At 41.5% G+C, this 61,583-nt stretch overlaps 1 protein-coding gene across 1 annotated transcript; it reads right to left on the bottom strand.

Annotated features, from left to right (window-relative positions):
- Nucleotides 1-3,410: 3,410 nt before the first annotated feature.
- TNFRSF21 (TNF receptor superfamily member 21) lies at nucleotides 3,411-45,775 on the bottom strand. The gene is made up of 6 exons (XM_081327359.1): nucleotides 45,312-45,775; nucleotides 33,916-34,558; nucleotides 31,916-32,410; nucleotides 24,725-24,990; nucleotides 7,300-7,519; nucleotides 3,411-4,751 (listed from the first exon to the last, which is right to left on the bottom strand). The coding sequence occupies exons 1-6, from the start codon at nucleotides 45,384-45,386 to the stop codon at nucleotides 4,522-4,524; spliced, it is 1,929 nt and encodes a 642-aa protein (XP_081183485.1). The 5' UTR covers nucleotides 45,387-45,775; the 3' UTR covers nucleotides 3,411-4,521.
- Between the last annotated feature and the right edge of the window lie 15,808 nt (nucleotides 45,776-61,583).

Here is a 61,583-nt window from a genome sequence, read left to right as displayed (position 1 = left end):
AATCGCCTTTCTTTCCTTACCTGACTCCCAGCCCTGTGCCATTTCTCCTTCATGATCCGCTGCCGCTGCCACATGCAAGGAAACAAAGGAAGTTTTTTGGGGGGAAAAGGTCAATCAATCAATTCCAACTTCTCGTGAAAGATAGTGAAGTTTGAATTGATTGACTGACCTTTCCCCCCCCCAAAAAAACGTCCACTTCCTTGCACGTGGCAACAGCGGCAGATTGCAAAGGAGAAACGGCATGGGGCTGGCAGTCAGGTAAGGAAAGAAAGGCAATTTCTGACAGAGAAGAGAACTTTGCAGCTCTGCCTACAGAGCCATCAAAGCTGTAGCTCAGGGGTCCTCAAATTACGGCCCGACCTTTTTATCCAGCCTACCTCAACCTCCCTAGAAAGCCATCCAATTGCAAGGAGAGTGTGGGTGGATGGTGGCAAGAGCCCCAGCCAGTGGTGGGATGGTGAGTTGGTGGGAGATTTTTTTCCAGTTTCTCCCTCACACGCCAAATGATGTGCTCATGTTTTGGCCACGCCCCCTTCCTCTCCTCCTCTCACCTATTTGCATTTTTACCTCAGGGCCAGGCTGAGAGGTTTAGGCCCTGCTTGCAGCCTCAGCCTCGCTTAGGGCAGCCAAGCCTGGTGATGACGATGCTACTGCTGCTGCTGCTGCTTCTGAGGCGGGTCCCTCACTAGGCACTATGGAATGTGAGTCCTAGCCTCCACCACTACTGCCACTGCCGCCATGCCAAAAGGAAACTGGTGCCACTGGCCCTCAACATCACCCCCACCATCACCAAGGGACCCAGCCCCACCAGCGGTTGGAGTGGGGCTGCTGGAGTGGGGCACCAGTTATGGGTCTGAGGGGAGCAGGTGAAGGGTGAAGGGTGAGGTATTTGTGAGGGGCAGTCAGGGTGAGTGATAAAAAAGGAGAATTTGCTCCTGGAAGGTTATTTCAGAGTTGTGAGGGGTTGTGTGGAGCTGAGGCGATGAAAGATCAGGGGAGCCGCTGGGAGGGAGGATGCAGTCGGCCTTTGGAGGAGCTTCCTGATCCATGAATGGGTGGTGGTGGTGCCGCATCTAGGTGAAGCCCTGAGAGGTAGGCAAAGCTAGAGATGGTGGAGCAGCTCAGAGAAACCAGGAGTGTCGGTGTTGGTGGTTGACAGAAACTTCATTGGCCTTTAGAGTCCAGGAAATGGTGGAGGAAGGATGGGGGCATTGGGATGTGCCCCATGGGAAAGAGGAATGAGGTCCTGCCAGGCAGGTTCTTCTGCCCTGAGATGGTCCGGAATCCCAATCAAGGAGAATATTTCTGGCTCAGAGTTAAAATGAAGGGTCCTTGGGGGGGGGGGTTGTCTCTGAGGATGGTGGTTTTCTTGCAGATGTTTCAGGACCCAAAGTGGGATAATAAGTGAACTAATGTTACCTAGTTTGGGTCATGAGACGTCTACAAGAAAGCCACAAAGGTTAGAGAGGACCAAGGAATCCACAACTGCTCTCCTCCTCCTCCTCTTTTCTCCTCCTCCACTCCACAAACCCCATTTTCTTCTGGCACTGCTGATGTTACCTTGTTTGGGTCATGAGACATCTGCAAGGGCTCGTTGCCTTGGAAGAGTGAGGAAGATTCTCAGGGATGACTCACACCCTGGACGGTATCTCTTTACTCTCCTACCATCCGGTAGGAGATATAGGAATATAGCCAGCCGTACCAACAGGCTGAAAAATAGCTTTTATCCGTGGGCTGTTAGGCTTTTAAATGGGACATAATCTTATGCAGAATTGACTTGGGAGGCCGGTGTGTGGTGTAGTTGGTTCACATAGTGTGGTGGGATGGAGGGTTTGTTGTCACTGTGTGTTGGGGGGAGAGAGCACAGGGGGAGGCTCAGCTAATCTCAATGTACACATGTTGTACTTTGACAATAAAGGTTTATTATTATTATTATTATTAAATGCTGAATGGAAATGGCACCCCTATCCTGCCCCCTGACTTGCCTCACCTCACCCTGCAGGATGAGCCTCCTGCCCCACCGTCCCATCTGCCAGACTCCCTGGATCTCCCTCGATCATGCCCAGCCCCCACAGGGGTCCCTCCCCACGAGCAACATCGAGGTGGCCACACCCACCCCAGCCACACCCATGCAGTCTGCCATGGCCACTGCAGAAACGCCCACCCAGTGGGCCACGCCCACCCAGCACCCAATGATAAATAAGTGGGGTTTGGGTTGCAGTTTGGGCACTTGGTCTCTGAAAGGTTCGCCATCACTGCTTTAAGGAATTAAAGACAGCTGCTCTGTGAGCACACACAGACATCCCACATGCTCCAAATTTTTTGGCTTTGAAATTTTAGTGCTGTGCCTTTAGCATTAAAGATCTCACTAATCTCCCTTCTGTTGATGACTTAAGACTCACCCTAATGAGTCTATATCAGAGGTAGATTAACTGCAGCTCCCTCACTTCTGAGAATCCCCTACAAAGGTTTGAACCTGAGAACTTGTGGAGAGACAGCCTCAGCCAAATGGGGAGAACAAGCATTACTCAAGGTGCAAGACAGGCTCTAATCCTCCAAGCAATAAAACAATTTGCAGTCCTAAGATGCATGCCTGACTCTACCAGAAGAGAATTAAAGTCTGCTTACCATAAGTTGTATGTCTGGCGTGAATCATGGAATGCTATTATTTTACAAAGAGGCAGTAAAAATGATGTTTTCTACCAAAAAAGCACTGAATGTGTGCCAAGGACAGTATGCCCTTAATCATTGCTACTCAGCTATAGGCCACAGGACTGAAACTGTTCAACTGCATGCCTACCAACTGTACTGACTCTGCCCTTTGTGCCAAATCCAGAGGATTGCAACACATGGTGAGCAATTTGCAATTCTCCTCCTCTGTGAAGTCAGCTTAATTGTACATTCAGTGAATGCAAAACCACATGACAAATGTGCCTGTTTTTTTTTAAATCTGAGCTACTTGAATGTCTGTGCAAGTACATATGTAAGTATCTTCTCTCTCTCTCTCTCTCTTGGTGATGGTAGTGGCGATGGTGGAGGGGTGCCTTTGAGTCAGTGTTGACTCCTGGCAACTTCCTGGATTAGTCCCTGCATTTTTCTTGGCAAGATTCTAGAAGTGGCTTGGCCTTATCTTCTTCCAAAGGCTGAGAGTGTCAGGCCTATGTACCTAAGGTGAGACTAAAACCTGTGGTCTCCCAGTTTGTGCCTGATGCTTTAACCACTATATTAAACTGGTGCATCAGATTTGAACCCATGATCATTCCCATGACTGCTCCTTTCTTACACACACGCATGCACTTGAACTCAGGATATGATTTCACTTAAACCCTTGCCTCAGACAGCAAGAACTGCTTTTACAGTCCCCGTTATGGAGGATAAACAGAAACATTATCACATAGCAAACACCTAGTATTTATTAATAAATTAGTACACCAGAAGGCAACCGGTTTTCCCCCCTCAAAAAAAAAAAGTTCTCTCCTTCTATCCCCTCTCATCATGTTGCCATCTTGCAATATCGTCTCCTAAATAAGCATGATGGTAGATTGATTTATTCCTGGAGCACAGTAGATGCAAATATAGCAGAGCCAGGATTTTTCACAATGCAGCATTTTTAATAAAAAGTGAAGTGGGGATGGGGAAGAATTTCAAAGACCACATGAAGGCCTTGAAATAAACTTATTGGCCGCATCTGTATAAAAACCCACAAAAGGACAATTTTGAAGCACATATCAATAAATCTTATAGAATGAGAAATGTGGCACCACCAGGGTTCTCCTTTACTTTCCAGAGTCCAGCTCCAGGTGCTACTCCTAAGTGATTAAGCCTGTTGAGATCCTACAGGGGTAAGGCAACATCTCTGCCTTAAGTCAAGCAAACAGAATTACATTCAGCTGCAGGCCAAGATCTCATTGTCTGGAAGGCTGAAGAAGTTACAGTTGAAATGTTTCAGCATTCTAGTTCCAGAGAAGCACAAGTCACTTATCGTTATCTGTTTGTCCACGTGAAAACCATACAATAAATAGCTGTGCTAGTAAAATACCAGTGAATGTGCATCATTCAGCAGTAGTTTTTCTTAAAGTCACCTTGAGGAAAAGCAAATTTAACTAACCAGGAAAAGAGCAAAGAAGAAGAATTCGAAGTAATGAGAGGGCAAGAAAAATCAAATTGAAATTAAAGAAAAATCCAAGTGTCTTCTGAAAAGTTAAAAGGATTAAAATGCAAGTCCAAATCCAATAAGTAAATTATGAATTGTATAATCCATGGTTTTTAGGTGGCTACAATTACAGCTCTGAATGAAAATTAAAATGTAATAGAAGAGGGGAAAACAACATCTTTTAATTCAAACCATAACCATGAGAGCAAACTACTGTCAGAAGACAAAAAAGAGAAAGAAAACTTAAGAGGAAAATACTGGCCACGACTTTTACAAAATATCCTGCCCATGTCTTATCTTTAACATGTGCCAAGCGCATACAAGCAGCAGCCAGTGTGTAGGTGCAAAGGGCCTCTGGTGGCCCACGTCTAAAGCAGATCAGGCAGGTGGCTATAGACTGAATCCAGAAGAGTCTGGCTCGCTTCCTGGCTCTTGACACCGGCAATTTCAAAAAGCCTATCCAGCTTGTCCTCTGCCTGTGGAATCTCCTCAATAGCATGCAGTTCTTCGGGGTTTAGAAGGTGAAGCATGTCGTCAAAGATGGGCTGCAGGTCACAAGGATCCAGGCGCACCTGGCGCAGCACCGTATCTTTCTTTTCTAAGAAAAGAAGATAAATTGGCTGTTAATCACAGACTTGCAAGGAATGAATTGCCCCAAGCTGTGTTTCCGGTCACTAGGCTTGGCAGTCTTTTCAGTGCTGCTTTCTGGGCTCAGATGCTGAATTTAAACTGGCCTGTTTCCATAGTCTGCTTACAGACCGGCCTGTTTCCATAGTCCACGTCCCAGTCTGAGACCATCAGTGGGACAACTTTGGGGACAGGTCCTGCCACGAAAACATTGAACATCAACAATTAACACTAGTGTCTCCATGGGAGCGTCTGCATTGTGGAATAAATTGCCACCAGGATTGAACAACAACCCCCCTCCCTCCACCTTGTTCAGCATAAAATCTTTATCCTTGTCTTTTATAGCGTTTTATATTTTCTTACTTTGATAGCTTTTAGTAGAACTATAACTTTTGTGACATTTTGCAAGCTGCTCGGAATCATTAAAATTTGTGGGAGGGAGGATGGCTCAATGGCTCTCAACTCACCATGAATTGAGTGACTACCAACTCATAAGATTCTGTGTGCCCCAACTGTCTCACAACAGAAGGAAGCCTAAATGTGGAGTAATGAAATGAGAGGATCTGGGTCACTGAAGTCTGCTTTCCTTTATATTCAAAAGCTATGACACAACTGATTTTTTCACTCTGTTTTTCTTTTGTCATAGAATAAACCTTCAGTTTACTCTTTTACCGCTTGAGCTATGAGTCTGTTGCCCAGTGAGAAAGTAATAATACCCTACCATTGTGATCCACGCACAATATGACGTACACAGCAGATGAATGGTGATTGTGTATGGTTGCCAAATCAGCAGTAACAGCCCTCCCCCTTTTCCTTCTAGTATAGTTTAAGCCAGAAAGAATCAGTTGTACCGTAATAGATGAGTTGGGCTCAGGAGTCTCAGATACAGGTTATGTCCTTAAATGACCTAAGTGTGATCAGTATCACTTGAAAATAAGAGCACAATGGCCAAGTCTGTGCATGCAAGTACTCCTTGTTGAATCATCACTCATTCAGCCACCATTCGAAATTACAACAGCACTGTTTATTTATGATTATTCCTTGAGGTTGCAGCCCTCATAGTGTCCACTCAGTTGGATGATCACAATTTGAACACTAAGCCACCAGCTTGCAGTTATGTTAGTTGCAGTGTCCCATGTGATCACTACTGGTGATTGTTGCCATCTTCACTTCACAAAATCAATGGGTGAGCCAGCAGGATGTTACAAGTGGCAATTAAATGACCATGGGAGATGCTGCACTCACATGGGATTTGGCTAATGACAGCAACTGGGACAGCTACAACTGTCGTCTACATGGCCCCATAATGTCACGTTTTGCAACTATGTCTCTTAGTGATGGAGTTTCTGGTCCCAATTACCATTAAGTGAGGACCATCTGTAATAAACCACATTTTTAAATAAGGGATTGTTGAAGAAGCCATGAAATCACAGAACAACAGAGTTGGAAGGGACCTTGGAGGTCTTCTAGTCCAACTCCCTGCCCAAACATGAGTTCTGATACCATTTCAGACAAATGGTTGTCCAATCTCTTCTTAAAAACCTCCAGTGATGGAGCATCCACAACTTCTGAAGGCAAGTCCTTCCACTGAGTGTTCTGTCAGGAAATTTCTCCTTAGAGAAATTAGGTTGGTTCTTTCCTTGATTGGCTTCCATCCATTGCTTCTAATCCTGCCTTCAGGTGTTTTGGAGAATAGGTTGACCCCATCTTCTTTGTGGCAGCCCCTGAGATATTGCTATCACGTCACCCCTAGTCCTTCTTTTCACTAGATTAAAGGTAAAGGTTCCCCCGCACATGCGTGCTAGTTGTTTCCAACTCTAGGGGCCGGTGCTCATCTCCGTTTCAAAGCCGAAGAGCCAGCGCTTGTCCGAGGACATCTCCGTGATCATGTGGCTGGCATGACTAGATGCCAAAGGTGCACGGAACGCTGTTACCTTCCCACCGTAGTGGTCCCTATTTTTCTACTTGCATTTTTACGTGCTTTCGAACTGCTAGGTTGGCAGAAGCTGGGATGAGTAACAGGCGCTCACTCTGTTACGCGGCACTCGGGATTCGACCCACCAGACTGCCGACCTTCTGATCGACAAGCTCAGCGTCCTAACCCACTGAGCCACCGCATCCCTTTTCACTAGATTAGACATACCCAATTCTTGTAACCATTCTTCATATGTTTTAACCTCCAGTCCCCTAATAATCTTTGTTACTCTTCTCTGCACTCTTTCTAGAGTCTCAACATCTTTTTTTATATTGTTGTGACCAAATATACAAACTCTGTTTGTATGAATGATAAATGATAGTAAGCAGACTTGGGCAAAAAGCAATTTAAGCCAAAAGCAATTTCTAAATAATTTGGCAAATGTGCAGTCTAAGTTTTTGAAATATCTGTGCTGTAGTTTGGAGGATAAAACTGAAGTCTGCATTCTGAATATGCCCATCTGTTCCTTTTACATCTGGTTCTGAATGAAATTAAACAATGGCCCTGTGAACAACTGAGGTTTCATACTAGAAAAGATCAGTACCTTTGGTAATAAAAGAGCCTGTTCGGCTAAGAGCAGAACAACCGCTGGAGGTGGAATCGCAGCGAAGAAGAGGTTCGGACTCATCCACAAAGAAGCACTTGTTCTTCTCCAAGGGAGATGGTTCCACAGGGATTATGGTTGCCTCTGGCTTTGGATTTGGGTTGGGAGTGGGGCTGAGTAGTCCAGAATTTACCGGAAGATCCAACTTGTCAGCTTCAAGCTGAAACAGGAAGACATAATATGGAAGAAATTACATACTAGTGTTCTGAGACAAGTTGGGCCAATCCCCTTTCATTAGAACATGCAGGTCTCTTCAGAAAAGTATGAGATGACAATAGGATGGTTTTGCCAGGTCAAGAAACTTCCCACTTCACTATCCAAACAGTAAAGCTGAATGGTTTGAAATTATGAAATTAAAATTATGGACAAAGAGAAGTACTGCTCCATAGACTATGCTATAAAAAATTGAAATTCAATGCTAAAAAATGTAGTGATAGACACTACCTGGAAAACTTTGAAGGGAGCGTAAATAAATTCATAGTTAGATAAGGAAGGACAGTGTGATGTAGTAGTTAAGTTGTTGGACTGTGGAGACCTGGTTTATGTCTCCCTGTAACTACGGAAACCTCATGGGTGATTCTGACCGGTTATTTTCAACCCAACCCATTTCCCAGAGTTATTTCTATAGAGATAAGCAAATGGAAAGCAAACTATCATGACCTCCAATTAGGAAGAGGAATATAACTTTAACAAACAAACAAGGCTAGTGGTTATGGTGTCTAATACTGGAGACAATAGGCCTCTCTTTGCCAACCGCTGAAGAGCTAAAGAAGAGATGGCTACTGATTTCATACCCAATTTATGGGGTCACTGAAGCAACTAGGTTGCCACAAATGAAGCAGAATGGTTTTGTCTGGACAAATAGAGACATTTGACCTGGACCAATAAAACTTGTCTTAGGTTCTTATTTAAACTTTGACAAAGGAATCCCTCAGATTTTATCAACATAATATGCACAGTTAAATTTCACTAAGGTCTTTATATAATTGTTATTTTACTTTCACAAAAGTACCAGTGAACTCTGACAAATGCCATGCCCGGTCAAAATTAAAGACAGGCTGCTCCCTATTTTGAGGCCCTGTGAGCCCTTCCCAGTCACAATGCCAAAAGCCAGGTTGAGGGAAAACAGAAAAAAATGGTTATGTCAGCTCATATACTATACAACAAGCAAGACTGTTCTCCTAAGGCTGAATCCCTGAATTTTATTTTTTTAGAAATTAAATGTTTTTCCCCTTTCTTTCAAGTAGTTTATAAACAGGAGGTAGCCAGAAGTGTGTTGCACTAATGTGTTGTACCAGTCCCGCCAATATCTTTACACAAAATTTTATTGAGCAAACGACTAAACAAGCCATTGTATTACAGCTTTCTGCTTATTTTTATGATTATTCACAATGCTAAGTGTCCTGAAACACATAGCAGGGTTCCTTTGGATTCAGTTATAATTAATTAATACCCAAGAAAAGAGAAAAGAATAGCAGGTAGCTGCTTTAAAATGACCATTTCCCATGCACACATTTACCTCACCCCTTTCCTATTTTTGCACTAAGTGTCTATGGAGATTCTCAGTCAGACTCTTTAAAAGAATGCAAATGACCAGCTGTCTGCAAGGAATATAAATCCTTCCATTCCCCACCATCCAGTTGGAGCTGAAGAAGCTTCTTGGATGACGTCTTCAAAGAAAAACAAGAAAGTCCAGTTGCCTCCTGAAAAAGCACCTTTGGGACTTTTCATCTATTCTACTACCTTCTCTTATTGGTAGCATTATTATGATTATTATTACTCTGTTGTTTTGCAAGTACATTGAGAGCTTATGCACTGGAGACAAATTCCTTTGGTGTCTAATCACACTTCGCCAAATAAAATGCTGCCTACTCCACTGAAACATGATATTAATGTGTTTTTCTAATGAAACCCCTTTGCAAATCTGAAAGTGTTTGGGTGTGTGTGTGGGGGAATCTTCAAGTCGTAAAAGTATCTGAAAAGAATGATTTTCATGAATAACAGGAATAATAATAAAAGGACAATAGAACTCTAGTACATCAGTGAAAGAGCACTCTGAAAGAGCACAGTCTCTGGCATTCACAGATCCACTCTCAGACAACTATTTAATGTAATTCTTCACCAGAGTTTTGAAAGAAATATTATCTACCAAAGAATGCCATGTTTTATATATGTAGAGGGAGAAGAGGTGGGTAATGAGGAACAAAATATGAGCTGCGACTGATTTGCTGTTCCTAGAGTTGCAAAGGTTGCTTAGATCGAACAATGTCTTTGGAATCTTCTGTTCCTATCAGCCAAATTGCTCAGTGCTATTACACCAACAATCATCCTATGATCCTCAGAGTAGGATGCTGATTCACTCTGTGCCTTGTTTTCAGGAGGAGGAGGGAAAAGCAAGAGAGAGAGAGAGAGAGAGAGAGAGAGAGAGAGAGAGAGAGAGAGAGAGAGAGAGAGAGAGAGACAGAGAGAGAGAGACAGAGACAGACAGAGACAGAGACAGAGACAGAGAGACAGAGAGAGAGACAGAGAGAGAGAGAGAGAGAGAGAGAGAGGGGCTAGGGAAAGCAAGAGAACACACACAGACACAGACACACACACACACATACAGAGCTTTCATCCATCTAATTCAATTAACAATTTGCACAAAGCAGCATTCATATAAGAATGTCTGAAAACTCAAATGAACTCAACAGAGCACATGAATCTCCCACAAGCAAAAAGAGGAAAGCAAGAACTGATTTACTACACAATAAATGTTTGAACTGAGATGTTCGATAACCCCATGATCTCCTTTTGGGGGTGGACTCTTATGCACCCTTTGTTCTTGTATAAGACAATAACAGCTTGGTTTACAAACACCATAAAATATGGTGAGGGAATGAACTTTAGACTGAAGGATTTGCCTCTTTAAAATTCTACCTATCTGCACATGACTACAATGAGCGGTCTGGGCCACAGGGATTTATTCTGTTTTCTTTACCTTTTGAGGAGTTCTTCATAACTGATGCATATCTACTACCAAACCTTTCTACCATTCATTCTGGTGACAGTGATACAGTCTTGAACAGCCCCCTCCACTAGTTATGGCAATAAGAACAGGGGAGATTTTGTTAAGGGGCAAAGACCCTCCCTCGTTTTGCTAGTATGTTGATGTGATTTTTGGAGAGTTCTATCTATTCCCACTGTAATTTTCCTCTAAATATCACTGTTTCAGGAACAGACCTAGCTAGATCTAGCCTGTTCTTCCTCTCGTCCCCATTTTACAGAGAGATCTATGTGTGGACAGATACTCAGAGGGGCTGGGGAAAGATTCTTAGATCTATAATACCACTAAAGAGGGAGTAACCTTTTCCCAGGAATGCTCCATATGCAAATTTAGGTCCTCTGTCGCCTATAGTAGGCATTCCCCATATCTGTGAAGGCACTTTTTCTTCCTAGGGTGGGGCTGTTTCTGAACCTCCCCAGATGAAAATGAATGCAACAAAAAGCATTGGAAGGACATACTACCCTACCCATCTTCAAGGAGAAACTTCTTTTCAGGCCCTAGAGTTCCTCAGCTTTTTATTGTTGTTGTTGATGTTGTTTTGCAATATGAGTTTTAGTCTAGACTCTAGAGTAAGGAGGCAATACTGGCATGAACAGGAGAATCAAGGCTAACCCAGCTCTTGCTTCTTTCCATCCTAATTGCTAAAATTCAGGAAGGGCTTCATGCTCTTGATCAGTACAACATTCCTAGCTGCAGCATTCCTGATAAGTGAAGGCAAAAAAGACATTCAGGCTCAGAATCATCTGTGATCTTTTGCATATCATAAACGTGCAAAAAATCCCTTGTCACATGACAATATAAATCAAAATTCTAAACCTAAACTGATAACACAGAGATAAATTCAAAGGCAATAAAGGTTTCATAATCAGCAACAATCCTTATTGATAAAGAAAAACAATTCCTGCTACCATAAACAGGCTGGGTTGCATCTTTTTTAAAAGAAAAAGAAAAAGAAAAAAGAAGAAGAGCTATTTGATTCGAAAGTCAGGCCCCTTTTTCCCTGGGCAGAGAAACATAGCTGCAGCAATTCTGAAGTATCAACATTTTCCTCTACCCAGAAAACAACAAGCATTCTGTACAGGAAGACCGAAGACGGGTGTTAGATGAGATTGAAGCAAGACAAGGGTGGGGGTTGGGAGAAGCTAGATGAGGTCATGGGAGGCCAAAAGAGGAAGGGCAGGGACAAAAAGGATAACAGATAGTATTACTTAGAGACACTCAAAGCAATTACTTCCATTAGTACTAATAAAACCTTTTCATGAACCCACACAAACTACCTCATCTAATTGTTGTTGTCTCTTCTAGACAGTAATTTATGCTAAATCATTGCCAGCTCTTTATAAAAAAGACACTTTCCCAGGACCCATAGATGTACACTGGTGGTTCTTTCCTTGAAACAGCCATAAAAAATGTCTAATTCTGAATACCAGAGCTAATATACAGCTGCCTCCAATAAGACACAAGAAGTTGCAACGGAAGACAATCGAGTGATCATGCATGCATTTGATGTGGTTATCATTACATTAGTTTCAACAGGAAGCAAAGGTTCCCAAAGTAGCATTATCAAGAATAAAAATGATCTTGCAATTTAATTATTTCTCCATAAGACAATTTTTGTCTCCCTAAAACACTAAGGTAGGGGTAGGCAACCTAGCAACTGCTAGCTGCTTTAGATTATAATTTCCAAGGCCCTCAATGCTGACCCTACTAGTCGCTCTGAAAGTTGAAAGTTGAGTAAATAATATAGGAGAAATAATACTAAGTACAATATTTCCAAAGTACATTAAACTACTAATGGCAGTAACAAATATTCCAACTCTTCCATCAAATGTCATCACAACTAATTTATAACTAACTCAAAACAGGATGTATACAATAAGAACTAGTTCTAACTTAACCATTTAGCCAATTTAAAGAGATTATGTTTGGAATGTGCATAACTCAAAGTTACCACATATACAGTACTCACCAGAAGAAAAAACACAGTCAGTAGTGATGGCTTGGGAAATTGAAACATTGCAATAAATACAATGTTCTCGAAAACACTACTACCGGTATTCAATGGCACCTATGGGATGCAGATCAAGAGGGGCAAATGACAAAAGTAGTGTCATATTAAGGCAACATAAGCTTTGCCAATTTTCTGTAGGTGTTGTGACATTAGTATGCACATACAAAAGGAGTGGATCTTGCACTGTGATGCAACTTCTGATGAGCGCACTTGATCCTGCCCACACCTCTACCTTTCATGATAGTCCAACATGAAACCTTATTTTGGTGGTTACATTTTTCCCATTCTATACTGGACATGGAGCCTAAAGATCTGCTCTTGAATGAAGGGGGAGGGAGACAGATGGAAGGCACAAACGAACTACTTCAATGATAAAGCCTATCTAGTATCCCAAATTGATATTACAGTAACAGCTTTCCTGTATCTGAATCTTCAAAATGTGTGTCATGAGAGTGATAACTCAGGAAATGCAAGCAGACCTGGGAAGATACTTTTATGTTCTAAAAAGCTGGTATCAAGCTGATCTCTCAAACCATTAATGCCTCTCAGTTTCAGTGGGATTCATTTTATTTCAGGCTGACCATTATGCATCTGATATTATTATTTTTTTATTCCATTTATATCCCGCCCTTCTCCGAAGACTCAGGGCGGCTTACAAGCTTAGCAGTAGCCTTCATTCTATGTATATGCCTGCTTATTAGGGCTTTCATACACCCCCCAAGCGGCATTATTACAAAGTCAGCTTAATTGCCCCCAACAATCTGGGTCCTCATTTTACCTACCTTGGAAGGATGGAAGGCTGAGTCAACCTTGAGCCTGGTGGGATGCGAACCTGCACTGATTGCAGGCAGCTGGTGTTACTTAAGGAGGCATTAGCCCACTGCTCCACCAAGGCTCCTAAATAGGTCTTTGGTCCTATCGTGTCTGAATTGTGACTTATTAAAAAAAATAAGAATATCAAAATATGATTTAGTCTATTTTTAAAATGAATAATTGAACAAATGGCAATTTTTGTTTACAGAGGACTATGTCTGTCTAATGGAGATGCAATGGATCTCACTGCACGCTGAAAGTAGGAGGTTGGTCATGCAGCATATTTGGCTGCTTGAAAGCAATAAAATAAAAAGGTAAAGGTAAAGGTTCCCCTGCAGTTGCGTGCTAGTCGTTTCCGACTCTAGGGGCCGGTGCTCATCTCCGTTTCAAAGCCGAAGAGCCAGCGCTTGTCCGAGGACGTCTCCGTGGTCATGTGGCCGGCATGACTAGATGCCAAAGGCGCACGGAACGCTGTTACCTTCCCACCGTAGTGGTCCCTATTTTTCTACTTGCATTTTTACGTGCTTTCGAACTGCTAGGTGGGCAGAAGCTGGGACGAGTAACAGGCGCTCACTCTGTTACGGGGCACTCGGGATTTGATCCACCAAACTGCCGACCTTCTGATCGACAAGCTCAGTGTCCTAACCCACTGAGCCAATTAATATTAATATTAATATTAATATTTATGTCTGCACTGTGGGACACAATAGATAGCAAAATATATAAATACTAGGATTGTGCAGAAATCTGGATTCAGCAGGAAAATGTGATGCTAATTCAACCTGTTCCCCCAGGTTTTAAACAAAAAAATATAGCTATTTTGCATATAAAAGGTCACAGATGTGGTCCCATAACAGTTTTCTCTACTACTTCTGTTCTGTACTAAGAATAGAGAAGGTCTTAATTCTCAAACAGACCTAGTTTGCTACTTTCTAACGTCCAGGATGTAAAACCTTTTTCTCTAAAGGCTAACAAGTATTATCACTTAACAAAAATCAATGAATTCAGAATCAAAATCTCACATTAGTTCCAAATTTATTAATTAATTATCCAATCAATTAACATTTATGCAAAAACTAATCCTACCACATCCAATTCTAATCCACTTCGAGGGTTGTTTTTGAAAGAACAATGGAAAAGGGAAAGGACTTAATGGCATGATCTTCAAGTATCCAATGAAACCTAAAATAAAAATGTTTCCTATGATTTGAAAATATCTCCAATATGGATAAAAATAGACTAGTCTTCAAGTTTACAATAACCAAGATGAGAATCACAAATATAGTCTAGAATTTTGTCTTCACCTGAACATGTTTTTCCCAAAGAGAGGATTCTACAAAATTACCTATAACTATTCAATATATTTCGGCACAAAGAGCAATGACAGAGGAAAATGAGGTTAAGAACTGTGAGCTAAGAAGAAGACAAACAGCAGGATCTAGTAGCTTTGAGACAGAAAGAAAGCAATGAAGATTTCCAGAAGCTCTGAACAAGATCCCTTTCTGTATAACAGAATGCACATAGTCATAACTTTATGAACACATATACTCTGAAGTCTTCATAAAAGCTACCTCTTGTGGCAGAATATTTTGTTCAAATAAAGTGAACAGTTTGACATATTTTTGAAATTCTTATTCTGCCACTTCTATGAAATAATACAGAAAAAAAATGTAAAACTGGGGAATCCTAGGGTCAGTGATACAGATTTTGCAATAAATATTGCAGTTCTTATGATTGAAAGGAATCTGATCTAGCGTGCTTTATTGAGATTTAAGAAAAAAATTGGATATTCTGAAATAACTCAGTTCAATAATAAAGCTTTGATTACCGTTAAGAATAAACACATTTACTTCAAAATTGTTTCTTTTACTGAAATTATCATGGGGACCCTCTCAGCATCTCCTTAAGGCAAGTGTCTATTCTAGAATTCTGCAGCTGTTTTCCACAGCTGCACATTAATTCCCAAGAAGATATGATTCGTTTTAAGAATTGCCAACATGAATTCTGAAATGCCCATTTCCATTCAAATCTGACCTACTACAAACTCAAACTATTTTTTAATATATATAATGTAACTCAGTAGCATATATGTATTTTTTAATCTTGCATAGTTAATTTTTAAAGGAAAAAAGTCAACTGTAAATTCAAAAAGCAACTCTGAACAGAGGAAGCAATATTTATCTAGAATTTCATTAATCAAGTTTAAGCCAGGAAAATGGAGGTGAGGATACAGAAATTTGCAAGCCAAACAAGCAGTTAGCCAGCTTCCTTTATTAGTGAAATCATTAAGACCAGGTCTTTATGAATTGTCTGAAGTTCTTTCTTCTGAACTGCTTACCTGTACAACTAATGGATCTATTACCAGATAAGGTTGGAAAGTCCATTTGCTCTCTGTTTTGGATTATACCTTTTATTTCTCATCCTCACTTACAAATATATTTTGGGGAAAATATTACTGAATTTAAATAGTTTATGCCTTTTTACCCATAATAAGACAAAAAAAATTAACAACACTTACACTTAGACTACTGTCAGTGATACAGCTCTCGTGATAAAGTTTTTTAGAAGACTAATTCTGCTTCAACCTATATTGCAGTAGGGGTACATTTGAAAATCAGCACAAAATTATATCAACAGTAAAACCTGAGAGTGTGTGGTCCAAGAAGCAGATGGATTATCCCATGTCTATGTCATATATACTGCTTTATTTGGATTAAAGTTCAGCCAAAGTCAGCTAGTTGACCTTGTCTGAAGTTACTTCTGGAAGTTTGGGATGGTCAACTACCTGGGAATTCCAGGACTGTTGGTAAAAACTGAGAAACCAAAACCATATTTCAGAGAAGCAAACTATTCTGCAGCTGTACCAAGAAAACTGCATAAATTTAGTCACCAGGAATTAAAATCAACTTCAGGATGTATTGGCTTCATTTGTACCTGTAGACATTGGATAATGATGAAGCTGGATCTAGAGAAACATGGCAATACAGACCTTAAAAAATGACTTTGATATCCAATTCTCTTTCCCTCTCATTCCCTCAAAGTCTCAGATAGATTCCAAATAAGGCAAAAACTAAGTATCTCAAACCATATTTGGAAATAGTTACAGCCCACCCATTCATCTGGGTTCCCTGATTACAGGGTAAAGATTTTAGGACCCTTGCTTCAATGTGGTAGATAAAGCAGGAAGAAAGGGAAATTCAGTTCCTATAATATTTCCTGCAGGATTCCTTGGACCCAATCCCACATTTTGTAGTTTATTACTTGTGTTCTAAAATATAAAAGTGGGGGAGAAGTGAGAGAGAATCATCACTGGGAAAATGCAAGTAACAATAATAGCCAATTTGGTATTCTGACCTAAATTTAAAAAAATGGTGGCATAAGGGGAACCACCTGCCACCATATTCAGCTCCAGCATCCTTCAGTATCCCATTGCCACCACTGAGGAGACCAGTTTAAACATTATGGTAGTATTTTTTTTGTATTTGACAGAGCCTTAAAAGCACTATTTCATTTCCTAAACTCTCCCCCAGCAGTCAATCATTCCCACTTTGGAAATGTTAAGGGGCAAACTATCAATTTTCACCACTTAAAATTCCCCCAAAGTTCAGCCCAGCCCATTCTTGTAAATAATTGGTCATGTCTCCTCAGGCTCCGAAGCAGGGCAAAATGGCAATGTGTAGTCCTGTCAGGTTCCTATCTCAGCCACTTAGAGAGTAAAAGTTTTAAATTCAGATGATGAGCAAGATGTGGGAAACTGCTGGATGGAAAATAAAATAAGGTCAAGATGCTGTTACTTGAATTTTTGGAATAAGTATAATAGTTGTTTTTCTCAACCGGAGCAGACTTATTTGCAGAATTTGTAACAAGCTTTCCTCTGTGAATATGAATGACTCACACACCTACACGTCACAAATTCCACAAACTAAGATTTCAAAGAATTTTATTCACTTTTATCAGCTTCCTTTCAAGATATGGGTTAAGGCACCAGGCTAGAAAGCAGGAATATATATACAGTATTCCTGCTTTCTAGCCTGGTGCCTTAACCAATAGACCAAACTGGCTCTTGTCAATTTTAATTCAATTAATTTAAAAGTAAATTAATTTACTGAAATTAATCCCTCAAATTGAACATTTCAGAACAAGGGGTAAGACAGGCATCAGCAGACCTTCTGCGGACAGGGGTCTGCGCTTAATATTTCTTTGGAGAGGCAAGGCTACACTACATTGGCCAAAATACAAAACAGGCAGAGCTTTTGTGGCAGGGTTATTTCTGATTTGTGCCATTCTATGAATGTGTTTTTAAAACTTTGCCAAGCCCACTGTTCTTGTTTATTTCCCTTTAAAATGTCTGAAAACTATGTGAGCATTCTGGCAGCTGTGATCATAAAGGGCTTTTAAGAACTTCAAAAGACATGGCTGGGGACCACACCTTTATACTTGTTCCAAAAAGCATTTGCATGATGAGGACAATATGCATTGCATGTCATTTATCCTTGAGAAATATTGGTAAAGAAATATTTGCAGTGAATTATGAACATCTTTACTTAGACAATGGGTAGATGGAGCAGGTTCCAACCAAGGGTGGCATTTCCTGGGGAACTAGAAAACAATGAAATCATGGAACAGAACTGTCTGTATTCTACTGAAATTGTTATGATGGACGGGGGGAGAAAGAGGTTGGTGAGACTTTAAAGACAGTACTGTAGAGATTAGTAACCTAGTTCCTCTATTTTCTAGCATAATACCCAATTAGCTTTGCTGGGAAGAGGCAAGTGTAGTTCTGTAAAAACTGTACAATTTTCTAACTGATAAAGGAAAACACCTCTCAAAAGGAGGGGAGCTTAAATGATTATGATGAAATTATGCTTATCCCACAAAATAATCTATATTTCCTTACACTATTTTGTTAAACAAGCAGTATGCTGCCCAGGCTTCTTTCTACACAGTAGAAAGTCTTCTATACAGTCTTCCAGAATGTTGTGATAGAATACAAACAACAACAACAAAAAAGGAATTAAGAGCATAATCCAGCCAAAACTGACTAGATTTAATACTCATTTCTTTTCAGGAAATATAAATGAGGAGATTTAAGGACATAACTTTGCACTGAGAGCAATGGGCATGTATTCCAAGTACATATATGAACAAATATTAGCTAACATAACTAGGATCACTGGAATAATTAATCAATAATTCATTTTCAGGATAAGGCACCATATCATACAAACAGCTCCAAGGAAGTAAAAAGAGCAGACTCACAGATAAATGTTTTGGTTCACTATGGCTAGACTTCAAGACCCAGCTGCAGCTTCAGCAAATCCTGATCATACTACTTGTGAGTCACTTCCTTTTTTATTCCATAGCTGGTTTAACCTAGCAAAGAAGCTATGCAGGCATCAGAAGACTATGGGGAACCATTGTTCTATTGTGAAACACTAAAACGCTATTTAGTTGCTAAGCATAACCCAAAACAAACAGTATTATCTGAGGCAGGGCTTTTCAACCTTTTCACCCATCGTACCACTTTTAGGATATAGCAACATCCGAGTACCACCAGTCACCTAGCAAGGTGTCAAAAACTTGATGACCAAAAAAGAAAAAAAAAAAGGAAAAAAGTAATGAAGTACAGGTAGTCCTCGACTTACAACAGTTCACTTAGTGACTGTTCAAAGTTACAATGGCACTGAAAAAAGTGCCCAAGCCACAGCCGAGCAAGACACCTGTCTGCCTGCACGGCAGCGCTCTTCCTCCTGTCTGAGGTTTTCATTGTTGTGAGCATTTCTGTTGAGGATTGGCAGCGAGGGTGGGGTGGGGGTGTTTGGTTTTTATTCCCCCCATCTGCTGGGTGGTTGCAGCAGGTTTTGGTCACTTCACATGACCCTGGGACACTGTGACCAGCATAAATATGAATCAGTTGCCAAGCATCTGAATGTAAATCACAAGACCCTGGAAATGCTGCAACATTCCAGCTGATCAGCACTTCTTCTGGGCTTAGAAGCGCCAGGATCAGTGCCGAGCTCCAGCTGGAGCCTGGCGCTAATCCTGGCACTTCCACTGAGCCCTGACAGCCCTGCAGCTCCAGACATCTTTTGCTCAGGCTTGTGCGGTGCTGCCACCGGTTCAGCTCATTCCCCTCCCCTTCTACCACTTTTCTAGGATGGTCGCATACTACCTGCCAGGTGCCAATGTACCACATGTGGTACCCGTACCACTGGTTGAAAAGCCCTGATCTGAGGGACACAAAATGTGCAATGCTGGTGCCCTGACAAACACTTGAGAGTGATAATTGTTATCATCAGATCTACCAATTTTTATCACAGATCTCAAATCAACTGCAAGGGAGATTAAGAGAGATTAAGCTATAAAATACTTCCTTGCATGTACAAGAAATGTACCTTCCTTTTACCATACAGACAAAAATGGTTTGTCAGAATTTCTTCAGCATTTTTTGCACATACTGTTGGAAGAAGTACACTACTGATGACAATGCACCATACATGACAATCCTATATTTTAGTCTTTGACTTTAATAAAATTACTTGTCCTTTGCAATAATTTCAGTAGAGTCCAGTCATATCAAAAGTTGCTCCCAGTTCCCATGAATCAGTCAATCTTTAGATTGTTCTTATTATTTCCAAATGTTCTATTAACATTTTTGTCTTTTATTTTAACTTTAACCTCTGATGTAAATAGAAGTCCTTGACAAGTAGTATGGGTGTGGGTGTATTTTATATCATTCACTCCTACCCCAATCTAATGGAAATATAAGAACTGCTAGGGCTTCTGTTCTCTTCAAGATTAACCAAATATGAAACTGCTGGACTATTATTGGACAAATATTCTATAGGGGGGACAGACTTAAAACATGATTTCATTCTTCCTGGATAAACAGGGAAGTAGAATTTCTAAGTAATGCAGTAATGAGAAAGCTTGCTCATTACTGTGTGAACACCAAGTGAGAGCTGTATTGAAGGCTGTGAATCCCAGCAAAGCTGCAGGCCCAGTTGGGGTATTGGGGATAGTGGTCAGGAATTGTGCCGATCAATTAGCAGGGGTCCTGACAAGGATTTTTAACATCTCCTTGCAAACGGCATGTGTACCATCATGCTTGAAAGCAGCTACCATTGTCCCAGTCCCCAAGAAAACTGCAGTTGAATGCCTGAATGACTACAGACCTATTGCATTAACGTCTGTAGTCATGAAATGCTTCGAAAGATTGGTTCTCCAACATCTTAGGACATGCCTCCCACTGGACTTTGATAAACATTAATTTGCCTACAGGGGAAATAGGTCAACAGACGATGCCATAGCTACTGCTTTACACTCTGTAGCAAGTCATCTCGAGAAGCCTGGAAGTTATGTCAGGATCCTTTTTGTTGACTACAGCTCGGCTTTCAACACCATTTTGCCGAGCATTCTCATCGAGAAGCTGACTGACTTGAAATTCTCCCCCGCCATCTGCGATTGGATTCAAGACTTTCTTAGGGATCGTTTACAAACAGTGAGGGTCGGGTCTGCTTTGTCCACCCCCCTGAAGCTTTGCACCGGCACGCCACAGGGCTGTGTGCTTAGCCCCTACCTGTACTCTTTATACACTTATGATTGTGTATCATCTGACCCATCCACTGCGATAATCAAGTTCGCAGATGATACAACTGTGGTGGGTCTTATTACAGGTGGGGATGAGACAGCATATAGGGCGGAGGTACAAAAACTATCCATATGGTGTAGTAACAACAACTTGCACCTAAACATCGGCAAGACGAAAGAGATGGTGTTAGACTTCCGGAGAAAAAAGGAGGAACCTGCCCCACTTTACATCAGGGAGAACTGTGTAGAGAGAGTTTCCTCCTTTAAATTTCTGGGAGTCTACCTCTGTGAAGATCTGACCTGGAAAGTTAACACAACTCAGGTGGCTAGAAAGGCCCAACAGAGGCTTCACTTTCTTAGGGTCTTGCGGAAGAACAGGGTAGAACAACAGCTAATGACCCTCTTTTACCGGTCTACTATAGAGAGCGTCCTCTCGTATGGTATTGTGGTTTGGTACGCTGGTCTGACAGTCTGAAAAATAGCTTTTATCCGTGGGCTGTTAGGCTTTTAAATGGGACATAATCTTATGCAGAATTGACTTGGGAGGCCGGTGTGTGGTGTAGTTGGTTCACATGGTGTGGTGGGATGGAGGGTTTGTTGTCACTGTGTGTTGGGGGGAGAGAGCAGGGGGGGGGAGGCTCAGCTAATCTCAATGTACACATGTTGTACTTTGACAATAAAGGTTTATTATTAACCTCTTAAATATCTGTCTTTTTAAAAGGTACAATATTGTTTTCAGGCCAACTGGTGCCTATTATATGGATATAATTAAGATTACATTTGATTTATATGGATCTTTAATGGCCTTCTGGGTTACTCCAGTTCCTCATTTTGATTTAAAAATAAACTATGAGATTACAAAATTATCTCAACTAAGCACTACTTTTCTGAAAATTTCTTTGCCAAGTTTTGGCTCTTCATAATTTTGAGCAAAATATGAGACAATTCTTTTGCAAGCAGGGTGACATTCAAGTTCTCTTCTAGTTCTGGTGTTTGAGGGCTGCAGAAATGGTGGCAACGATATACTATTGAACTAAATTCAAAAGGAAGGGGTACAGTAGAACACAAGCCATTATTGACTCACTAATGATTTCAACAGTGATTTGTGTTTTCATTAATACTGTACATCCTTTCAATAAAGTTCTATTTTTTTAAGCCAAGGAACTGTGCTGAATCTATCATCTTGAATTTCTATCTTTTTTATTTCTCCTATTTCATTTCTTTCTGCTCTGAGAATTTCTTTAAAAAATTCAGTTGAAAGGACATATTGTTGAGTACTTAAATCAAACAAAAGCAAAAACATATTATAAAAATCATAGGTAACAGCACTGAGCTAAGAATATTAAATGTCTCCATTGACATGGATAAATATATACGTTTGCATGATTCCCTATTAGTTTGCAGAGTTTGGATATCAGGATTATGATCAAAAGTATGTGTTTCTCTACACTTTGGGATAGTGCTCAAAAATGGCCAGCTCTTTTTTCTAACTGGCTGTACCATGAACAGAATAGCCCAACAATGCATGATGGGATATAATGCAATATATTGTCTGAAACTTATAATCCACTTGTATTTTGTACAAAACAGTGAACTATCCATCTTTTTGGCTATTAAGAATATGGTTAAAGTGCCTCATTTTGGAAGACAGTTGAATTGGCTGGGCATTCTGATAACATTTTTGGCACTGTAACTGTTACAGATTGTTCTTTCATTCGTTTTATGTAAAGGTTTGTGCTTCCACTAAAATTATTGTTCAAGTTACAATTTTACAAACAAGGATATCAAACTACTTCATTTTAACTGAAGTATTTGTAAACTGTCCTGATAAAAGTGTTTATTTTAGAGATGAAAGTGAATTGTTTTCATCATGGATATCTTATTTCTTGCCAAGAAGGGAATAACCTTCTGTAACTCTGCAAGATACCGGACAGCCAGATGCCTTCCTTCATTATTGCTTATGTGCAGCATGAGTTTTCAGAAGCTCCGTAACATGGAAACCAGTCACTTATACATGCTGACTGTACAGCTACTGAAAGCAAAAACATTAGAGTCCAGTGATGAAAAACAGCTGACTTTCAACTGCGAACGCCTCTGGCAATGACTCTGATAAACCCATTGCTACTGTAAAAGAGGCTTAAAGCTCACTCATTTTTAAACACTAACAAAGTATGAGAATTGAAATGTTAGCAACCAAGGTGTGTTTGCCTGGGTACTATTCTCATCAGTACAGTCCCATTAGTGCAGATAGGTTCCTGTCAAAACATCACGTCCATAGTCAGTATTATTTCTTTATGGAAGAAAAAAAAATGCTCCTTCTATATTATCAGTAGAAGAGTTAATGTTGTATCTCTGTCAAATCTTGCATTCTCCTTTTAGCTTTGTATTAAAATCACTTGAATTCTGCAATGAGTGTAATTACATAGATTTATTCTATTATTTTGCAGAATATTCTACTTTTGGTGGTTACAAAGGTGTTTTATATAGGAGGCTGAGCGTTTGTCTTATTTTAGTCTTCTGACTTCTACAAAGTTCACATTGCTGGCAAACTGATAGTACATCATTTAAGCAGAACAATTGGGAATTTGCAACTTTTTGGTAATGGAATGGGAGATTCTTAATGTACAAATTGTGATTATAAGCTGCTACATTCTGGAGAGGGTCAATATCTACACGGGTATATGATATAATTATTACTATTACTGGTAGTATAATTATCAGTGGTGGTTATTTTATGAATGCAATTGCTTGTGATAGGACCTGTTGTAGCCCTCAATTAAGCCTAGCCTCTCCAACACACACACTTTAGCTACTTTTATGTACAGAGTCCACAGTATTTTGCATGATTTGCATGAGCCTAGAAATATGTTGACAGGGCATAACTTGGTGAGGCAAAGGCATTCATTATTTAAAACAAGGAACCAGAAACCATACTTAGTCTCTAGATGGTGATAAGGTTACAGTTGAAAATTCTGCACTTTCAAGGTCTTTTAAAACAAATTTCAGATAACATACAATGAGAAAACGAAACATCAAACTTCTTTGATACAGAGAACAGGAAAGAGGAAGTAAAAGGAAAGCGGAAGAGAAATTAAAACTCTGCCACAGTATTGAAAAAGGGTTGACGCCTCTGTCATTTGGACAAATGATCGAACATTTCCATATAAGCCAACTCCTTCTTGGTAACAACAAATTTTCAGTAAACAAACTGTATTGAATAGAATGAGTTTTAAAACACAAAAAAGCTCACTTCATGTGTCAGCAAATAAGGGTATAAATCAGGTAGTGCAGTATTGGAAAGGACGTTGAAGGCATCAGGTTAGGAATGTCTTACTCTCTTCCTGAACTACCGAAAGGTAACTAAGATATGCTATAGAGTACCTTCATAATCTGGGGAAGAACAATAAACATGAGGAAGCTCCAATTAACCATTGACTTGCCAGTGATTTCCAGAGCAATTAACCTGCTGCTTACGTGCATTAAGGTTCCACTGATGACTGCTGGCATTATTTCAGCTCTTCCCATTTCACATACCATATATAGCATGGTGAACCAACACAAGAGATGGAAAGCTGGGAGAAGGAAGCTTTGCTGCCTAAAAAAAATAGCCTAGTGTTGCCTTTTCACTTCTTCAGATTCCTTGCACTTTGGCTGACACCTGAAATCAGTACTAAGACGTTTGGAGAAGTTGCTTGATTTCAAGAATAACAAAGTTATTTCAAGAAAAAACAAAATTGCCAGCAAGTATCTGTATTGCTGTCCCCCCCCCATTTATTCTTTAATAAGAGAGTGGGGATGCACACCAGAAGAAGGAACTACAATTAGGCTACAAAAGGCTGTTCTGTACCCCCGCCTCCAGGTTAGCATTGAATTTTAAAGTATGTAGCTAGTAATATAGATATTACCTGCGTTGCATCTTCCATCAAACCCCTGATCTTCTCCACCACATCTGTGCGTCTGTGTCGGCGGAGAGCGCTGATCAGCTGGGCAAGGCTAGCCTCAGAGCCCCTGATAGTCCAGTGCTGTAAAGCGGCATAAGCCCTTTCATGATCTGCAGAGTATCCATTGGCAAAAGCTGCCACCTCCCGCTCACTGGCATTGCACAGGAATTGGTAGATATCCTTCCACTGACTTCCAAGTTGGGCAGCTACCAATTTCAGAATATCAATGCCTGTTTAAGAGAAGAACTTCAGGTAAAGTGCAAAAATACTGAATACAAGCTTATCAAAAAGTTATCTTTATCTTATGGTAGGGATGCTTGGTCAAAGAAAATTTTGCAAATTACACACTAACCCTGTTCTGAATTAGAAGATTCACGGATACTTTTCATTTCTTATCCAACCCCCCCACCCCCAAGGATAGTTACTCATCTAAAAATGCATGCAATGTTCTGGACCTTATTTGTAGTCTTGCTACAGTGAATACAGATGATAATTTTCAAAGGCAATTTTTAAAAACGGAACTTGGAAGCAATTTCAATTTCTCTGGAAATCCTCATTCAACTATCGTGATTTTAAAGGTTACATCAGAATTATGTATATTCATAAAATACATTCTAATTGAGAAGAAAGAGATACCCATGTTTTCATTTATTTGTAAATAAATTTATATAATTATTTATTCTAGTACCTGGAAAAGAGCAATGTAAGCAAATAGAAAATATAATAAAATAGCAAAATTGAGAGACTTAAACTATATCAAAGAACAGATTTTTGAAAAAAAAATTAAAATGCCTTTGTACATAAAAACAGCTTATTTCATGCAAGTTAAGAATGATGTAATAAACTGCATGAATTTTTTGTTACTTAAAGATTCCAGAGCATTTTCAAGAAAGTGTTTTTGAGTTCTTTGGATAATTGTCTGGTAATGCTAGCATACAGAACAGCTGAACTCTCAACAAGCCAATGAGATCTAAAAACAAAATAATTAAATTCCATCCTAGAATCTAACAATAAAACAAATAAAAACAATGGAATTGAATATGATGGAGTAAGACGAAGATATTCAAATTCCTAACTGGTTAGATAACAAATCTCAATCATGTCTTAGGCCAACCCAATTTACAGGATTGTTATTTAGATTGTAAAAAAAATCAACTAATTTATTTTAGAAGGAAGCTATTCATATCGTGCAACATTTAAATCTGAGGTAAAAAATGTAATAAAATTATAATAAAATTAAAATGGCACAGTGTGGTTCAGCAACCAATGTTCAAAATTCATGCAGATTTATTTTAAATTATAACAATGTGCAAGTCAAATTTGCAGCATTTTAGTTTCAAAAGGTTTAATGTGACTTGTGTTGAACAAATTTCATGGATTTTGCACATTATCTCCCTTAATAAAAAGCAGATTAAAATGATCTGCTCCATTATTGTGTTTTATCATGCAAAGCAAGCAGTATATAATGCTTTGTTGTGCCAAGAAGAAACTGCTTATGATACCAAATAAGAAAACAATGGTGGAAGCAATGGATATTAACAGAGTTGTATCCAACTGAAGTTTTTCCACTAAATGATTGGCATCAGTGCAACAGATTTCTTCTCAACATAAAGTCAAGCCTCACCCAAGTTGAACTCATGTAAATGTAGTTTTCTTGGCAGCAATATGGAAAAGGTTTGCCATTTCCTTCTTTCGAGATTTCTTTTCCTTTACTTCTCAGTCTACTCTATAGCATTGTGTGGGCCAAATTTTGCTTTAGACCACTGGAGTTGTCTGAAGATTTTAAGGTTGGGGAGAAATGAGTAAAAATTCCACTTGTATATTATTAGATGTTACTTCCACATGGACTTTGGTACAGGCAATGGTACTATTTATACCTCTTTTTGTTTCATTAGCAGAAAGGAATCTTAAATATTGTGTGTCCATAAGACTCTAAGACTGAATTGAGTAAACCCTCAATTCTAGGCAAGATGATATAAAAAATAAACTTTTAATTCCCTTTATCATTAAAGAAAACTACATTAATCACCTGCCATTAGAGTTACATAATGACTATTCTACAGAAAAGATTTTGAAATCATATCATGCAATTTCTATGGAAATAAGAATTGCATTTCTTATTTCTATTTTTCATTTCCCTATTAAAGAACTAGTTTGTTGTAGTGGTTAGGGTGCAAATCTAAAAAAGGTTAACTGTGAGATCTAGTTCCACCTTATGCTCAAATCCAGCCAGGTGACCTTGGGCCAGTCACTTTTTCTCTCAGCCCTAGGAAGGAGGCAATGGCAAACAACGTCTGAAATATTGCCAGGAAAACTGCAGACACTTCTACAGGCAGTTGCCAAGAATCTACACTGACTCAAAGGCAAACATAAAACAAAATAAAATCCATTAAGCCCTGTACTCAATTGAAGGCCACTGTTGTGTGAGTCAACCTTAGGGGAAGTTTATCTGGGTTACAGATATCCAGATAATCACTACATGGCAGCAAAAAGAGTTAGAAAAATCTCACTCTATGTTGTCATCTAGCAATTATTTGGACTATCCTAGCCTAGATTTGGTAGCCAACATCTCTCTAAAAAGCTGTCAAACTATCTTATTCAGTGGGGTTTATTTTTTTCCTTGTTTACATCTTTAGTTTTCAATGAAACTTACCCAACTAAAGTGCAGATTTAAATCAAGCAGGCTTATTTCCTCATTAGTGAAATTACCCAGAATTAAACCAGCAGGATGCCATTCATTTGGAATTGCAGCCAAACCATCAGAAAGGACTAAAATCCTTTGGAGAAAAAGAAGGGAATTCTCTGAAGTGGCAGCCAGAGTGAAGCAGTACTTGGAATTCAATAGGAGAGCACAAGGAAACTTAGTATTCTGAACAGATAATTCTTGTATCTCTCTGATCCAAGATGAGTTTCATTAACTTGCCATGAATCTATGTTGCTCATACAGTATTAAGCAGGATGAATAGTATGTGGTGTGTTCACTCCTATGGTAGAATAGTCAATGTACAAGGTTTACTACATTTCCATTAAGCGCTGAAGATGCAGGATCAAACTGAAAATGGGATTTCCATTCATTTCTAAAGTAATATTCTATGTATACTAAGAATCCACAAGTTTTGGCTGCCCCTGTGGTTTTCCAAAATGTTGTGGTAGCTACTAGCTCAATCCTTCCAAACTCCCCTTTGCATTGATCATACTTTTGTGAATATATAACTACCGGTAAGCTCTTCTCAGCAGCCTCTTGCAACACAGATAGTATATCCCTTCCATCCAGCAATCCTTCTCCCATACAAAACCTGCTCATTACTTATGAAGTACAGATTGCCTCGGTTTCTGTAAGGTGACCTTAAAGTTCAATTTTGTTCCTGATCTTTGCAATAATTTCAAGGAGTGAATAATGAGGAGTGAACAATTTTGATATTTACTTTTGGCCCCATGCAGAAATTCTAATGCATTAAAGCCCAAAGCTTTATCAGCTCTTTCTTGATAAGTTCTTTAGGTTACTTAATTTCAGTCAAGTAAGTCTGCTGTGCTGTTACATGTTCCAGATGTAAATCAGAATGCAAAAGGCAGTGCTAGACATGCCACGACTTTGGATTTTGTTCCTTAGCAATTCAGGACTAAAAGTATAAATCATTTGAGGTGCTCTTGCATCTAACCAGTGTTCATATATAAAGAAATTATACAAAGTGATAAATCAACCTTTAAAAATGTTATGGTTATATATTTTTTTCAATTTGTGCCACCCTAAACTGACTCCAAAGAAAAATACTCATGTTGGTAAAGGCTGCTGATTATTGTTCTTTCTCCTATACTTACAGAAGGTTTGAAAGCTTCACATATTTTATAAAAAAATAGCTCACAGTTGAAAGATTATTTTCTGCTGATATTGCCTAAAAGCAAGCCATAGAAGTAGTCACTAAAATAATATCTAGGATATTATTCGTTAAGCCAAAAGGAAAGATAGATTATAAAGTTTTACTGTTTATATGTCCATGTTTAAGGTCAGCATTTTAGTGTAGCATTTAGTGTCGGCATTTTAGAAATAGAATGAATCTTCAGAAACACAAGTAATCCATAATGCTAACGTTTACATTTATCTATTTTCTTTCAGGTTTAGGATAGTCATCATGAAATCCTGCCCATCATTGACAGAAACTAATAATGCTAAAGAATTTCTTTCTGCTGCTGCTTCCCCTCAGCTCAAGAAGAAAAACAGGTTTCTCCCTTTCTTCACACCTCCTCATCAACAATTTCCCAAGTGTAAAGTGAGAACCTGGTTGTGTTTTCATTCCATTCTCGTAGATCAGAATACTATCAAAACTTTGATTATTAAAATACAGTGACAGAATAATGATTACACATCAATACATTAGTACATTTACACAACCAATATCAAGAGTGTGGTCAGCACAGACCCCAAGAAGCTACTTGCTAAGGTAGGGGAAAGAAGTAAGTTGCTCCCTGTGATCTACCAGGGCTCTGAAGCCATCTGGTAAACAGCCTGAGCCAGACGCTTACAGGGAGGATTGAGATAGCTAGAAATAAATGCCAGGAAGGCTATATTAAAAGACAATTTAAAGTAGCAGACTTTGGGGATATCCGAGGACTTAATTTTCTCACTTCATACAGCCTCCATTTATCTAAACAAGACAGCAAGTGTTCAACCTCAAAGGCATGAGACTGAGGGACAATACAGCATTTGACTAAATTGAAAATTGACCCCTCCTGTTGTTCAGATCTTATATAGTGAAGTATAGGTCTTGGGGTCACTTGCAGTTACCCAACATGTGAACCTCAAAGTATACAGAAATCTAGATAGACCATAAACACAAAGGAAGTCCGCTGTGTGAAGGTTTACTATAACTGTCAAAAGTATCTTTGTGACATCCATTTTCCTAAATATAGCTTTAAATTTCTTAAAATGGGAGGATCAAGGCATGATAGTCCATGTGAAAGATCACAAAGTTCCTTTCAATAAGCCAAGAAAAGTCTTGTTCAAGAACACTGGCTAACATCAGATCTCCCCAGACTTGAAATGATTTTATTGATAAAAATAACAGTGAAAACAGATACAATTTAAATAAACACCAGCTGCCTGCAATTAGTGCAGGTTCGCATCCCACCAGGCTCAAGGTTGACTCAGCCTTCCATCCTTCCGAGGTAGGTAAAATGAGGACCCAGATTGTTGGGGGCAATTAAGCTGACTTTGTAATAATGCCGCTTGGGGTGTGTGTGAAAGCCCTAATAAGCAGGCATATACATAGAATGAAGGCTACTGCTAAGCTTGTAAGCCGCCCTGAGTCTTCGGAGAAGGGCGGGATATAAATGGAATTAAAATAAATAAATAAATAAATGATCATATCAAACATGTGCTATGGAAATATGGAAAGGCAATGTCAACAAAAATAGCTCAGGGTAGCATAAAAGATGAACTGGAAAGAAAGAATGAAAAAGCAAAAAAGAGCATATAGGAAAAAATGAAGCAAATAAAATACTTGAACTGAATTATGAACTGAGCTGAACCCAAGTTCAAAAAACTGAAATCTAAAAGATTGCTTCTTTTTTAATAATATGCTTTAAAAAGCCTATGAAATGATAGCAGAATGGAACAGAATGACACTTGAATTGATCCAAGAAGTCATAAAAGATGCCAGTGACCTTGAGTTCATGAATTGTCGACAGGAGGGCAGAACAGATTTAGGTTGTAATTGATCCAAGATTCTACAAGATCATGAAAAGCATCAGCAGAGAAGAGGCTTAAATTGAAAAGCAGAACTTACATTCACAACTTCCATTTTGACAAACTTTTCACTAAACAGCGAACCAATTCTTAGGCTCTCTAGAAATGACCCAGATGTGCTTTCAGATGCTTTATTTTCAGATGGAAAAACCCATCAGCTGCAAAGAATCCACCAGCTTGCAAAGCACTTCTGATCACACTGTCAGCAATCCAATTTGTGCTCAATTTTTGCCTTTTAAGCAAAAATATTTTCACCAAAAATAACACTTCGTCTTTGGAAGGTGGACTTCTGCTTAACTTTATTTCGCTAATTGGGAGAAGTTGCCTGCTATTATTCTAAACTGTTTATTGAAAATCAAATAAAGGCAGGGGGAATGGTTTCTTAGGGGAATGCATATAGTAAAAAAAAAACCTGCCCCGTGTAGAAAGGTTTTAGTTTATCCATAGCACAATGTTGAGGATCCCCACGGTTGCATTTTCTGAAGAGAAAGGGGTTGCATTTTCTGAAGAGAAAGGCCGAGTGTCAATCAGAATGCAAATTCTGATCATTAAAACGGGCAAAAACACACAGCGGGATGCACATTCAGAGGTACTGATTTAAGAGGACCATTTTTCTTTAAATATCACCTATCTGTGTCAGACAGACAGGAAAACCTATTGAGAGAAAAAACTTCAGTGCTGTAGTAAGTTCTTTGGGAAACTGATCTGTTATTAAGACTGCATAAGAGGATCTGCTGCCTGAGACAGGAGAAAGACCCCCTGCCTAGTGATGCTACTCACCCTCTGGACAGACACCTATGGAGACTAGTATATAGGCAGGCCCACAATACATAGCTCTGAGGAAGTCCAGTACTGTAGATCTAAGATAGTCAAACTTTTCAAGAGTTGCACTCATTTTGACCTCATTTTGTCTTTTGCTTTTAATCTTTTTTATTTTAACCCTAGTACATAAGCCATCTAGAATTACTGTACTCATTGAGCATCATAGAAACTGATAAATAAATAGGTACATACCAACACAATTCCTATGCAGCATATATCTTCCTAAATGATTGCTACAGTCTGCCTAATTGCCAAGTTACACAGTTTGGGACACTTTGAGAAGGCAATTTCTAACAGTTTTGTGCAGAATATGGAGTATCTGTTATGATCTCTATCGTAAATATAAAACAATACATTCTACGTTAGTCTATATCACTATTTTGTAAGCTAACCAGAGTTGCTTTGTGAGAGGGGCAGCATATAAATATAACAAATAAATATGAAAAAGAAGGCCTGTGGCTCCTGAGATATAAGCTTTTACGTCAGAATAGTTATTTTTAAGAAGCTATGAGACCTGAGTGTTTTAAACTGGAATGGAGGTCTATTTTAGCTGTGAATGTACTTCTGTTTATAGAATTATAACTACTCACCGTGCCCATTGCAATAGTAGATCCATTTCTCCCGATGTTGGGTTGGGGTAGAAGATTTCTTCAAAATAGACTTTTCCACAATTGCACTGGGATCTTGCCTTGGTCCCTTTTTTAGAGTTCGTGAACTTTTGCGGACACTGCAAACAACAATAACCACAAGCACAAGCAGCAGTAGCAGGACAATCATCCATGGCAAATGTTCATTGATATCGAAATGCTTATGCATAGCCTGTCTCGGGGGTCCTCTTTTAGGGGCTTTATATGGAATGCTGGATTTCACATTGCCACTCATTTCCAGTGCTGGCTGTAAGTTAAGATTGGAAGGGGTGTGTTTGTTATAATATAGCTGCTGGTGATTTATAGACTTAGAATAGTTCAAAGCTGTCAAAGTCTCATTCTTCAAGGTTTCATTGTAAATGTCTGTTGGCTCCATCATGTCAGCATATGTGCTTGGGGGAGAAGTGGTGGTGAAGTTGGAAGAGGAAGCATTCACACCTGCAAAACACATACAGTATCAAAAATTAATCAGCAAACATACAACCTATCAGCCAGACTTTCCATGACTGGAAGTTAAGTTTAGAAGTCAAAGTGATCTAAAAGACTGGGAATTATAAGAGCTGAAATCCAACCTGTCTGGAAAGCCCTTGTTGGGGAAGTCTGCTAGGAGCTATTAATACAGCTCTGACTGAGAATGACCTCTAAGAGCACTTAATTTAGAAAGAAGTAACTGGCTCAAGAGTGTACAATGAAGTGACCTCCCTATTTGGTGGGGACTCCACATCTCACAATCCCATGAGGAAAAAAATGCTGATAGCTGATGAAATTCCAAACATTTAGAAGGCATCAGGTTGTTTACTCCAATGTAGCTCATGAAGTGTATATGCAGATCTTGCAAAACATAGTGTCAACGCTGCTAACATTGGATGTTCCCACTTTGACAACTGATGAAAATACAGCTATTTTCTCTATTCCTTTAACATGTTTTTTCTTACTTTAGAAATTAGGTGCAGCAGGGGGTTGGTGGTGGTGGAATGTAAGCTCAGCTAGCCATAACATAAAAGCTGTGGTGGGAACCCAAGGACAAGCTGATAATGTTTTGGTGGGCTGTGGAGCTAAGGAAAAAGGCCCCCCCTTAAGCTAATTGGGGAATGTGATTTATGACAGTTTATTGGGGCGGGAATTGCACTTTCTTACTTGGTATCAGGGGGAGGGGAATTTTGTTTTTGGGTTCAACTATGTAGTGACGATACTGTGTTTCTCGAATAAAAAGATTCTTTAAGGAAAACAATGCCTCAAAGTTCTTTTGAAGGGTTTCATCTATTGGAACCTTGACACCTAGTTGCTGAGCATAGTTCTTAAGCTGCAAATCCTCAATTGATGAAAAACATTTTGTAATAGATGCTCATTTTAAACCAAGTTTAATACTATAATTTCAAAGGAGAAAAATACTAACAATGAAAGATTTAGTAAAGCTAGTGGGCTAGGATGCAAGTGTTACTATTTATTACATATTTTAAATAAGCAAAAGAAGGACGAAACACTATACAAATTAATCAGTTTAACTGTTGGCAGAAGAACTCACTTGGCATCTAACTGTGCATTCTTATAAATATCTACTTAAGATCTATCAAGTTTAAGAAATATAATTCTGTATCAGGTCAATAAGGTGATGCAACTTAAAACTCTTTTATATATCTCTCTCCCTACAGGATAGTTGGCCCCTCCATGTCCCCATTAACCACATGCTGGTCAAATAACTGCTGTCCTAATATACTGTATTTGCAGAGGAATTATGCTGTGGCTGAATCAGGCTAACTATTACAGAGCTGCAGAAAAGGGATCTAACATAATGTTAAAGTAGAAGCCCAACAGATCTTTTACAGAAAGGAAGGGAACTCCAAACTGGAGCATCACCAGCTTATTATTTCAAAAGAGCATTTCATATTCATCACTATTTCCCATGTTCCAGCAGAAAATGCTCCTCAGTGCTTGGCACCTACCTTTGGTAAGAGAAGTAGCTGAAGAAACTTTGTAATGCTTTTCATCTACTTCTGGACTTGACAAAAGCCCAGCTGCATTCTGGGAAATTGACTGAAATCCACAGATGTTGTCTGTCATTTTTGTCCCTGGTTTTATCACCACCATGTTTAGTTGTGAACAGTTAGTAAAGGATTTGCATTTCAGCACACTAGAAGGCACAGCAGAGAAAGTATCACGAGGGCATGGTTTGCACCTGATGTCTTCAGTTTCAGTTCCTTTTTTCTTTAAGCCCCATCCAATGGGGCACACTTTGTAAGGGATACAAGTGTCTCCGTGTAAAAATTTACCAGGTGGGCAGGAGCATTCACGGTCGGTCTGAGCAGTGCAAGGTGTCTTCTCAATCATTGATCGCTTGCAGGGCTTTCTACATGGATGGCATTCTTCTATACCGTTTTCGTGCTTCGTGAAGGTCCCATTAGCACAAGAGCTGCATTCCCTTAAGGTCGTCTTGGTACAGTGCTTAGACACATAAGTTCCTGCAGGACACTTGTGGCAAGTCAGATGTGTGTTAGTGGCACGATCATGATGGGTGTACGTACTGATGGTATTCTGTTCAGATGACAACTCGGACTGAGCGTCCACAGTGCCCAGGAACATAAATCCCTGAAACATATACATAAATGGAAGTCAAATACAACCTGCAAGGCAAATTACAGCAAATGGTATCGGCTTTACTGTAAGTATAATCCAAATACATACTCAACTCTGTTTTGCAGAGGCTATTTGAACATTTACCTCTTGGATTCTTGGAAGTCTTTTTGCCTTTCTCTTGATTTCAGCAAGTGATGATAAACTGAATTAAAATGTGGCTTACAGAACGGATTTCAGTGGTGAAATCTGACACATATATTCATGTTTATAAAATAACACATAAAACTTTACAGATTTACTAGTTATGAGAGATAAACATACATTTCAGATGACAAAACTCTCAAGCCACTCCCCTTCTCACAAAGCAGGATAATATAGGGAGGGACATTACTTAAGAATCTAGGTTTCAAAACTGGCATTCTTGGAGGAGATTCAGAATCTAACTTGCAGTCCAGGTAGCTCATTTCCACTTGGCACCTTTACAATACTGACAACAGAAGAGCACATTTCAGTAAAAAACAAGAAAGCTTGACGTAGAATGGATGACCAATTTATTTCTCTTTTTAAGTCTTCAATTCACCATTTGACTTTTTGAGAAAGGAATTTTCTGTTGCAATAGAAGACTATGATTGACATGAGAGATGGTTTAATCTAGCTCTCGGGCAGCTCTGCCTTGTTTTCAAATCAAGTTGATCAGTATTCAGATTCTCTTTCTCATCCTATACAGAAACTGTTAATGTTACTTTTTGCAACAGTAAGATCTGCTAGCATGTTGTTGTTTTTCTGATTTTCATAGTGTCAACCAAATCCTTTTTAATCCCAAATACTAGGTCCACCCAAACCTTTGGCTCAGTTACAAACTTTGTAAGAGAGCAGATGTTTGGTCACAACCTCCTCATGGGTGCTTCTATGACTTCCTCAGTCCATTTCTTCTATTCCGGGTGAGATATTCCCACTGGTTGGTATGTCAGAAATTGACATGTTCAAAGTTGCAAACTATGCATTTCCCTCAACCTGTCTTTTCTTTCTTCTCTTGCAGAAGCAAACATCACATGCACACAATAGTTTTATTGGTTTTATCAAGAACCTTAAGGAACAACAACAAAAACCTACTGGATTAACACACACCATAAACATCATTTAGCAACCACAGCTGGCGACCTCAATTCACTCATTGAGCAAAGCTATTGCTAAGTAAAACCACAACTGTGCTTAGGATCTAACTTCAGCTTTCCTTTGCTTTGCAGACCTGCAAAGGTAATAAATGTAAGGGTTGGTCTCAAAGTTACTGTTTCTTTACCATTGTAACCATAAATGGTTAAAGCTCCCCTCATCCGTGATTTGATCGAGGAGGAGGACGCAGACCTGGCATGCATTACGGAAACTTGGTTGGGCTCGGAGGGAGGGGTCCCTCTGATTGATTTATGCCCTCCAGGTTTCCGTGTGCTGCATCAATCTCGGACTCAGGGTAGGGGCGGTGGGGGGGTGGTCATTATTAGGGAGGCCCTCCGTCCGCGGGAGGCCACTGCCCCTCAGATAGGCGGATGTGAATCCCTCCTCTTAAGGTGGGGCCCTGGTGGTCAGTTGGGCTTGTTGCTTACGTACCTCTCTCCCAGCTGCGTAGCAACAGCTCTACCCGGGCTACTCAACGCCCTCTCGGGGTTGGCGGTTGAGTTTCCCAGACTTATGGTTCTGGGAGATTTTAATCTGCCTTCCCTGGGCGATACGTCGGGGGTGGCCCGAGAGTTCATGGCTTCCATGATGGCCATGGACCTGACCCAGATTATTCAGGGTCCGACTCACGAGGGGGGAAACACGCCTGACCTTATTTTTATCTCTGGGCAGTGGCTTAATGGTCTGGAGGGGGTTACTCCAACATCTCAACCACTTTTATGGACAGACCATTATCTCCTGCAGTTGGGCCTGCGTCATGCCACCCCCCGCTGCTGGGAAGCAGAACTGACCATAGGTTCCGCCCCAGGTGCCTGATGGACCCAGATAGTTTCCAGACGGTGCTTGGATTGATTCCTACCTCCCTTTCCCACAGCCCGGTCGAGACCTTAGTTGATGCCTGGCAACGGGCTTCTTCAGAGGCTCTCGACCGCATTGTGCCTTTGCGGCCTCTGACCCGGCGCAGATCCCGGCTCGCTCCTTGGTTTTCTGGGGACCTGCGGGAGATGAAGCGCCAGAGAAGGGGTCTAGAGAGCATTTGGAGATCCAGTCGGTCCAAGTCTGACCGAACACAGTTAAGATCCTTTTCTAGATCTTATCTTGTGGCAATGGAGGTGGCGAAGCGTGCTTACTTTGCCACCCTCATTGCGTCCGCAGATAACTGCCCGGCAGCCCTGTTTAGGGTGACCCGCTCCCTTTTAAATCAAGGGAAGGGAGAGGACCCCTTGCGGGGACGGACCAAGGAATTTAGTGAGTATCTGGTGGACAAAATCGCTCAGATTCGGGCTGGTCTGGACTCTGACTGGGCAGTATCTGATGAGGGAGAAACGATGAGTATGGCCGAGAACATTTGGGAAGAGTTTGACCCTGTGACTCCAGATGAAGTGGACAGGATCATGGGGAAATTAAGTGCCGCCATGTGTCTGTTGGACCCGTGTCCCTCCTGGCTGGTTTATGCGGCTCAGGAGGTTACACAAGGCTGGCTCCTAGCAGTTATCAATGCTTCCTTGAGTGAGGGGTGCTTCCCTGGCACCTTGAAAGAGGCGGTGGTGAGGCCCCTCCTCAAGAAACCTGCCTTGGATCCAGCTATTTTAAATAACTTTCGTCCTGTCTCCAACCTTCGCTTTCTTGCGAAGGTTGTTGAGAGCGTGGTGGCACGGCAGCTCCCTTTGGTCCTGGAGGAAACTGAGTATCTGGATCCATACCAATCGGGTTTCAGGCCCGGGTACAGCATGGAGACGGCATTGGTCGCGCTAGTGGATGATCTCTGGCGGGCCCGAGATAGGGGTTATTCCTCTGTCCTGGTCCTATTAGATCTCTCAGCGGCTTTTGATACCATCAACCATGGTATCTTGCTGCGACGTCTTGAGGGGTTGGGAGTGGGAGGCACCGTTTTACGGTGGTTCTCCTCCTACCTCTCGGGCTGTTCGCAGACGGTGTTGGCAGGAGGGCAGAGGTCAGCCCCTAGGCCCCTTAGTTGTGGGGTTCCTCAGGGGTCGGTACTCTCGCCCCTCCTGTTCAACATCTATATGAAGCCGCTGGGTGAGATCATCCGTGGTTTCGGGGTGAGGTATCATCAATATGCTGATGATACCCAGCTTTTCATCTCCACCCAGAACCAACCCAGTGATGCCCTCGATGTGATGTCCCGTTGCCTGGAAGCGGTACAGATTTGGATGGGGAAGAACAGGCTCTGGCTCAACCCAGCCAAGACTGAGTGGCTTTACGTACCGGCATCTCGTTTAGTCCAAGAGGTTCCATCTTTGGTTATGGGAGGAGAGGTGTTACCTCCCGTTGATAGGGCACGCAATTTAGGCGTCCTCCTGGATTCACGACTCAGTTTTGAAGATCATATTGGAGTCGTGGCCAGGGGGGCATTTGCCCAGGTTAACCTGGTGCGCCAGTTGCGCCCCTATCTGAACCGAGATGCCCTACGTACAGTCACTCACGCACTCGTTACCTCCCGTATAGATTACTGCAATGCTCTTTACATGGGGCTGCCCTTGAAGACCACCCGGAGGCTTCAACTGGTGCAGAATGCAGCCGCGCGAGTAGTGATGGGAGCATCTTGATACTCCCATATTACACCCCTCCTGTGTGAGCTGCATTGGTTACCGGTTGCCTTCCGGATGAGATTTAAGGTGCTGGTACTTACCTTTAAAGCCCTACATGGCTTAGGCCCGGGATACTTGCAGGACCATCTGCTGCCGGAAACAACTTCCCATCGCCCAGTGCGCTCACACAGAGAGGGCCTCCTTAGGGTGCCGTCGGCTAGACAATGTCGGGGAGGGCCTTCTCTGTGGGAGTGCCAGCCCTATGGAACCAACTCCCCCTTGAGCTTCGGACGGCCCCGGATCTCCGGTCCTTTCGCCGCGGCCTCAAAACACTCCTTTTCCATCAGGCTGGCCTAGACTGACAGGGATTTTAATTATGTTTTTAATTTTTAACTTAATTTTAATTTTAATTTATTCTACTGGGGCTATTAATTTAATTTCTTTTTAACTTTTGTATTATTGTATTTTATTGTTGTTAGCCGCCCTGAGTCCTTCGGGAGATAGGGCGGCATATAAGTCCCAATAATAAATAAATAAATAAATAAATAAATAAATAAATAAATAAATAAATAAATAAATAAATAAATAAATAAATGGTCACTATCTGAGGCAGTTGCTAAATGAGGACACTCTGCATTGTGTTAAGCCCAAAACAGTTAACTTGTAGTGAAAGCATGATATATATAAATATGAACACATTATGGTTTATTTCTTTTTAATAATTGATTGGCTGTTGGCTTATTTATTGTAAAGATGAGCATGATGTGTGAACAGCCATCATTTCTAGTACATTCCTGGTTTCCTCTGTACCCTACTTAAACTTTCTAATCTACAGCAACCTAAAGACAAACAAATGGTTAAGACAGAGGAAAAACAAAGCAGGAATTATACAACCAGGCAATCATTCATCTGTGTATCTGTAGGATTCTGGCATGTTCATCAAAGCATAATTAAAACAATGGCTTAGCATACAATGGCAGTATTTGCACACTATGCAATGCCAAGAATTGCTTTGACAAGTATCTGTTGAGAAAATCAGTTTATCGTGTTTCAGGCATAACAAGATAGAATTTATAAGCAACAAATCATAACTTCATATTACATTTGTTGGCAAAAGGTAAATTAAGTTTTTTCATGGAATGAATTTGCACATCAGGTTAAAATAAATGATAATTTGGATGAAAGTAAATCATGCACCACGCCAGTGCAAATCAACTCCTCACTATAAGAACAAGGACCTTGACTGGCTAAATCACAAGGCCACAAGATTCCTAAAAATCCATGCCATCATTGACAATATAAAAAGATAGAGCAAGTACACATACAAAATAAACAATGGGTAATAACTTAATTTTTAATAGAATAATTTTTATATTATGTTCGGGGGCTAGTGAGTAACTTGCAAAAAACTGAAAATGCCAATATTTTCCAACTGTTAATTTCTTAACATTTAAACATTTTTGATACTTGAAATTGTCTTGAAAAATAAGCTTTAAAATCAGTGAACACCTATTAATGCTGCTTAAGTTTTAAGGAAGCTTAATATTTGCTAATACTAGTTGGACTGCTTACGTATGACTCAAAGGATGGAATTCTCCTTTCCTTTTCATTGCTCAGATTTATTTTTAAGAAAGCCCTTGAAATAGCTCAAAATAAGCTACTGTGTTAATAAAAAAAGTAATGTATCCATGGCGAGTTATTAAATCAGGAAGGTAAAGACGTTAAAGACAAAATGGAGGGAAGCTAGTTGGGTAGATGAGTTGCTAACCAATAACTAGGTCAACGGGTCAACACATAGGAATGAAAATTAAGGGCAGCTGGCACCCTTTATTACTGGGGCAGTCTGAGAAGTTTAGATCTGAATGAAACTCTTAGCCTTCTGTTAGTATAAAAAGCACAGAAGGTGTATTTAGCATTCTTGCGTTTAAGACTGAGGTAACAAGGGATCCGTGGAATTACAAATGGGACCAATTGATTCTACTGAGTACCAGGTCTGGTCTCTTCAAATATTTAACACTCTCTTAACTAGTTCATCCACTTACTGGGAAGGGAGGAATATAACTTCCATTAGAAATATTAATGGTTTATGCTGTTTAATATTATGTATGCATATAAATATATAACAGCTACATAAATTACAGTACGATTTTTCTTAAAACTTATTTTTGTTATTTATTTATTCCCTTGGGGTTTGCCTTTTTATGTTATGATGTGAAATAGCTACGCCATCCAGATTTTATAAAAAATGAAGCTGAGGTAGCAAACAAGAAGTAGAGAATTAGCAGACATCATGGGCCTTCCCCTTCTTGCTTTTTCATGGAGATGCTTGCACATCAGATTTCTAGGCTGTAGATTCTGGTTATTATAAACAGGGGGAAGTTACATTTGTCAGGATAATAATCAGTTCCACTTATCTGATTAGAGGTTTTATCTTCGAAAGCTAAATAGAATGTTCTATTTACCCTCTTCCATTAACTATACAACGCACATGTGTACCAAAAGTACACATACAGATTAAGTGAAACCTGGCTTAATAGCAGTAACTGTGAGAGGGATCCTGGAGTCCTAATCAATTAAATATGAGCCACACTTTGTAACTGCAGCCAAAAAAGTCAATGCAAACCTAAATTGCATTAACAGAGGGATCGAATCAAGATCCTGTGAGGCACTAGTACCAGTCTATAAAGCCTTAGTAAGGCCACATCTAAAATACTGCATCCAGTTTTGGTCACCGCACTATAAAAAAGATGTTGAGACTCTAGAAAAAGTGCAAAGAAGAGCAATGAAGATGATTAGGGGTATGGAGGCTAAAACCTGAAAAATGGTTGCAAGAACTGGGCATGGCTAGTGTAGTCAAGAGAAGGACCAGGGGTGACATGATAGCAAAGTTCCAGTATTTGAAGGGCTGTCACAGAGCGGAGGGGGACAATCTATTTTCCAAAACACCAGAAGGCCAGACAAGGAATAATGGATGGAAACTTATCGAGAAGAGATTCAACCTAGAAATAAGGAGAGATTTTCCTTATTTTCACCTTCATTTGTGAGCGATTTTCTGACAATGAGAACAATCAGCCAGTGGAACGGCTTGCCTTTGGACATTGTGGGGGCTTCAGCACTGGAGGCTTTCAAAAAGAGATTGGATAGCCACTTGCCAAAAATAGTATAGGGTCTCCTGCTTGAGCAGGGGGTTGGACTAGATGACCTATAAGGTCCCTTCCAATTCTGTATTCTCTAAACTGGAACTGTTTCAAGTGACGCAGGCTTTAAAATCCTCTCCTTCTAATTTGACACAGTGGGTTAGGACGCTGAGCTTGTCGATCAGAAGGTTGGCAGTTTGGCGGGTCGAATCCCGAGTGCCGCATAACAGAGTGAGCGCCTGTTACTCGTCCCAGCTTCTGCCAACCTAGCAGTTCGAAAGCACGTAAAAATGCAAGTAGAAAAATAGGGACCACTGCGGTGGGAAGGTAACAGCGTTCCGTGCGCCTTTGGCGTCTAGTCATGCCGGCCACATGACCACGGAGACGTCCTCGGACAAGCGCTGGCTCTTCGGCTTTGAAACAGAGATGAGCACCGGCCCCTAGAGTTGGAAACGACTAGCACGCATGTGCGGGGGAACCTTTACCTTTTTACAGATTGAAGGAAGCACTGAAGTATAGGTAGGCCTTGTTGAATTAACTGCCAAATTTTGTGACTGTTTGCAATTATGACAGTAATGAAAAAGTAACTATGACCAATCCTTACTCACACTCACAATCTTAAGATCTGTACACCAAAGGAAAGTTGAAGTATGATAAGTACAGTCATGATTTCATTTAGTGAGCACTCCACTTAATAACCAAGTGGCCAGTTCTAATTATGGTCACTAAATGAATGTTATCTGTATTCTAAAAACACCTGCAAGATGTAACAGAAAATGCAAGTGTAATTCTGACTATAGGCAGTAAAGGTCAGGGAAGGATGTATTAGTATGTAAAAAAAATATTTATAAAAGGCAATAAGTGAATCCTAAACCTAACTCGAGAATAATCTAAGCTGGGTCAAAATAGGCCCAATCTGATGGGTCTTCCTGGAAGTCATTCTGCTGCAACCCACAGCAATTATGTCTACAAAAGAAAGTGGCTCCCTTTAACTGAATTATTATCATTTTAAAAAAAATCATTATTCTCAAAGCACTAAACACTCCTTGAAGAAGCAAAGAATTAAGCTTTCCATTGATGTTGTTGAAGTACCGTTGGCTATAAAAATAATCTCAAAGGATTAACACTGCACCAAACCCCAAATGCTAGCCAAATTCAGCTGTTATAAAGGGAATCAAATTCACAAGGCCTCCAAATGAAAAACAAACTTCATGTCCTTGAAAAATGCTGAATGTACAGCACCATAGCAACAGTACAGTTCGCATCCAAGTAGCTATGCAACTATACCAATCTCTGTGGATCTCCTGAGGTCAGGTAGAAAAATGCCCACTTTGACAACATAGAAGAGGAGAAACATGTCATCATCACCTTAATCATATAGTTCTCCTACAGGCAATATGATGATCACTTTACTATTGTTCAGAGATAAGAAATGAGCCAAAGAATCCTACTCTTTTCTCCCATTATGTCATTGTTAACTCTAAACAATCCTTGTGCAGGCATGGACCAGTCCGATACATTTTGTTAATCTATAATCTGATTTGTCCACTCTTGTTTCAGCTTCCAAATGTAAAACCTCTGGTCCCAGCACACATCATGCTCTCTAAAGCCTTGGCTATGGTTTCAGATCCTCATTTGGATTTGCTACCAAACTGTGATTTTGAATATGAGAGAAAGATGAAACTAATGCATACCAAGCAATCAAATTATTTGGCTCTTAACAATTATATTTCACTGATATACATAAATCTGCCCAGGCCTTTCCCATATTTTGCCAGCTATTCAAAAATTGTGTCCCTCCAGCCTCAAGTGTTATATAAGAATCATATCAAGAAATCAAACTGTGGTTTACAAAAAAAAATGAATTTGCTAAATTATTCCTTATCTTCCTAAAGAACTCATTACGGCTTTGTGTTATGTTTGAAATAAGTTTTGGCATTTTAGATCAGTATTGGGAAAACATTCCTGCATCTAGCAAACAACAAAATGCCCAGATTCTAAATGGCCTCTAACAAGCCTAGTAAATAAAAAGACAATTTCCTACGTTCCAGATGTTGCAACAGAATTAATGCTGATAAAAAGGGCTAAGTAAGACTTCAACAAATGTTTTGTAACAGTCTTCCAAAAACTTCAGTTTAAATTAACCCAATGTTATTATGACATGCAAGATGAAAAACTGAAGGCAACATAGTATCTACTGAGAGATCTAAGGAAGACCATTTGTATAACAACACAATGTCTTAAAGATGATGATTAGAAAATTGCAGGTAAATATATGTGTGACTCCTATATGGCACTTTTGTATTGGCATGGACCCCCACTTAATATTCCTCAGCACGACAGCAAATCCTCACAGCCATGAAGGTCATTAGGTGCCTTACTATAGCCAATTTCAGAGGATTACTCAAGAATAAAACTGGGGAACAGGCAAATTACACTTTTGCCTTCCTTGAAGACAGCAAATATAAATGTAATAAATAAATTCAAGAAAAGCAGTATATTGGCACAGCAAGAATACATTCAAATTTTGAATGCTTTGATTACCAGGTAGTTGATGGCATGATCTAGAACCCTGCTAATATTTTATTTTTAATGAAAAGCAGCATTGGAACCAAAGAGAAACTAAAGAACAGCAGTTCAGTCCCTTAATATCTCCCCCACCCCAAATAGGCCAAAAACTGAACAATGTGCTTGTCCACCCCTGGTCTCCTGATGGCAACAAAGCAACAGTGGCTGTGGCAGAACCCTTCCTTTCATAACCTCAGCTTTTCACACTTTTTCTCTGGGTGTCTGCCCCGAGGCACACCAGAAGAGAACATTTTGCAAAGCCAGTGTTATTTATTTATTTATTTATTTATTTAATACTATTTCTATACCGCCCTTCTCCCGAAGGACTCAGGGCGGTGAACAGGGCAAGAATAATGCCCACATACTAAAATACATCATTAAAACCTAATAAAAAACAGTAGCAAACCCCCCCCCCCAATCCCCTCATTATAATCCATGATACGTGGAAAGCATTAACTAATCTCTGGTTTAGGACTACAGTTTGGGTCAAAGATACATAGGGGCATCCTATGTTTGGCACCAGAGAGTTCAGAACTCTTCCATGGCAATCTTCCTCTTCTCCAGTTCTCCCATTAACTACCTCTCTCTAATCCAAGAATGGGGATGTTTTCCATAAAAGTGTAAAGGCAGCCTATGGAAACTTCTCCCTATCAGCCAGGATAGGGAGACTCTCGTCTATCCTAGGCTCGTGGATCCCCCCCACCCCCAACACACACGCACAAACAAACAGCCTGAGGGAAGAGTTGAGCAGTTCCCAGTTGGGAAAAGGGTGATTCATAGGTTTCCCTGCTGCAGTGGCACTAGTCCATGACTTAGCAAATTGAAACGTCTCTCCCCCCCAGTCTGGTTGCAGGAATCCTTTGGCAGAGGAAGAAATTAGACCCTGGAGGTATCTTCGCCCACGAACTTTGGAAGGAAGCCCAGCCCAGGGCTAACCCACTGCCTTTTCCTGAACGTGTGGGATGAGCAGCCGGCTTTGTCAGGCTGGCCCAAGCGAGCCTTCAGCTTGGATAAACGATCGCTCTCGCTTTTGAAGGCCACTTGAGGTTAACCGGTTAACCGGCAAAAACGCCTCTGACCGTAGGCTGGTTGCGACCAGCTTCGCCTCAGCTCTGGCTCAAGGCTTCGGACGCAAAAGGGGGCTCGCTTCTCCATACCAGGGAGAGCTCAGGGCGCAGCTTCCCGAGCAACAGCATTGCGGAGGGACTCGCTCCCCGGCTGCTTCCCGCCCCCCCCCCCGCCCCCCAATCCTCTACCCCTCTGCCGCAATAGGGAAGCTCCGGAGACGCTCGCTTCTTCCTTTCTCTCGCCCGCATCCCTGACACGGCGACTCACCAGGAGAAGGCTGGAGACCAACGCGGCTCCTCGGGTGGCCTGGCGGAAGGCGGCGGCGGCGGCGGAAGCCCCCATGGCCGGCGCTGGGTGCGGGGGAAGATGCTTTCTGCGCGGGGGGAGGCCCTTACGAAGCCATGGAGGCCGAGAGCTGAGAAGGGCGCGCCTTGCCCACCGCCGGAAGAGCTGCCCATCTAGCAGCCCCGCTGCCCCATTGCCGGGCAGGGGATGGGCAAGGGACGAGCCGGGAAAGGGCAGGGCGGGGAAGGAAAGGGGGCTGGCGGGGCTTTAGCAAAGGGCAGTCCCCCGGGCAGCAGAGACGGCTGGCCGCACCGGGCTCCGGGGCCAGCCGTGCGGCAATTCAGCGTTAGGAGCCAAACGACACAGAAGGAGGACTGCGCTCAGCAGGGAAAGCGGCCGGCTTCCCATAGCGACTCGGGGCGGCGGGAGATCCCACTCCCACCTACCTCGCTTCCTAGCCTGTTTCAAATGACCAGAAGGGCGGGGAAACGTCTGTGCCCAAGGCAGCCGGTGGGCGGGAAGAGAGGCGGTGAGAGCGCACGTGGGCCGAGGAGGAGAGGCGGGGCTTCCTTTTGTTACATCATCTTTTCAGAAAGACTGACCCGCCCCGTCCCGCCCAGTTCAGCCGAGAAACCTTTCGTCGGACTCGAAACTCCCGTAAGAAGAGTAATGTACTTCATCTCCTTTCCGAGACCAGAGTCTGGCAACTGCCTGAGCTCATCCCCGAAGGGCCGTTGGGTCAGATGCGATTAACTCGATTCTACAGGAATCGGGCTCTCCCTGGTGTATCAGATTTGGGGGAGACCCTATAAATCAGCCTTATATGGTAAGGATGGGGCATCGTCTTAATTTTTGGCAGCAAAACAGGCTATATGTTAGACTACAGTTTCCATCTTCCTTGATAGTGACCTCAGCTGGCTGGAGTTGATCACAACCGAACAATCTCTAGACAGAGCCCACGACTGTTCCAGAACCATGGACAGTCCCTTCTTTCTTTCTCTGAAAGAGAAAAAGAGAGAAAGAGAGAGAGAGAATATCAGATTATATGTTATCCACTCCAATAAGTTTTTGTTTCCTTGAATTCTGTTCTTATAATTATAAGTAAAATTGCCACTTTGTATTAGCATCTATATCTTATTTGTGCAAAGCTGTATATAGGTATTGTAGCTGAACTGCCACTACTCATAGAAGCATATATTAATAGGTTTCATCCACCATTGTATCAACATCAGGCACTCCCAATGTGAATGTCAAGATATAGACCTGTCCACTTAATTCATGTGTACCCCTTCCTGTGATTAATAAAAACACATCTTCAGGAACCAAATAAAAGATCTACTAGTCTATTTCACTGGCCCATTTGGCTTTTAATATTGTGTGACTCAGCCAATTATGGCTTTTTCAGCAATATATAGGTTAAAGTAATGGTTCTCAAAGCGTGAATGGTGTGATGGCCTAGTGGTGAAAACACTTGCCTTCCACTTGAAAGGTTGAGAGTTCAATCCTAAAAGTGGCAGAGGTTTATCTCCTAGGTCGCAAAGAAAAAATATCTATGAACTTTGCATGTGTCAGGAAGGACATCCAACCAGTAAACACTTAGCTCCATCATCCAGTAGCTCCAACTTTACCCTGAATTAAGGAATTACAGGATCATAAAATGGGAGCTTTTATTAGTGGTTCTCAAAATGTGGTCTGGGTTTCCCCAAATCCTTTCAGCAGGTCAGCAGTGTCAAATATTTTAGTATTTTAAAATTATTTTTGCAATATCAATTTTATAGATATTCAAATGCATACTGCATACAGCAAAGAGTTTTGTGGTCCTCAATCATTTTTTAAGAATGCAAAAGGGTCCTCAGACCACAATGTTTGAGAACCACTGTATTAGAAAATCAGAATTTAATTCCTTAGTATTTTCACCATCATCAAAATTATAAGAGTAAAATAAACTAATAATTTCATGTCCACCCACAGATGGAGAACCATTCAGAGCTTATTCTCTAATCATCCTTCTGTGACCACTCAGAAGAAACCAAAACTGCATACCCAGGCAGTGAAACTGACTTCCATCCATATACTATAAAACTCTTGTCATGACCTTTACCTGGATAACAACAATTTTTGAACCAAATGACCTAAACTTACAAAATGTGTCTGAAACCCAAGACCAATGAATGATTCCTGGGGGAATGAAATTTGGGGAAGTTGTGGCTGTTCCAGTATTCAAGAATAAAAGCAAATATACGTGTCATAGGATAATGTTGTAGGATCCAGTCTGGCTTGGTCACCGGGACCAGAGTTTAAGACTTCCAAGCTTTCAGACTCTTGCTGCAGCCCATCTTCAAGGAACTTCTCTCTCATCAATTCCAAGTGGTTTAGATACTTCACTGGGATGACAAAAGAATATTGTTCCTGACTTTGTAATAATGCCGCTTGGGAGGGGTGTGAAAGCCCTAATAAGCAGGCATATACACAGAATGAAGGCTACTGCTAAGCTTGTAAGCCGCCCTGAGTCTTCGGAGAAGGGCAGGATATAAATGGAATTTTTAAAAATAATACTGTCAGTGAAGGAGCTAACGCTATTCATTTCCCAATACAATTACTTAACTGAACTTTCTGTGTCACCATCACATAAACTGAATTGAAGATAGGCTCTCCCATTATTTGAGTGAGGAACTTGAATCTTCCAAGGCTTGCAATGGAACACAGATGATAGTGGAAAAACTCCACAAGAATCTTATTGTAACAAAAATAAAAACTGATACACTCAAAAACGAGATTGTCATGATTCCAAGAATTAAGCTCAATTTATCAGAAGATGAAGATATCCCTCTTCAGTGGGCACGGTTCCCAATATAGTCATGCTTTGCTCTCACAATGAAAAGACAAACTGTGGAGATTGTGCTGAGTTATCTGAAGAAACTGATAATCCAGCATGGTCAGCTGCATGTTGCTTTAAATTGAGGAAAAAGAAGTGAAAATTATTCTTAAAGAATGTCAGATCACCACAAATGTTGCGATCAGAAGCATCTTTTATTAAACAAAAAGCATTTATATTTGTTTTGATACAAACCTTTTTTAATAAAATGTTTTTTCTTTAATTTTAAAATCAAAACAATAACTATCAGCCAGTGGTCTTTCTGTTTCTCTGCTTAGGTAAGGAAATATCCTAGAAAGGATGGCCCAACAGGTCACAAGTTGTCTAGTTACCCGTTAAAATCTTCATACCACTTCATTTGAACAAACTTCAAGTTGTTATAGGCTTTATGTCAGCGCTGTGACAATTGAGAAACTATAGGCATTTTACCTTTTGCTTTCCTTGTGCTTTTTTCTATTATTTGGGATTCTCAGATGTGGAAAGGGGAAACGCTTGAGCATTTTCTGTTAGCCATAACATTTGCAGCTGGGTGAGGACAAAGTCAATGTTAGATAAAGTTTTGGCGGGTTGAAAAATTGGGAGGAGAGCCCGCCTTTTAGAATAATTGGTGAATGTGATTTATGACAGCCTCTCTGGTGTGGGAATTGCAAAGTTCTTGTTACTGTGTATCAGGGGGAGGGAACCTTAGTCTTGGGTTCAACTATTTAAGTGCCAATACTTTGTTTCCTGAATAAAATATTCTTTGAGGAATAAATCTTTGCCTTAAAGTTCTTTTAAAGGTTTCCTCTATCGGAACCATGACATTTTATTTTTATTTTTTTGCATTTAGAAAGATGAGTGCTTCCTCCTCCTTTTCTATTGTATTGATTATAAACCTGATGTTTTTGATATTTTTCTTCAGAACATAACCTTTTTGATTGATATGTATTATATCTAAAACACATTTTGTTAGTCATTCAACTAATATTGCTGTGAGAAATTGGTCTGCAACTGGCTTCTCCAGATCATTACTTTCTTTGTAAATTAAAGTTATCTAGGCTTCTTCCCATGTTGGTCGTGTTTCCATAGATTGGCTCTTTAATAGCATTCATTGCATCTGCCAATCGCTCCAACTATTCCCCCTCAAGCTTTTTTAATATTGAACTGTCAGAACACCTGGGCCTGTGGCTTCCAACTTTAATTTATCGCCTTTTTGTTTCTTATGTAATTATAAGTTTACATAATATCTGTCTAACTTGATCATTCCTTAAGGACAGACTTTTCAATATTTGTATTTGTGGCCTTTTCATCAACTTTACTGGTGGAATATAATTTATGTAAAAAGCTGCCAATTGTTCTATAATTTCCTATCTTGTATATAACTATTCAGTACTTCTTTATTGCTGATATTATTGAAAAGTCTCTGGAAATGATGAAGAAAAACCAACCTGGAATATATATAGAAAAACACCCCAAAAAATGAACTTGCCAAAGCAAAGGTAAGAGATCTTATATGAACCTGCACCACAGCAACAATGATAGCATTATTAGTGTAAGAGGTGCTTCTGCTTTTCTATCAGCCATTGTCATCCAGATGTCCTGTTTAAGATTACTCAGACTCCTCCTGGGAAGGACAAGCAGAATCAGCTACAACCCTGGCCTCTAATGTTTTTGCATAATACTTTGCTTCTCAAATTCATGAGATTTAGATGCCTTGTGGACAGGTTCTAAAGTGATGACTGGGGCAGTATGTCATCTGGGATTCCTTTTGATTTGTGAACTCTCCAGCATGAGTTCTGCTATCTGCAGTCACACAACCTCAGGGTGAATGGGAGATGCAGCAGAGATCCAACAGTGTCTGGGAAGTATCACAATCTAGATGAGGAAAAAAAGCTTAATTTCAACCTAAATAATAATTCAGAAACCTACTTACTTCAAGATTGCAATTTCTGTGATGCTGGCTGTGTGTCTCCCCACCCCCCACCCCCCGGCCGCAAAGAGCAGGCCAAAATCTGGGCATACTCCAGGTTTTACCAACTTGAGCTTGAGAACTGTGTAAAAACTGTTGCTAGGAGAAATTCTACCCAAATTGTGGTTTTATTTGAATCATAATGCACAGATGGTGCTTGCTCATGCCCTTGTCATCTTATGATTAGATTACTGTAAATTACTCGACCAAATACTCTCTTGAAGATAACCCAGAAATGTCAGCTGGTCCAGAATGCAATAGCCTAGATTTTTGCTGGTCAGTGACAGTACTGCATAAATAAATAAATAAATTCATGGGGCCACCTTTGAAGATTTTGATGCAAAAGGCAACTGACTGGGGAGATTTGGTTTAGCCATACTAAAGTAGTGCTGCTCTGCACCAGTTATCACTAAATTTCCAAGTAGAATTCAAGGAATTGTTTATGACCTACATGGCTAAAAAATCTTATGATTTGAATTCCAAGTACCTTTAGGACCACCAGCTCCAGATAGAGCCATTCAGCATAGGAAACATACTCAAAATGAGAGATGTGAGATTAGTAGACCCACAGAGAGATCTTCTTGGTTATGACCTCCACTTCATCAAATAGCTTTTTCCTCGGGGTTCAACTGATGCACTTTAAAATCATTCTGCAAAACAGTAAAAACAAAGCTGTTCTATGTGACCTTTGGCACTTGAGGCTACTAAAGTTGTGTATTTAGGCATTATACTGTTTTAACTGATTTTTTTTTATGGATGATCACAGTATTGCACACACACCCCCAAAACTGTTATGATTCTAGCAGTATAGAAATCCAATAAATAAACAAATAAATAAATAGGACTCCTACCCCCACCCCTTGGCATACCAATTAGACAATGAGTTACCCTCTATGTGAAGGTTGCAGACTTAATGCTCCAGGTAGACAGACTGTTAAGTAGTGCTTGGGAAGAGCCAGCATAAATGAAGGAAGGAAAGTAGTAGTGGCCCCAGAAACCAAATTTTACTTGTGGCGTAGGAGGTTAAAATCTAGAGTCATAAAGGTAACTTTCTAAGACTACCACTTCTACATGCAGCTCCATTTAGACAGGCAAAGCAGAATAACCAGACCAATGTGCCTGAAGGTCTCCTCAAAGCCCTCAGAATTTATGCAACTTTGCTCCACTTTTTGCCTTGATGTACCAGCTTGGTATTTTCTCTGCTACTATCTGTCTTCAGTGGACCATCTCATTTAGGGATCCTTCCCTAAAGTCTGTATGAAAAATAGAGAGCCCATAATCTATGTGCCATACAGTAGTGTCAAGTAAGAAGAAGAAAAATAAAATGAGAAAAAAAGAATATATTTTGTAGTATCATGTCTTGGCTCTGTAGTATCAACTGTAGAGAATAGGGAGGATGACCTTGATAACCTCCAGTATGCAGACTACAACTGTTCATTTAATGATGGTTTGAAGCTATGATAACCTCAAAAATGTGATTTATGGCCCATCCTCAAAGTTACGATTAACACAATACCCCTCAGTCATATGATCACAATTTGAGTGCCTGGCAACTGGCTCATACTTATGATGGCTGTAGTGTCTTGTGATCACATGATCACTATATTCAACCTTTCTGGCCAGATAGATGGTGTAGTTTCAATTATATAAGTTAATTACAAGAGATTTTTGTACCATTTGTTCTTATAATAAAAGTCCTTCAAACAGGAATACCCTGCAACTTTAAACCTAGCTAGCTTTTTCCAGGGGAATTCTTTCTGATAGTCAAAATAACTTGAAAAGATTATCATCAGTACCTCATGCAGACCTTCCTTACTATTTCCTAACATTTTGTTTTGGCCAGAGAAAAGCTTCTGTGATCAATTTAAGCTCCAAGATTCCCCCCTCCCCCTTCATGCACTGCTCAAACCCAACCAGTGTGACCCTCTGGTCAGTCTGTCTAGTTTCCTTTTAAAATAATCCACGTTGGCTGTGCTTACTGCAACTACTGGTAGCAAATTCCAGTTTAACTGTCCACCATGTAAAAAATGTTTCCTTCTGTTGGTTCTGATTCTGCCTGCATTTAATTAAAACAGACATCAATATTTGAACACTGTTTCTGCATTATATCACATGTGATTTTATATACCTCGATCATGTCTTTTCTGTGTCAGTTCTATTAAAACTTTAAATTGTATTAGTTATTAATTCTATTCATTGAATTAATAATTGATTGTTTTGGAGAAAACCTTAACTGTGCATTCAGTAAGAATTGATATTGACTTGATGACAAATAATCATCAATCATCACAACAATATTGTAGTGTTTTATAAGGCAGTCTGATAATATGCAAGATAATGGGATATTTAGAATAAATCATTAATAATTCCTAATTCTGAAGTCAGTTTTCTGCTTCCTGAATCATAGGCAGTGTGCTATAAATACTGGATAATGGAAGGTGACAGTAGAAGATGTACACTGCTGTGTAAACTGAGCCACTATGGTTAATGTATGGTTCTGTGTGTAGTGCAAACAAATTCAATTGGGTTACAACAGTAATTCGTGTTTTTAAAGTATGGCTTGACATGCTGTAAGAATATAGCCTACAAAGAAATTGAGGAGTAAGGATCAGTTTATTATCTTGATATGATTTACTGGGCCAGAAATTTCTGTTTTGCTTCTAAAAGCTTCTTGAAATTTCACATCAAACTAATACCTTTTCATTGTGTAAGATGTAATTGTTTAAGGGCTGTCACAGAGAAGAAAGAGGCAATTTATTCACCATAGTACCTGAGGGCAGGACTAAAAGCAATGGGTGGCAATCCATCAAAGGGAGATCCAGCCCAGAACTAAGGAGAAACTTTCTGACAGTGAGAACAATTTATCAATGGAACAGCTTGCCTTCCAGAGTTATGGGTGCTCCATTGCTGGAGGTTCAAATAAAGGTTGAGCAGCCATTTGCCCAGAATGGTATAAGATTCCTGCCTTGGACAGTAGGATGGACTAGAAGACCTCCAAGGTCCCAGCCCTATGACTCTAAGGTTTATGTTTTAGTTAGATATTGGAGATTCTTATCCAGAAGACCATACCTTAAAATGAAAAGAGTTTTTCCCAGGTTCATTACACTTGTAAGAAAGGTTTTTTTATTTTATTTTTTTATTTAACCTTAAAATAGAGAAGCAGCCATGATAACCACAGAAGGGAAGGGAAAATCAGAAATCCACATTAAGATAATACTATGTTTTGTTTTATTTTTGCTTTTCTGCCTTCAACTCAGTGTTGACTCCTGGCAACTGCCAGAACATATCTGTTATGTATTGGGCTTGTGGTGTTACACCACATGCATTGCTGGAGCAGCTAATGGCTCTCCAGCAACCTAGACTAGCTGTCTCCGGTCCTGCAATTGGTTAGCCCCAGGTGGCAAGAGTGGGTTCAAATCTATTGGCTGCCGCCTAGGGGCTGGACTATATATTGTGGCTGGTTGCAGCCCAAGTTCCAATACAGTTCTAGCAAGAATAAAGAATGTGTTATCTTGTACCCAGCCTCGTGTCTTCCTTCCTGCACCCAAAAGCCCACGACTTAACAGTGGCGACAAGGATGGGATCCTGCTTCACTGATTAACAGATGAAGTCAATGAGGGGTCGACAGCACACGCCGGAGGGAAGAGGCATTTCCCCCCCTTCTCTAGGCCAGCTAGTAAGCCACACTAGCAGCCTCTTGCTCAGCGGACACATTCCCTGAGCCTAGAAGCAGGATCCGAAGATCGCAGGAATCTGAAGGAAGAATGCCGAAGGTCGGCAAATTAAGAGAGTTTGACGTGAAGCATCCGGAAGAATGGCCATCTTACCTTTCGCAAGTAGAAAACTATCTGAGAGCAAATCAAATTGTGGAGGAAGGCCTGAAGGCCACCACGTTGCTTTGTGTGTGCGGCCCAGCAACTTTCGACCTAGCAGAGAATCTTTTCGCACCGACGCCCATACGTAGACCTTAAGAAGAAGCTAACCAGGCACTTCCAGCCCAAGATGTCGGAGATGGCGTGGCGATTCAAATTCGACCAAAGAGTGCAGCTACCTGGGGAGACAGCTTCGGAGTTCATTGTGGGCCTAAGACAGGCTGCACACCTTTGCAAGTTCTCAAACTTAGAAGAACGACTAAGAGACCGGCTTGTCTGTGGCCTTTGGGACAGAACGCTTCAGCAAAGACTGTTTGCTAGACCCAACTTAATGTTTTCCAAGGCACAGGATGAGGTGATGGCTGACGAAGCCGCCGGGGGCACAGTGCAGACTGTTCAGCCTACCAAACCTTCAAAAGTCAAAGAATCAGTCCATCTAGAGGTTGCCAAATGTGCCGGAGAATCGTCAGAAGAAGAAGAACCCAAGATCAACAGACTTCAAAGGCAATCCAATGCACAAAACCGCAACAACCACCAGTGAGAGGATGTTTACAAGGCAGTTCTCTTACCAAGATGTAAGGGGTGCGGAGGCAACCATCTTCGCACCAACTGCAAATTTCGTTCAGCCACGTGTAGAGCTTGCAGAAGAACAGGCCACATCGTTTGCAGAGCCCACCAGAGAGACCGGCCACCCAAACACCAGTCAGAAGAACCGACTAGGAGAGGTACTGGGGCCCAGGATCCAGTTAGTGTGAGATTCTGCAGAAGCCGTAGAAGCGTATGTCACACCGGGGCTTGACGCCCCCTCAAACCCAAACTTAAGCTCTTGGTAGAGCTACAAGGAGTTCCATGTAAGATGGAATTGGACTCCAGCTCTGCAGTCTCAATCATTTTGCAAGACACATTTGACTTCATGTGTAGGCACAGTAACAATTGGGCTAAACTAAGACCCTCAGATATCATTTTAATGGATTTTAAGAATGCTCACATTAAAATTAAGGGTGAAGCCACATTATTGGTAAAATTTAAAGGGTTTTGGGGGCACCTGGATGTAATAGTAGTAGGGGGCCGAATCAAGTCTTATTGGACTTGATTGGTTTGATGCCTTAGGTATTCAGATTACTGGCATAAACCGGACACAAACTACAGACCTCATGTCAGTATGTGAAGAATACGTGGATGTTTTTGATTCAACCCTAGGGACATACACTGGCCCGCCTATTTTTTTTAAGTTAGATCCTAATGTTGTTCCAATTAGGGTTAAACCTCACAGGGTCCCCTTTGCCTTAAAGCACAAAATTGATTCCGAAATCGATAAGCTTGTAGGACAGGGCATGTTACAGCCTGTTGATGGGGGGGAGTGGGAAACTCCTATTGTCACCCCACTGAAGTCCAACGGGGAAGTTCGCATTTGCACTGATTATAAATGCACATTAAATAAGGCCCTCAAGCAACATGCTTACCCGGTTCCTATAGTCAACCATATTTTAGCCTCTTTGCAAGGGGGAACCATTTTTGCTAAACTCGATTTAGCACAGGCCTATCAGCAATTGCCAGTTGATGAGGCCACAGCCGTGGCTCAAATGATTGTGACTCACAAAGGAGCGTTCAAAGTTAAACGCTTACAGTTCGGAGTCAGTGTTGCACCGGGTATTTTCCAAGGAATTATGGAATGTACACTTAAGGGCATCCAGGGCATCTGCCCTTATTTTGATGATGTTCTTATTGCAGGGGAATCCCCAGAAGTGTTGGCCAGAAGGCTCAGGGCTGTTTTGCAGAGGCTTCGCAAAGCAGGCCTCAAATTAAAAAAGAACAAGTGTAGTATTGGGGTTTCATCAACAGAATTCTTGGGGTTCTGAATTGATGCTAACGGCATTCACCCCGCTGATTCTAAAGTGAAAGCCATTAAGATGGCTCCTAGGCCCAAATCTAAAGGAGAGCTTCAAGCATTTTTGGGTCTCCTAAATTTTTATCACACATTCCTACCGCATAAGAGCAATAGCAGAGCCCCTCCACAGGCTACTTGACAAAAAAGCTCCTTGGAAATGGACTATTTTACATGAAAAAAGTTTCCAGGACTTGAAAGCACTACTGTCTGAAAACTCCATGGTAACTCATTACATAGAGTCTAAACCTGTATGTCTTGTATGTCTTGCATGTGATGCATCTCCTTATGGGGTGGGGGCAGTCTTAAGCCACTTAGAGAAAAATGGGAAACAGGTTCCTATAGCATTTTACTCAAGGACTTTGTCCTCTGCTGAGTGCAACTATGCCCAGATTGACAAAGAGGCCCTGGCCATAGTTGCTGGAATTTAAAAAATTCATGATTACTTATATGGCAGAGATTTCACTGTCTACACTGACCACAAACCTCTGTTGAGACTGTTCACAACAGACAAACAAACCCCCCACATACTATCTCCAAGAATGTTGAGATGGTCTATTTTTCTGTCTGCATATAATTTTAAACTAATTCACAAACCAGGGAAGGAAATGGGCCATGCTGATGGCCTCAGCAGACTACCACTGCCACTAATGGATCCAGATCCAGCTCCTGCTGCTAGAATACTGTCCATACAGGACATACCTGAGTTTCCCCTCCATGCAGGGGACATTGCTGCTGAAACTGCCACAGATAAAATACTTAGTAGAGTGTTGTCATGGGTATACACAGGCTGGTTGGAAAAAAGTCCAGGCTCTGAGTTTCAAAGTTTTTTTCTCAGGAGACATGAGTTGTCTGCACATAAAGGGTGCATTTTATGGGGGGACAGAGTCATAATTCCCAGTTCCCTAAGAGACAGGGTCTTACACTCCTTACATGAAGGCCATCCAGGCATTGTCAGAATGAAAGCCTTAGCTAGAAGCTATCTTTGGTGGCCTGGCCTTGATAAGGCCATCGAGGGTCAGGTCCATGGTTGTTATACATGCCAGCAATCAAGGCCTGAAATGTCACAGGACCCAGTTCACAGGTGGGAGGAAACGCACACTCCCTGGTCTAGGATTCACATAGACCAGGGGTGTCAAACTCAATTTCATTGAGGGCCACATCAGCGTTATGGTTGCCCTCGGGGGGCCGGGTGGGCATGGCCAGGTGGGCGTGACCAAGTGGGCGTGACCGGGTGGGCGTGGCCAGCTCAATGCTGCTCACTCAGCGCAGCTTACTCGAAATGCCTGGGTCAGGAGAGAACAAGTTGCACCAGCTAATTTGATGTGGGGACATCTCATTGCCCCACAAGCTCTTCACCTCCCCAAACATCTGCAGCCAAGCATGTGCAGAGGATGGAAAGGGCCTTCTTCCCAAGCCCAAGCATGATTGGTAGTTTGTTAGCTCAGATGTAGATAGCCTTCTAGTCTCCAAGCTTGGAGTGTGTGTGTGTGTGTGTGTGTGTGTGTGTTCCTTCTTCTGCCTTGACAGATCTCTGGAGAGCAAGAGGAGGCAGGGAGCAGCACTTCCCAGTCCTGCATGAGGGAGGCTGGCCCTTCTTGAAAGGGAATCCCCATTTCCACTCATGCGTGGTAAGGATGCTGGCTTGTTGGAGCAGCCTTCCCTCATGCAGCTTCCCTGCCACCTTATGCTCCTCTCCAGAGATCTTCCCTCAGCAGCAGCCGGCAAAGTAGCTCGCACGCGAAACAAGCCCGGCAGAGTAGCCGGAGTGGCGAGCAAAGGCGCCCGGCCTGGATCCTGCAAGGCCCCAGCTGAGACGCGCCCCCAGCAGCGGAGCCGCTCCGGTTCCTCTGCCGGGCTTGTTTCGCATGCGAGCTACTTTGCCGGGCGCTGCTGAGGGTGAGCAGAAGCGCCCAGCCCGGATCCTGCAAGGCCCGGCCGAGACGCGCCCCCAGCAGTGGAGCTGCTCCAGCTCCTCTGCCGGGATTGTTTTGCATGCGAGCTACTTTACCTGATGCTGCTGGGGGCGCGTCTCAGCTGGGGCCTTGCAGGATCCGGGCCGGGCGCCTCTGCTCACCCTCAGCAGCGGCCAGCAAAGTAGCTCGCACGCGAAAGAAGCCCGGCAGAGGAGCCGGAGCAGCTCCGCTGCTGGGGGCGCGTCTCGGCCGGGCCTTGCAGGATCCGGGCCGGGTGCCTTTGCTTGCCCTCAGCAGCGCCCAGCAAAGTAGCTCACACGTGAAACAAGCCGGGCAGAGGAGCCGGAGCAGCTCCGCTGCTGGGGGTGCGTCTCGGCCGGGCCTTGCAGGATCCGGGCCTGGTGCCTCTACTCGCTGCTCCGGCTCCTCTGCCGGGCTTGTTTCGCATGCGAGCTACTTTGCCGGGTGCTGCTGAGGGCAAGCAGAGGCGCCCCGCCCAGATCCTGCAAAGCCCTGGCCGAGACGCGTTCCCAGCAGTGTCAGGCAAAGTAGCTCGCATGCAAAACAAGCCCGGCAGAGGAGCTGGAGCAGCTCCGCTGCTGGGGGCGCGTCTCGGCCGGGCCTTGCAGGATCCGGGCTGGGCGCCTCTGCTTGCCCTCAGCAGCACTCAGCAAAGGAGCCATCTGTGGCTCTTTCTCTGGCCGCCTCAAGTCTGGCTTCCTGCCTGGGTACCTCTCCCCCTCACCGGCTGGGTGTTGCTCGTCCTCCCCCCAGCGTCCCACCTCACTCCCTCCTACCTCCTCCTCCTCCACTTTTTTTTGGAGCCACAGGAGACTAATGAGCTGCAAATGGTGCTGGGCTCCACCAGCCCACGTGCACTTGCCTCCTACTGAGCAAGTGCTCAGGTGGTTGGGGCCGGACCTTTGTAATTTCTGGGAGAGTTGTGCGGGCCGGATTCAATCATGTGGCGGGCCGTTTGTGGCCCGCGGGCCTTGTGTTTGACATGTCTGACATAGACTATGCTGGGCCTTTTCAGGGGCTTTTCCTGATAGTAGTGGATAGCCACTCAAAATGGCTGGAAGTAATTCCAGTTCCTAACATGACTACTGCTAGGACCAACCAGGTGCTGAGAAAACTCTTTGCAACACATTTATTTATTTATTTATTTATTTATTTATTTATTTATTTATTTATTTAATTTGATTTATGTTTGGTTCTGATAGACGAGGACTCAGAGTGGTTTAACAAGGAATGAGTTTATTGAATACACAAAGTCAACTGCCAACTGTCAAATGTTGCAACCTTTTTATAGTGGAACTGCTTGAACTGTAACCAATCGTTAGAGACTATTTTCCCGCTTCTTGTTTATGGCAACCAATGATTGCAACAGAATCTCCCGCTCAAACCCCACTACCTTTGCAATCTGCAATCTTCCCTGTTTGCAACTATTTACATACACAACACCCCTTACCCCCCAGTTGTTGTTATTTCTGAACAAAATCCTTTAGATATTTTGGTGGCTTATGGATTCTAGAAGGGTATCTATTGCTCTGGCTGCAAGGGACCCCTTTTTCAGAATTTATGCTTGGCTGATTGTCTCTGTTGGACCTGGGCTCTTGGCTACCCGACTCTGATGTTTCCCTGTTGCTGATTTGTGTATTTGTTTGTGCTTGAAGATTAGTGGTCACTGGCCTACCTCGCAGGGGCGCTACCCAGTCAAATTGACTAAAAGGTTGTTGTTGAGTACCAGGGGGTGAATTATTTTGCCTTTCCTCTCCCTCACTCTCTGGCATGATGTTATTACTGAACCTGGATGTACTATTTCCCCCCAATATATTTTGGTCCCCATCTTCTGGCAAGCATCCACTAGATCTCTTCCTCAGCTGATCTAGATGTCTTTTAATGATCCTATTCCCTTCCCCCTCAATAATGTACGACAAGGGACCCAAGATTTCAGTAACCACCCCTGGAATCCATTTGTCCCCTTGGGTATAGTTCCTGGCCCAGATTAATTCCCCCACTTTAAATGTTCTGTTTGGCATGTCCAATTCAGCGCTTGGTATAAGTCTGTCAGGGTGTAATCTGTCCAATTTGGTGGTCAACCTCCTTCCCCACCTCATTTCAGCTGGACTTTTGCCTGTAGCAGCGCATGGGGTCGAATGTTGGGCCAGCAAAAATTCGGCCAGTCTTTGATGCCAGTCACCCCGAATGATTCTTTTTAAGGCGTCTTTCGTGGTCCTCACATTTCGTTCAGCCAAGCCGTTGGTGGATGGGTGGAAGGGTGCCGATGTCTTGTGCTTAATCGAGTTGGCCTTGAGGAAATCCTGGAATTCAATAGATGTGAATTGTGGCCCATTATCAGACACAATGACATCCGGTAACCCATGAGTGGCAAAGAGGCCCCTTAATACCTGTATTGTTCTTCCTGAAGTTACTGAACTAACTGGTACTACCTCTAGCCACCTAGAGAAACTATCAACCACCACCAGGAATGTTAACCCTTGGAAAGGTCTAGCAAAGTCAATATGAATCCTGGACCAAGGATTTCTAGCTATCTCCCACTTATGCGTACGGGTGTGTTGTTGTTCTGGCCTAGAACGTTGGCACAAATGGCAATTTGCAACACATTCCTCAATGTCGTTGTCCAGACCTGGCCACCACAAGTGACTCCTAGCCAACGCTTTCATCCGAACTATTCCTGGGTGTCCTTCATGTAATTCTAATAGATTCTAATAGCTGATCTGTGGATCCCAGGAATAACCACGCGATTTCCCCACAGTAAGCAACCCAGATGAACTGATAGTTCATCTTTCCTTCTAAAATAGGGAATGTATTTTTCATCCGGGTTGGCATTTGGCCACCCGCTCAGGACCCAGGCCATTACTCTCTTTAAAGTGTGGTCATTATTTGTTGCCGCAGCTATGTCTCTAGCAGTTAGAGGCAAGTCAGGGATGTCCTGTAGGGACATTATTTGTCCCACTGGGGCAGGGTCACCCTCGGTGATGTTTAAGGGCAGTCTGCTAAGGGCATCTGCGTGCCCCATGTCCTTGCCCGGTCTGTATTGAAGAGAGAATGAGTATGCTGAGAGGAAAATGGACCATCTCAGCATCCGGGGTGACATGATTTGGGGAGTCTGTTTATCTGTGGTAAACAGTCCCAACAGGGGTTTGTGGTCTGTCAGTATGGTAAAGTTCCTTCCATACAGGTAGTCATGGAACTTTTTAACTCCAGCCACGATTGCTAATGCTTCCCTGTCTATCTGAGCGTAGTTCCGCTCTGCCTTGGTTAGTGTCCTGGAATAATATGCTATTGGTCTTTGCATTCCTTGGTTGTCTAAGTGGCTGATCACGGCCCCTACACCATAAGGTGAAGCATCACACGCTAGGTAAATTGGTTTATTTTCTATGAAGTGGGTTACAGTTGATTGGCTGGAAAGAATGTCTTTTAACGTTTGGAAACTAATTCTATGTTTCTTCTGCCACTGCCAAGGAGTCTTTTTATCTAAGAGCCTATGGAGAGGTTCTGCAATGGCAGCCTTGTGGGGTACAAATGTATGGTAGAAGTTTACTAAGCCAAGGAAGGCTTGTAGTTCAGCCTTGTTCCTAGGCTCAGGAGCTAATTTAATTGCTTTTATTTTTTCAGGGGTTGGATGGACCCCATTTTTGTCTATCCTGAACCCCAAGAAATCAGTGGACTTAACCCCAATGCAACATTTTTCCCTTTTTAGTTTTAAACCAGCCCTTCTAAATCTTCCCAAT

Source organism: Vipera berus (assembly GCF_964194415.1).
Source record: "Vipera berus genome assembly, chromosome: 1".
Taxonomy (NCBI): domain Eukaryota; kingdom Metazoa; phylum Chordata; class Lepidosauria; order Squamata; family Viperidae; genus Vipera; species Vipera berus.
The sequence above is the reverse complement of the archived record's forward strand: the minus strand, read 5'-3'. Positions and strand labels throughout refer to the sequence as shown.

Excerpts from the sequence above, each read along its gene's own strand:
- TNFRSF21 (XM_081327359.1), bottom strand. The coding sequence starts at position 45,386 with ATGGGGGCTTCCGCCGCCGCCGCCGCCTTCCGCCAGGCCACCCGAGGA. Across the intron at positions 34,559-45,311 it reads TGGTCTCCAGCCTTCTCCTG|GGATTTATGTTCCTGGGCAC; the intron begins GTGAGTCGCCGT and ends TATATGTTTCAG. Across the intron at positions 32,411-33,915 it reads AGCTACTTCTCTTACCAAAG|GTGTGAATGCTTCCTCTTCC; the intron begins GTAGGTGCCAAG and ends TGTGTTTTGCAG.